The sequence below is a fragment of the Neofelis nebulosa genome, chromosome 1 (genome assembly GCF_028018385.1).
Source record: "Neofelis nebulosa isolate mNeoNeb1 chromosome 1, mNeoNeb1.pri, whole genome shotgun sequence".
NCBI lineage: Eukaryota > Metazoa > Chordata > Mammalia > Carnivora > Felidae > Neofelis > Neofelis nebulosa.
In genome coordinates, this window is record NC_080782.1 from 29,236,987 (window position 1) to 29,309,075 (window position 72,089).

At 37.2% G+C, this 72,089-nt stretch overlaps 2 protein-coding genes across 8 annotated transcripts in view; both read right to left on the minus strand.

Moving 5' to 3' along the window:
• Nucleotides 1-8,853: 8,853 nt before the first annotated feature.
• NADK2 (NAD kinase 2, mitochondrial) lies at nt 8,854-58,112 on the minus strand. 3 transcript variants are annotated; one of them, XM_058717558.1, is made up of 13 exons: nt 57,610-58,112; nt 46,295-46,383; nt 45,334-45,422; nt 44,411-44,492; nt 37,486-37,569; nt 35,965-36,101; nt 29,538-29,616; nt 26,666-26,731; nt 25,233-25,328; nt 16,071-16,126; nt 15,893-15,946; nt 13,222-13,345; nt 8,854-10,916 (listed from the first exon to the last, which is right to left on the minus strand). In XM_058717558.1, the coding sequence occupies exons 1-13, from the start codon at nt 57,907-57,909 to the stop codon at nt 10,781-10,783; spliced, it is 1,392 nt and encodes a 463-aa protein (XP_058573541.1). In that variant the 5' UTR covers nt 57,910-58,112; the 3' UTR covers nt 8,854-10,780. The 3 variants fall into 3 exon arrangements, with proteins under 3 accessions (XP_058573541.1, XP_058573557.1, XP_058573549.1); XM_058717574.1 differs by lacking the exon at nt 57,610-58,112 and adding an exon at nt 48,483-48,501; XM_058717566.1 differs by lacking the exon at nt 26,666-26,731 and having other exon boundaries at nt 57,610-58,100.
• Nucleotides 58,113-65,024: 6,912 nt separating this feature from the next.
• The window catches only part of RANBP3L (RAN binding protein 3 like), a 286,469-nt gene continuing 279,404 nt past the window's right edge, over nt 65,025-72,089 (minus strand). For all 5 annotated transcript variants that reach the window (XM_058717609.1, XM_058717619.1, XM_058717599.1 and 2 more), the window contains 3 exons: nt 71,316-71,458; nt 68,105-68,294; nt 65,025-65,827 (listed from right to left, as the gene is read on the minus strand). In XM_058717609.1, the coding sequence (XP_058573592.1) occupies nt 65,784-65,827; nt 68,105-68,294; nt 71,316-71,458 (377 nt within the window). In that variant the 3' untranslated portion in view covers nt 65,025-65,783. The remainder of the gene's footprint in view (nt 65,828-68,104; nt 68,295-71,315; nt 71,459-72,089) is intronic.

Here is a 72,089-nt window from a genome sequence, read left to right on the forward strand (position 1 = left end):
ATCATCACCTAAGTATTCATGGGGTAGAACATCGTGTACAAACACGTATGGAAGTAGATGCCCTATCCTTACGTAGGCATAAAGTGAGTGATATTTAATGTAAAATTAATGACATGTTATTTTCTTACTGTTTATAACTTTGTTTTCAAAGAATTACAGTATGCCTCTCGTTATTGGAGAAAATGTATCAGCCTATCATCAAGGTAAGTGCTTTCTCAAAAAAAAAAAAAAATGTAACAGTATTTCCAATACTGTATTATGAATATGATGGTAATACTGTATGCTGTAAATATTTTATAGTGATTCATTCATTAGTGTACAGGCTAGGGCACTGTGAAACCATATTATTTACTCTAGGCTACTATAGGGCAATGATATTGCTACTGCTTTGTAATCAATGCATGAATCGTTATACCTGTGAATATGAATTTGTTTTTCACATCTTTTCATTTTTGATGTCTCGGGTTAATATGCATAACATTTACAGGGTTTTGTATTATGTAAGACAGTATTGAGGTTAGTAATGACAAATGATTAATCTTGTAAACAGATGACATAAATTTGAGATATTGATAAATACAGTAAGTACAATACTGTAAGTACATTTTCCTTAGGATTTTCTTAATATTTTATTCTCTGTAGCTTACTTTATTGTAACAATACAATATATAATACATATACCATACAAAGTGTGTGTTAATTGACTGTTTATGTTATCACTAAGGTTTCCAGTCAATAGTAGACTATTAGAGTTAAGTTTGGGGGGGGGGAGTCAAAACTTACATGTGGAATTTTAACTGTGCTGGCTGGGGGGTTCGGTGCCCCTAACCCCCACATTGTTCAAGGGTCAACTATAATTGACCATATAAACATGGGTTTATTTCTGGGCTCTAATCTATTCCATTGATCTATTGGTCTGTATTTGTGCCAGTACCATACTGCTTTCATTACGATAGCTTTGTAGTATGGCTTGAAATCAAGGGATGTGATGCCTCCAGCTTTGTTCGTCTTCCTCTAAGATTGTGTTCAGATCTTTTGTGGTTCCATACAAATTTTAGGAGTATTATTTATTCTAGTTCTGTTTTAAAAAATGCCACTGATTTTTTTTAATGTTTGCTTACTTACTTATTTACTTACTTACTTTGAGAGAGCAAGCAAGCAAGGGAAGGAGCAGAGAGCAAGGAAGAGAGAGAATCCCAAGCAAGTTCCGTTCTCAGTGTGGGGACTGACAGACATGGGGCTTGATCTCACGACCATGAAATCATGACCCGAGCCGAAATCAAGAGTCAGACCTTAACCAACTGAGCCACACAGGTGCCCCGCCACTGGTATTTTGATAAGGGATTGCACTCAATCTGTAGGTTGCTTTGGGAAGTATGTACTTTTTAATGATATTAAGCCTTCTAATCCATGAGCACTGAATATCTTTCAGTGTATTTGTGTCATCTTTCTTTCATCAGTGTCTTATAGTTTTCATATTTTTCTTTCACCTCCTTGGTTAAATTTATTTCCAGGTATTTTATTCTTTTTGACACAGTGATAAGTGGGATTGTTCTCTTAATTTCTCTTTCACGTGGTTTGTTATTAGTATATAGAAGCACAACAGATTTCTGTTTATTCTGCAACTTTTCTGAATTCACTTATTCTAATAGTTATTTGGTGGGTTTTCTATATATAGTATCATATAATCTGCAAATAGTGACTATTTTACTTCTTCTTTGTCAGTATGGATGCTTTTATTTATTTTTTCCCACTTGATCCAATGATTTCCAAACTACATTGAATAAAAGTGGTGAGAGTGGGCATCTTTGCCTTGTTCCTGATCATAAAAGCTTTCAGTTTTTCACTGTTGATTATGATACTAGTTGTGGTTTTGTTATATATGGCCTTTAATATGTTGAGGTTTCTTTCCTCTGCACTCACTTTGTTGAGAGGTTTTATCATAAATGTTGAATTTTTCTAAATGCTTATCTGCATCTATTAAGGTGATCATATGATTTTTATCTTTTGTTAATGTGGTATATATATCATGTTGGCTGATTTGTGGATATTGAACCATCCTTGCATTTCTGGAGTATATCCCACCTGATCATAGCATGTGATCCCTTTAATATATTGTTGAATTCAGTTTGCTAATATTTTGTTGAGGGTTTTTTGCATCTATGTTTTTAGGGATATCAGCCTGTAATTATGTATGTATGTATATATGTATGTATGTATGTATATAGTGTCTTTGTCTGGTTTTGTTATCAGGTTAATGCCAGCCTTGTAGAATAAGTTTGGAAATGTTCCTTCCACTTCAGTTTTTTAGAATAGCTTGAAAAGGATAAGTATTAACTTTAAAAAATTGTTTGCTAAAGGGCACCTTGGTGGCTCAGTCGGTTAAGCTCCCAACTTGGGTTCAGGTCATGATCTCATGGTCTGTGAGTTCAAGCCCCACATCGGGTTCTGTGCTGAGACCTTGGAGCCTGGAGCCTGCTTCAGATTCTGTGTCTCCCTCTCTCTCTGCCCCGCACCTGCTCTCTGTCTCTCAAGAATAAATAAATGTTAGAAAAAAATTTTTTATTTATTTATTTTTTTTTTTTTTTATTTTTTATTTTTTTTGCTAAAATTTACCTGTGAAACCATCTGGTTCTGGACTTTTGTTTGTTGAGAGTTTTTAAATTACTGATTCAATTTCATTACTAGTAGTTCTGTTCAGGTTTTCTTTCTTTCTGATTCAGTCTTGGAAGATTGTATGCTTCTAGGAATTTACCATTTTTTCAAGGCTGCTCAATTTGTTGGTATATAATTGTTCATAGTAGTCTCTTCTAATTTGTGGTGTCAGTTTTAACGTCTCTTTGAATTTAGATTTTATTTACTTGGGCCCTCTCTTTTTCTTGATGAGTCTGGCTAAAGGTTTATCAATTTTGTTTATCGTTTCAAAGAATCCATTCCTTCAGTGATTTTTTTTTCCTATTGTTTTTGTCTTCATTTCTGTTCTGATCCTTATTATTTCCTTCCTTCTGCTAACTTTGGGTTTTGTTTGTTCTTTTTTCTAGTTCATTTAGTTAAAGGGTTAGATTGAGATTTTTCTTATCTCTTGAGGTAGGCCTGTATCACATTACAAACTTTGTTCAGAAGTGCTTTTGCTGCATACCACAGATTTTGGAGTGTTGGGATTCTAATTTCATTTATCTTTAGGTGTTTTTTTATTTCCCCTTTTTAATTTTTTAATAGACTCAGCTGTTGTTTAGCCTCCACATGCTTCTGTTTTTTTCCAGGTTTTTTTTCCTGTAATTTATACCTGTGTCCATACTGTTGTGGTCTGAAAAGAAACAGGCTAGGATTTCAGTATTCTTAAATCTATTGAAACTTGTTTTATAGCTTAACATGTGATCTGTTTTGGAAAATGTTCCATGTGCGCTTGAAAAGAATGTGTATTGTGCTGTTTTGGTATGGAAATGTTCTGTATATATCTCTTGAGTCCTGTCTTGTCTAATGTCACATTTAAAGCTACTGTTTTCTTATTGATTTTCTGTCTGCATGACCTATCCATTGATGTAAGTGCAGTGTTAAAGTCCCCTACTATTATTTCATTACTGTCAATTTCTCCCTTTATGTCTGTTAATATTAGCTTTATGTTTTGATGTATGTAGGAGCTTTATACTCCTAGGTTAGATGCATAGATATTTATAAGTGTAATATCCTCTTGTTAGATTGATCCCTTGGTCATTATGTAAGGCCCTTTGTCTCTTGTTACAGTCTTTGTTTTAAAGTCTGTTTTGTCTGATAGAAGAAGTATTGCCACCCCAGCTGTCTTTTCATTTCCTTTTGCATGGAATATCTTTTTCCATCCCTTCCTTTTCAGTCTGGTATGTCTTTTGGTCTGAACTAAGTCTCTTTTAGGCAACATATATAGCGGTCTTTTCTTTTTTTAGTATCTATTCAGCCACTCTCTTTTAGTTGGTGCATTTAGTCCATTTACATTTAAAGTAATTAGCAATAGGTATGTAATTATTGCCATTTTGATCATTGTTTTCTGGTTGATTTTGTAGTTGTTTCTTCTGTTGCTGTCTTCCCTTGTGGTTTGAGAACTTTTTTTAGTGTTATATTTGGATTATTTTTTCTTTATTTACTTATGGTGTATCTGTTTGAGGTTTTTGGTTTGTGGTTACAATGAGGTTCACGTAAAACAACCTAACCTATGTATATATAGCAGTCTGTCTTAAGTTGATGGTTGCTTACATTCTAAAGCATTCTAAAAACACATTCTTACTCCCCCCCCCCGTTTTGTTTTTGACATCATATTTTACATCTTTTTATTTCACATATCCCTAATTACTGTAGCTGTAGTTTTTACTACTTTTGTCTTTTAACCTTCTTGTTAGCTTTATAATGGTTGATCCACTACCTTTACTATATGTTTGCTTTTACCAGTGAGATTTGTTTTTCTTTCATAATTTTCTTCTAGTTATGGCCTTTTCTCTTCTACTTAAGTAAGGCCCTTTAACATATCTTTTAAGGCTAGCTTAGTGGTGAAGAATCCCTTTGGGGTGCCTGGGTGGCTCAGTCAGTTAAGCATCTGACTCTTGGTTTTGGCTCAGATGATCTCACAGTTCATGATTTCGAGCCTACTTTGGGCTCTGTGCTGACAACACAGAGTCTCCTTAGGATTCTGTCTCTCCCTCTCTCTCTGCCCCTCCTCTGCTTTCCCTATCTCGTTCTCTCTCAAAATAAATAAACATTTGAAAAAAAAAAAAAAAAAGAATTCCTTTAACTGTTGTCTGGAAAACTTTCTGTCTCCAATTCTGAATAATAGTCTGGTCAGGTAGAGTGTTGGTGTTCCTAGGTTTTCTTTTCCCTTTCATCATGTAATATATTGTACCATTCCCTTCTGGCCTGCAAAGTTTCTGCTGAAAAGTCAGCTTAGAATCTTATGGGGGATATAACTAGTTATTTTTCTCTTGCTGTTTTTAAGATTCTCTCTTTTAGTTTTTTTAACATTTTAATTATTGTGTCTTGGTGTAGACCTCTTTGGGTTCATCTTGTTTGGGGCTCTCTGTGCATCCTGGACCTGGATGTGTGTTTCCTTCCCCAGGTTTGGGAAGTTTTTAGTTATCATTGTTTCTTCATATAAATTTTCTGCCCTCCCCTTCCCCCCCCCCCCCCCGCCCCGCTTCTCCTCTGGGACCCCTATGAAATGAGCATTAGTGCACTTGATGTTGCCCAAGAGGTCCCTTAAATTATCTTCATTAAATTTTTTTTTTTTATGTTCAGCTTTGGTAATTTCCACCACCATGTCTTCCAGATGCTGGTAGTACTTCTGCATAATCTAAACTGCTGTTGATTCCCTCTAGTGTAGTTTTTGTTTATTGTATTCTTCGGCTGATTGATTCGTTTTTATTTTTTTAATTTTTATTTTTGAGAGAGTGCAAGTGGGGTAGGGGCATAGAGGGGGACAGAGGATCTGAAGCAGGCTCTGCTCTGACAGCAGTGAGCCCGATGTGGGGCTTGAACTCACAAACCATGAGATCATGACCTGAGCCAAAGTCAGATGCTCAACCAACTGAGCCACCCACGTGCCCCAATTGGTTCTTTTTTTATATTTTCTATATATTTGTTAAAGTTCTCACTGCATTCATCCATTTTTCTCCCAAGTTTGGTAAGTATCTTTATGACCATTACTTTGAACTCTTTATCAGTAGATTCCTTATCTCTGTTTCATTTCTTTTTCTGAGGTTTTGTCTTGCTCTTTCATTTGAAATATATTCCTGTCTCATTTTGACTATGTTTCTTTGTATTAGGTAGATCAGCTAGGTCTCCCAATCTTGAAGGAGCAGGCTTATGTAGAATGTGTCCTGTGGGACTCAGAAGGGCACTCCACCCTTATCACCAGAACTGGGCACTCCAAGGTTATCACATGTGGGGGATATGTGCTGTCCTGTTTTGGCCAGGGCACAATGCTGTGATCGTGCTGCTGGGTAGAGCTGATCCCCCAGCTCAGCTGGCTGCAGCACTTAGCTGCAGTTGCTATAGATGCACTCGTGGGCTAGGCTGCTTCCCAAGGGTAGGAGCTGCTTTGGGGAGGAGCACTGGACCAAGGCCACCCCCGCTGGGTATGGTAGGATGGGAGCTGTTTTGGAGGGGCACCTGCTAGAGTGGGCTATTTGGACGGATCAGGTCTGTAAGGGAGTAGGACAAGGCAAGCAGTGTTAGCTAGGTAGTGGCAGAAATGGTGCCTGCCAGCAGTAGGCCAGCTATGTCCTTTGTGAAAGATTAATTGACCATATAATTGTGAGTTTATTTCTGGGTTTTCTATTCTGTTCCATTGATCTATGTGTCTGTTTTTGTGCCAGTATGATACTGTTTTGATTACTACAGCTTTGTAATATAACTTGAAGTCTGGAATTGTGATGCCTCCAGTTTTCTTTTTTTCAAGACAGCTTTGCTATCTGGGGTCTTTTGTGGTTCCATACAAACTTTAGGACTGTTTATCTAGATTCTGTTCTGTTGGTTTGTTAAGAATGCTGTTGGTATAGGGATTGCATTAAATCTGCAGATTGCTATGGGTCATATAGGCTTTTTTTAAAAAAAGTTTATTTTGACAGTGCAAGTGGGGGAGGGGCAGAGAGAGAATACCAAGCAGGCTCCACACCAGCAGCACGGAGCCCGATGCAGGGCTCAAACTCACAAACCGTGAGATCATGACCTGAGCCAAAACCAAGAGTCGGACGCTTAACCGAGACACCCAAGTGCCCCTGGGTAGTATAGACATGTTAACAGTACAATCAATGAGCACAGAATGTCTTTCCATTTCTTTGTGTCATCTTTCTTTCATTAGTGTTTTATAGTTTTCAGAGTACAGGTCTTTCACCTCCTTGGTTGTTTATTCTTAGGTTTAGTTTTGGTGTAATTACAAATGGAATTGTTTTAATTTCTCTTTCTGCTGCTTCATTATTAGTGTATAGAAATGCAACAGATTTCTGTATATTGACTTTTTATCCTATGACTTTACTGAATTCATTTATCAGTTCTAGTATTTTTTTGGGAGTCTAGGGATTTTTATATATAGTATCGTGTCATCTGCAAATAGTGAAAGTTTTACCTTTTCCTTGCCAAGTTGGATGCCTTTTCTTTTTCTTGCCTGATGGCTGTGGCTAGGACTTCCAGTATTATGTTGAATAAAGGTGGTGAGGGTGGACAGCTTTATCTTTTACTGACCTTAGGAGAAATGCTTTCAGTTTTTTACCATTGAGTATGAGGGTTGCTGTTGTTTTTTCATATATGGCCTTTATTATGTTGAGGTATGTTCCCTTTAAACCTACCTTGAGAGTTTTTATCATGAATGGATGTTGTACTATGTCTAATGCTTTTTCTGCATCTATTGAAATTGTCCTATAGTTTTTATCCTTTCTTATTGACGTGATGCATCATATGTTGATTGTGAATATTGACCCACCCTTGTTACACCCTGGGTATAAATCCTGCTTGATCATGGTGAATGATTTTTTTAAATGCATTGTGTTTGGTTCAGTTTGCTATTATTTTATTGAGGATTTTTGTGTCTATGTTTATCCGAGATACTGGCCTATAGTTCTGTTTTGTGGCTTTATCTAGTTTTGGTATCATAGAATGAATTTAGAAGTTTTTCTTTCTCTTCTGGTTTTGGAATAGTTGGAGGAGAATAGGTATTAACTCTTTAAATGTTTGGTAGAGTTCACCTATGAAGCCATCTGGTCCTGGACTTTGGTTTGTTGCAAGTTTTTTGATTACTGATTCAATTTCATTGGTGGTAATTGGTCTCTTCAAATTTTCTATTCCTGTTTCAGTTTTGGTAGGTTACATGTTTTTAGAGAGGCATCCATTTCTTTCAGGTTGTCCAATTTGTTGGCATCTAACTTTTCATAGTATTCGAATTGTATTTCTATGGTATTGGCTGTTTGGTTTTGTCTTTTTTGAGGAGTTTGGCTAGAAGGTTATCAATTTTGTTTATATTTTCAAAAAACTAGCTCCTGATTTCATTGATCTGTTCTATTGTTTTTTTTAGTTTCTATATCATTTATTTCTGCTCTGATTTTTATATTTCTTTCCTCCTGGTTTTGAGTTTTGTTCTTTTTCTAGCTCCTTAGGTATAAGGTTAGATTGAGATTTTTCTTGCTTCTTGAATAGGCCTATATTGCTATAAACTTCCCTTAGAACCACTTTTTCTGCATCCCAAAGATTTTAGACTGTTGTGTGTTTTCATTTGTCCCCATGTAACTTTATATTTCTTCTTTGATTTCTTGCTTTTAGTAGCATGTTATTTAACCTCCATGTCTTTATGGTCTTGCCAGATTTTTTTCTTGTGGTTGATTTCTAGTTTTATAGCATTGTGATGAAAAGATGCATGACATTACTTAAGTCTTTTTGAATTTGTTAAGACTTGTTTTGTGCCCTAATATGTGATCTGTTCTGGAGAGTGTTCCATGTGCATCAAGTGAATATTTTTTGATAACTTTGTGTTAACTGGTTCTAATGATTTATACATAGTTTATTTTGATATTTAAAAAGTGAAATGAATGGAAATTCTTTATACCTGAAGGCTACTAAACATTCAGTATGATTTGATTTAGTGGGGCCATGAATATAAATACATGTGGAACATCAAAACTAGTGAAAAATATCTGCAGAGTCTATACTTAAAAAGTAAGTACTTTACCCTCTGCTTATATAACAAGTCCTAGTTCTGTGTGCAACATCAGCAGTATCCTGGAAAGCATCTTTTCCAGGTGGAAAAGACCTAAAACTTACCATTTTGGGAGAATCTGATTTTCCATTAATGGTGCTATAAGAGTTAAGCAAGCAAATGTAGTTTAAAAAAAAAAGATAATACCAGTTTAATTACGTTTATTCACATAGTTGCCATTAAAAGGTTAACTCATTCATAAACACGTTTCTTCTATTGCAATATCCTTTGCCTCTTATCTCTTAACAAATAAATCCCCAACACCTAGCAGAAATGTTATACTGCAAATGCAGCACATTAACTATTTTTTAAACCTTTAAAATATGGCTTATGAACAATTTTACAGAGCAGATTGCCTATTACTATGTAACATTAACAGATCTATGGTACCATTTTGGATAGAGTTGGCATTTTTGTCAAGAAGGTATTTTAAACTTCTTAGAGGAATTTTTATGGTGTGGAATTTCACTTCTTCATAAAGTGTTATCTTCAGTACATTTTTAAATCAAGCCAGAAACTAGATCCAGCTCTGGGAAAACACTAATTTTCATTGTACACATCATGTAAACACTGCTTTGAACGTCTATGCAGATACTCTTCGAAAAGAAAAACAGATTCTTGTTCTGGATATACATCAAAACCTAGATTACCTTTGTACAGTAACATTTATTTAAAAATTTGACAAGAATATATTAAATGTTGGCAAAAGTAATAGCACTCAATTCGATTATACATCCTAGCTCTCACAGAATTTGAGCCCACTTGTCTCAAGTTCTATCAGGACAGTCTGTTTCATTGATCAACTGAGATCCAGCATCTGACACAGTACATGGCACAAGGTATGTGTTCAATAAATATTTCAATGTTGAACTTTTTAGCAGCAAGTGAAAAAAAACAGATACAACTTTGAATAAATGGCATCAGATTACCAGTTGTCTCATGACACAGCAATAGGTGCTTTTTGTGAAAATTCTAGGATTACTTGTAAGTAGATCAATAATTAGATAATTTCCTCTCAAACTAAAGGAAATCTCATAGTGGAGGGAGGGCAAGAGAAGCCATAACATTTTATCTCCCAAAGCTAATGTGTAAAAACATGGAATATGAGCTAGTGAAAACTACCATGATATTAAAAGCAAGGCAATTCCAACTAATTGTGTTTTGCATATTTATTAAAGAATCCATTTTCTGACAAACCTCATAATACTGGATGAAAATATTTTTAAAAGGTTTTACCAAACTCCTAATAGAATACGTCTAATCAGTTCATTCTTATAGTCTCTGATTCCATGTTAGAGTTTTAAATATGGAAGGAATCTATTAAGACTCAAAACCACTTAAAAAAAAAAGTCTCTTCCCTCAAATAGCTATTGGATAATTAATACATTTGCAACAGTATCATGATTTTGTCCAGATATATGTATTTCACCCAGAACTGTCAAAATTAACCTGAAAATCAATTAAATGAAAACATCGATAATTTCAAAAATGATTTGAACTTAAATCAATAGAGCCATAACAGTATTGTCCTCTGAAATTAGAAAATTCTAAGCACATATAAAAAACACATTTACCTACTTCAGTTAGGTCAATGTCAGGATTTATCAAAAATTCTCCATCAAAATTTTTTAAAAATCTTGATTTTTAGGTACTATAAAAAATATACCCTAATTAAATGATATATGTTGGTCTGACCAATTCCACAAAGTTAGGAAAGAGAAGGGGAAAAAAAAAATCTTGTACAGTGAAATTTCAAATCTTAAACATTTAATCATTTGAGCTTACCTCTCTAAATTTAAAAATGTATCAGTACTCTTTGATACCAACTATAAGCAATGTAGAAGTATAAATTCTGATCAGTTTAGTCCATCCATTCTCTAACACAGTGAACATCTTTTTTATCCAAATCCAAAAGAAGAATAATGCAAATCTCACTTCCTTGGTCACCTTTGGAGCTCAGGGCCAACCAGTCTCAACAATAACCAAAATATGTAGCTTTATGATTGGTAGTCTGTTTCTGCAGTGAACATATTTTCCCAGTAATCAAAATCTGTCATCTGAGGAAATTTTTCATTACTCTAGAATCACAGTTCGAAGCTCATCTTCTTTATTGATCATCATCGAGGCAATTGCTCCATCATTAAACTCAAAAGAAGTACCTCCATCCACAACCATGCAGGCATCCCAACAACGAGATCGAACACATACCCTAAGCAGAAAAAAAATCTCGTTAATATAAAGTTTTCTTAACTTTAAATTATGATTTCTTTAAAACTTTAAAATTATGATTTCTTTAATTTTCATTGAAACTGGCAGATCATTCAGCCTTGATTTTAAAAATCAAGTTGTTCTTTGGTTTGAGAGAGTAACTGTATGTTATCAAAATCTCAAAATTAAGATATTCAGGATAGCTCCATTCACCCAAACATTTTTCAGAGAACAAGTTCAGACTTGATGGAACTCACAGGCTTTTTTCATATGACAAAATGTTGAGTTATTACTATTTTAAGTACTAATATTGAGAATGTAACTATTTTCATGGATAATTTTGACTTAAGAACAAATGAAGAGGCACAAATGAACAGCTCAGTGAACACACTTGCGCATCCTTCATCACCCAAATGAGGAATCAAATGTTCCCCAGCTCCCCAGAAGCTCCCTCACTGCTCTCCTCCAGTCTCTACCTTTGGGCCATCCTTCCCACGCATGCCCACTACCCTAATTTCAGCCACCATAGTGGTAATAGCTCTTAAACTTTATATAAATGGAAGAACACATAGGTTTGCTTTGTGTCTAGCTTCTTTTGCTTGACAGTTTGCTTGTGGGGGCACCCAGGTGGCTCAGTCAGTTAAGGGCCAGCTTTGGCTCAGATCATGATCTCATGGTTCATGAGTTCGAGCCCCATGTGGGGCTCTGGGCTGACAGCTCAGAACCTGTTTCAGATTCTGTGTCTCTCTCTCTCTCTTTCTGCCCTTCCCCTGCTCATACTCTCTCTCAAAAATAAACAAAAAAGTATGCTTGTGAAATTCATCCATGGTTATTACATATAGTAGTATTGTGTTGTGTTCATTTTCATTGCTATATGAAAACATTTCCGTTGTGTGAAAATACCAAAATTTACATACCTCCTCTATTCATAGACATCTGGGTTTTTACTACTGGAAGTAGTGCTACTACAAATATTCTTAAGCATGTCTTTTGTTGCAGACGTTTGTGTGTATACATTTCTGTTGGATATATACCTAAGAGCGAATTTGCTGGGTCACTGTGTGTGCTTTATTCAGCTTTGGTAGGTAACTGGCAAACAATATGCCAAACTAGTCCTAAAAATACTGCATGTAAGTTGCAGTTACTCCCACCTTACCAACAACTAGCACCTTAGCTATTCTGGTGGGTGTGTATGGTATCATATTATATAGTTTCAATTTGCATTCCCCACATGAATAATAAGGTCAAGGATGTTTTTCATACACTTAGCCATTTGGATACCCTCTTCTGTGAAAGGCCTGTCCAGGACTTTGGCAATTTTTCTACTGAGTTGCCTTTTTCTTAATAGAGTTGTAGGAATCTTTACAATATTCTGGATAGAAGTCCATTGTTGCATATCTATCACTCTGTGGCTTGCCTTTTTTTTTTTTTTTTTCCCTTAATGGTGTCTCCATTAAGAAAAGTACTTAATTCTGAATAGTTCAATTTCTCCATCTTTTGTTAATATTGTCCAACTGCCAAAGTCATGAAGCTTATTCTGTTTATATGAGCAAAATTTAAATGTCTTTGTAATTTAACCTAAATTGAGTACATAGATTTGTTGATTAATCAAAATTAACTTTCAAATGAGTGAAAGGAATTTGTTTTTCCTAGAAAAAATAACCATATTTCAAAAAAGAAAATATGCACACTATATAAGTAGCAATTCATAATTAAACTGTTCTTTGCTTGCCATGAGACAAATGACATTTTTTCATAGTTTTGTTTAGAAAATTGGGCAACCTTTATAAAATAAATTATAAGGTTTTTTGATATCTTCCCTTCAAACAAAAATTCAGTAAATGCGAGGAAGGGGGAGGTCACTTTTAGAAAAAGCTGAAAGAAATGAGTCCTACTCTAAAAGTTTATGGCTTTACAAGTTAGGTTTTATATGAATATTTGTCCTGCTTTTTTTTTTTTATCCAATAGCATATAAAAAAAAAAGTTGCTTTCCAGTTTCTTTTAAAGTGATAATTTGATCTTATTCTGTCTTAATATACGAAAACAACAAATCCATATCACCCAGTTAGATAATTATGCCCCTTCTATTTACTTATAGTTTCTCTAAAATGGCACAAGTTGGGAAAGGAAATATTTCCTCCAGGGTATATATAGCATGATGCCTCACTAGTTCCAAAATACCTACTTTTCCTACTAGATTAAGTGTGAATGAGTGAATTTCATCATACTGAATACTTTAAAACCAAAACCCGTTTATAATTACAAGAGATGGAAGCATAGTCACAGGCTGGCCTTTGGAAGCTTACTTTGACGTGAAGCAGCGCTGACGACTGCTGGAGAAAACTCTGTTTGCTATTGGTTCTCGAATACTGAAAAGTATTTTTGGTTCTTCTGGACTATAGAGCAGCGATTCGTTATATTCATTTGTTACTATAAAGGAAAAAAAAGTATTAGCACATTCAAAGAAAGACAGTCACTTCTGAGAAGTGCAAAATGAAAAATGGATGCTATGCTGTCCCCAATTTAAATGCAACTATGTTTCAAAGGTCTGTTTGGCAGAAACTTTCTTGGAACTCACAACACATTCCATTAAAAGAACAAAAAACTTTATAAAATGAAGATTAGGTTTCAAGATAAGGCCACCAAAGCCCCTGACTCATCAGCTGGAGACATACTGGGGAGTGGGCTGCAAAACCAGTAATTAAACAAAAGTAGAGGAACTAACTTGGGGCATTCAAAAACAGAACCTGAGTTGCCATAGTCCCTTGCCAAGTTCCCTTCCAAAACACCATGTCAAAGTGTCCATAAATATTAAGTTAATTCTCTTGATTAAAAATGCAGTCTCAAAAAATTACAGGTAATACGCTTTCTCTAATGAAACTCTCATTACACAAGACATTTTTAGAAATCTTTGGGACCTGCTTTCTAACCAAGAAGCACATGACAGTTGGTAGGCAAAACATAAATTGGTCAAAAACAATTAATTATACAAGGAAATCAGGCTTGAAAGAATGTATAGTTGAACACCACATTAAAACATTATAAGACTGTCAGACAATCCACCTGATTTACCAAAATTTTGTTTAAATTATTTGGCTCCTTGAAAAAAATCTAATTTACTCTCAAAAATTTGCTCCTCTGGGAACACACACACTCAAAATGTGCTAGCTACAGGGCTGTCTGGCTGGGTCCAGTGGGTGGAGTATGTAACTCTTGATTTCAGGATCGTGAGTTGGAGCCCCACTTTGGGCATAGAGATCACTTAAAAAAAAAAAAAAAGTGCTAGCTCTGAAGGTAGTTCCAGAAATGTAACAGTGACTGCACTTCTGGCATTCACCATTGTTTCTGAGGACAGTCAAATCTTCAAAGGAATAACATTCATTCAGTAAAGTGGAAAAATCACTGTATTTTATGTATACCCTTAAATTAATTTACATACCCGATATAAATTTCAGTTGTTTTATATACGTTTTAAGTTAAATTATTTTTTGAAGTTTTTTATTTTGAGAGACAGTGAGCGAGCATGAGCAGGGGAGGGGCAGAGACAAAATCCCAAGCAGGCTCTGCATTCTCAGCACAAGCCCAATGCAAGGCTTGAACTCATAAACTATGAGATAATGACCTGAGCTGAAATCAAGAGTCGGATGTTTAACCCACTGAGCCACCCAGGCACCCCTTTAAGTTAAATTATATAATGAATCAACTACTGTAAATGCCTAATTTAACTCTAACACAGATTTAAAGCTAATGCTAGCTCATAAGCTGTGATCAAAATAATCGTTTTGGTCTCAAATTGAGAGAGGGAGAAAGTCCGTTTTAGACAGTTGAAAGGGACTTCAGAGATTTAGTCCTGTTTTCAAACTATTAAAGGCCAACCATGTCCCCCAGTAAAGTAAGTCTTATGTGGAAATCTAAAATAGACACATAAATGAACTGGCACTATTCAAATACTTTATTGTGTATTGCTAAATTATTTAAAAGGCAACCAAAAAGAGTGAGACTATTTTGATAACTCTTAAATTCAAGTGTCTGTGTTTATGGATGCCAGCTGCAGTCTTACATTTGCCAATATCCACTTTGTGTATTTGGTTTTGGTTGTATATGTTGAACACCCTTACATAGATAAGGAGATGCACTATGAACAAGTTTGGATTTTTTAATAATCTTGAAAACTTAGGATACTCTTCAATTAAACAGAGACAACAAGAGAATCTTTAGTTTGAGGTCTGTACAAAAATGATTCTGGTACAGGAGAGGGGATTTTAGTGAGTTAATTTCATAAGCAAATCAAAGGAATGTGTTTTTCCAATTTAAGAATTTAAATATTTAGAACAGAAAAACTTGAAGAATAAATTTGAAGAACCCCCTTAGGTATTACCAATCTATCTCTACTTCATCCTTTTATAGTTCAAGAAGTAGAAGAATGGAACCACAGTCTTGCTCATATTTCCAGTGAGTGACTGGTTGGTCTGGGATTAGAGCCCAGGCCTTCAAGTTCCCTGATCAGTAGTAGTCTTTCCCAACAGTGCTGGTTCTCTCAAAGGAACCCTGAAGTAACCGGGCAGGAATAGAAAGGAGAAAATTAAAGAGAAGATTTTAGTGAATGTGAAGATAAGCATTCACAGCTCAGTGAACTCCTTTTCATTCAGAGGATATTAATGGCACACGGAGTTTAGGTAAACATTTCCCATTTGCCAGATCTGTATTTTTCTATATTTTCCTATCCCCCAGAATATGTATGTAGTTAAGAGTTTTGGCACAGAGGTTATATTTCATAGTTCACAGAAATCTAATATAAAGTCCAGCTCTAAGCATTTTATTGTTTAAATATACGTAAAGGTATTATATCAAGGGCCCGTTTGAGTCAAAAAAGTACAATGCTTTGCTAATTAGACAAGTATACTTCATAATAACATCCTAAAGACTGATACAGAACTTGAATGAAATTGTTAGTAATTATGATCATTAGTCACTGACCTTTCTCTACCAATTCTCTGTTCAATGGAAGACATAAATTTCCTTGTCGTTTTGCTATTGAAAAAGGAAAGGGTGGAATATCTTGATTAAATAATGTCATAATAGCTAACATACAATAAAATATATACATTATATAGTACATTATAATTGTAACATAAATAGCTATTCTGGTACTCACCAATATTTAAAACATCTTCCACAGCCTGGGTCGCAACCCTGTTAATATTGAATGACCTAGAAAGAAACACCATGTAAGTTTTTTGTTCTCATTCTAAAAACACACTTTAAATTAAAAAGGAATTATCTACTTAATATACAGAGAACTCTTAGAAATTATCAAGAAGAAGCAACCAAAATATGATAGCTACTTCACCCACTTTTAAAAAGTGGGCAAAGTAAACGGTTTATAGGCTTATATGAAAAAGTGTTCAATCTTACTCCTACTTAAGGACACATAAATTAAAAACTGATAATGTATGAAAGGTATATGAAAGACATTCTCATTCATACATGATGGCATTATGGAAGTTGCAGTTGGAAGGCAATTCTTCACTATTAAAATTTTAAATGAACATATTACTCATCCTAATTTATCCTAAAAGATACTTCTATCTATAGTACACAAAAGACATGTACAAGGATATTTACTGAAGCATTGTTTATAATAGCAAAACAACTCATATCTGTAGGAAGCTGGTTAAATATGTTACTATGTAGAGATTAAAAAGCATAAAATAGAACTGTATGTGCTGATAGAAACAAGTTTACAAAAAAACAACAGGCATTATGTAGAATATGTGTTTTATATATATATATAGGTTGTGCCTGGAGATTAGTACTAGATATATGAAATGAAAGACTAGCTTTTCATTTTAAACCCTTTTGTACTATAACATTCTTTCATGTTTATTTATTTATTTTGAGAGAGAAAGAGCATGAGCAGGAGAGGGGCAGACAGAGAAGGAGAGGGAGAATCCCAAGCAGAGTCCAATGTGGGACTTGAACCCACAAACTGCAAGATCATAACCTGAGCAGAAATCAGACACACTTAACCTACCGAGCCACCCAGGTGTCCCTGTACTATAACCTATTTTTAACTTGTAAATATTTCTTTAAATTATAAAATAGAAAAGATGGGAAATCCTTTACCAGTGTGATGCTTTGCTTAAACACTTAAGAACAAATGTTAACACAAACACGAATCACCTAAAAGTAGCTCTGCCCTTGGGTCTACAAAGAAGGTTAAGGAAAGGTTTTTGGGTTTTGGGTTTTTGGGTTTGAGAATTGCTACAGAATTCTCACATGGCCTCAGTAGATAATCTCAATGAACAGCAGCATAATGACCCAAACAACTCTATAAACATAATTCAGTGGCTCTTAACCTTTCTGAGGAGGGGAAGTAATAGATAACTCTTGCATACACTTCCAACCCTATGCCCTTCACGTTTTGAGAAATGTGATAACATTTAGGGCATTCTCTTAAAAATGCAGGTGACAAGTTTTATATTAAAAATTTGGGGTCATTCACACACCAAATCCCTATGCTAAAAAAATCCCAAATCTGGCCCTTGCCTATTCTATTTTTCACCATATTCTATTTTTCACCAGTAAGTGTCCTGACTTTTTTACTGTTCAGCGTGAAGTTCGCAATACATATCTCATCATAATTAGTGTCTGCATAATTACATACACACTGCAAGGCATTTGCGGCACTACCTGGCTCATGGCAAGAACTCAACACCGAATGAAAGTATCAAATGAAAGACATATGCGTGAATTATATTCTAATTGACATTATTAGAAGATATGTTTCAGAATTTTATTTTAAATTAAAAGTCACATACAATGAGCCATATTTATTAGGGTTCCACTGAATTAAAATACTGAAGATTTAATTTTTCTTTTAAGTTTTTTTTTATTTTGAGAGTGAGCACATGAGCCCGCGAGGAGCAGAGAGGTAGAGAGCAAATCCTAAGCAGGCACCGTGAGGCTTGAAACCACAAACCGTGAGATCATGACTTGAGCCGAATTCGATAGTCAGACACTCAACCAACTGGGCCACCCAGGTGACCCTTGAAGACTTAATTTAAGAGAACAAAAGTCTTCTATGATTTGATCAAATATTCCTAGAATTATGATTTATTAGGGATATCATAAGCCAACCCAAACTAAGTCCTCTGAATTGGGGTTAAGACGAATTTCCTATGGTTGTAACCTAGATCTCAGCCAATTCACTCTCCCTTTAGGAGTGGTTTATATTCTACATCAAAGACAAACTGTATGCTTAAACAGGTATTAGCTAACACATGATGCCTTTATTCTTAGGTCTACAACCTTTACCATTCTAAGAGTTTCCATTTGAAATCAGATAAAACTTCCACTAAAGACAATCAAATTGAAGACAAATTGAATCTCGTCTCTTCTTTAGCTAGTAAAGCTTTCTCTCTTCACTTAAGAACACTTACCCTTAATTAAGTCAGCTAAAACAGAATGTATAAAGGAAGGGAACTGGGAAAAGTCTTTGAAAAAAACACACAGAAATATATGTGATTGCACTCAGTAGTACTTCTCCCAGTGAATGTAGCAAATCGTGTTCCATGCTGGGAAGAGGACTGAGATGACAATGGGACAAATCAGAGACAACCTGCTATGCAACATAACCCCTACATCCTATGTCCTGTGGAGGAATTTTGGGAAGTGCAAAATGGGAGAGCTAATCCCCAAACCCTTCGTGTGTGTGTGTGTGTGTGTGTGTGTGTGTGTGTACTTACATGCATACATGCATAGTTAGACTATCTTTTCCATCCTTTCTTGCCATAAATCCATGTGACTGAGTTCTAGCTACAGGAATGAGAGTAGATGTCATAGACAACATATCTAAGACTGTCTCATAAGCCTGCCACAGGTGACCCTCCATGCTTTTCTTCCTTCTGTGGCTTCATTTAAATGAGTAGAGTGACTTCAAGAGCTATGTTTAGAAGATGGTTGAGGCACATGATGCAAAGAGCCTGGATACCTGGAGTCACCACTTTGAGACCCACCTCCCAATTGGGAACACCCACTTGGACTTTATAAGAACAAGAAATAAACTTCTATTGTGTTAAGTCACTGAGTGGGTGTTTATCAGTTATAACAACTATCTTATCCAAAGTCATACATTTCCATATTTTATAGTCAAAGCAAGGAGAGGGTCACATAGGAAAACTTTTATCTCCTAGTATCAAGAATTAAAAGAAGAGTAAAAGTTGGCACAGGAACAGACACTCAGATCAATGGAACATAACAGAATCCAGAAATGGACCCACAAACGTATGGCCAACTCATCTTTGACAAAGCAGGAAAGAATATCCAATGGAATAAAGACAGTCTCTTCAGCAAGTGGTGCTGGGAAAACTGGACAGCGACATGCAGAAGAATGAACCTGGACCACTTTCTTACACCATACACAAAAATAAAATGGATGAAAGACCTCAGTGTAAGACAGGAAGCCATCAAAATCCTCGAGGAGAAAGCAGGCAAAAACCTCTTTGATCTTGCCCACAGCAACTTCTTACTCAACACATCTCCAGAGGCAAGGGAAACAAAGACAAAAATGAACTATCGGGACCTCATCAAAATAAAAAGCTTCTGCACAGTGAAGGAAACAATCAGCAAAACTAAAAGGCAACCGACAGAATGGGAGAAGACATTTGCAAATGACGACCAGATAAAGGGTTAGTATCCAAAATCTATAAAGAACTTATCAAACTCAACACCCAAAAAACACATAATCCAGCGAAGAAACAGGCAAAAGACATGAATAGACACTTCTCCAAGGAAGACATCCAGATGGCCAACCGACAAGTGAAAAAATGCGCAACATCACTCATCATCAGGGAAATACAAATCAAAACCACAATGAGATACCACCTTACACCTGTCAGATGGCTAACATTAACAACTCAGGCAACAACAGATGTTGGTGAGGATGCAGAGAAAGAGCATCTCTTTTGCATTGTTGGTGGCAATGCAAGCTGGTGTAGCCACTCTGGAAAACAGTATGGAGGTTCCTCAAAAAACTAAAAATAGAACTACCCTATGACCCAGCAATTGCACTACTAGGCATTTATCCATGGGACACAGGTATGCTGTTTCGAAGGGACACATGCACCCCCATGTTTATAGCAGCACTATCTACAATAGCCAAGGTATAGAAAGAGCCCAAATGTCCATCGATGGATGAATGGATAAAGAAGATGTGGTATATATATACAACAGAGTATTACTCGGCAATCAAAAGGAATGAAATCTTGCCATTTGCAACTACGTGGATGGAACTGGAGGGTATTATGCTAAGTGAAATTAGAGAAGGACAAAAATCATATGACTCCACTCATATGAGGACTTTAAGAGACAAAACAGATGAACATAAGGGAAGGGAAATAAAAAGAATATAAAAACAGGGAGGGGGACAAGACAGAAGAGACTCATAAATATGGAGAACAAACAGGGTTGCTGGAGGGGTTGTGGGAGGGGGAATGGGCTAAATGGGTATGGGGCATTAAGGAATCTACTCCTGAAATCATTGTTTCACTATATGCTAATTTGGATTTAAATTTTAAAAAATAAAAAATAAATTAAAAAAAAAAAGAAGAGTAAAAGAAATAAGCTATTCTATTCCTTTCTTTCCAGTGATTCCTAAGGTCTACAGAATTTAAAGTCTGTCTCCACCATTTATTAGCCATATGGCTTTGGGAAACTTCTGAGACTTTACTACTCTATTAACAAAAATAAAATCACGTATTTCCAGGGGCACCTGGGTGGCTCAGTCAGTTAAACGTCATGATCTCATGGTTCATGAGTTTGAGCCCCACATCAGTGCAGAGCCTTCCTGGAACTCCCTCTCTTCCTCTCTCTCTGCCCCTTCCCCTAATCGCACACATGCTCTCTCTCAAAATAAATTAATAAACTTTAAAAAATAATCACCTACTTCCAGAGTATTTTTGAAAATTTAACATATTTAGCTCAAAGAAAGTGCTTAGAAATGGTAGTTCAAGGGGCATCTGGATGGTTCAGTCAGTTAAGCATCTGACTTGGTTTAGGTTCAGGTCATGATCTCATGGTTTTGTGGATTTAAGCCCCGCATCGGGCTCTGCAGTGACAGCATGAAGTCTGCTTGGGATTCTCTGTCTCCCTGTCTCTCTGCCCCTCCCGCACTTGTGCTGTCTCAGTGTCTCTCAAAATAAATAAACTTTAAAAAGGGGGTGGGCACCAGGGTGGCTCAGTTGGTTAAGCATCTGACTTCAGCTCAGGTCATGATTTCATGGTTCGTTGGTTGGAGCCCCACATCAGGCTCTGTATTCTGTGTCTCCCTCTCTCTCTCTGCCCCTCCCCTGCTCGCACTCTCTCAAAAATAAATAAACGTTAAAAAAATTTTTTTAATGGTAGTTTGATACAAGTTATTAATGTATGGAAATGTATAGCTTTCCTCAGTCCTTCTGGCCCCTAGGCTTCTCTTCTCTCCCTCCATTTTCTGAAGAGAAAAAGGACAGAAAATGAATGGGAAAACGCAATCACAGGCAAAGAACAATCAGCAATGGGAGGGAGTAAGGTAGAACATTAGAAGCAAGCAAGCTACATAGGCTGAAGAGAGAAGAGGCTGAGTAATCAAGGTGGCAGGGATAGGATATAGTTAGTGACAGAGTTCTAGACATCAGACTTTATTAAGCAACACAGAAATGAATGAAATTCTAATCTAAGCCACATTTACTCACATCCAATGGGAACACAGGACTCAACTATAAGGTGTGTGGCAATGGAGGGCAGGACTGCTTTACAAGCAAGCCTCATGGCTCTTATCCTTTATGCTCTTCTTACTACTGAAAGATTGAAAACAAACTCAAAATCAGGGGCACCTGGGTGGCTAGTCGGTTAAGCATCTGACTTCAGCTCAGGTCATGATCTTGTGGTTTGTGAGTTCGAGCCCCATACTGGGCTCTGCGCTGACAGCTCAGAGCCTGGAACCTGCTTCAGATTCTGTGTGTCTCTCTCTCTCTGCTCTTCCCCGGCTCATGCTCTGTCTCTCTCTCAAAAATCAATTAACATTAAAAAAATTTTTCTAATAAAAAAAATAAAATCACACACACGCCAGTTGAAAAGTCAAAAGCCTATTCACTGCCTTTAGCATAACCACGGTTTCACTAAGATTAGCAAGTTTACCTTAATAATTTTTCGATACAACCTAGTGCCACATCTTTGAACCAGCAGCTTCTACAGACAGCTCCCCCTCTGCATTTAAAAGCTGGCAGTCAGGGGCGCCTGGGTGGCTCCATCAGTTAAGCACCCGACTTTGGCTCAGGTCATGATTTCGCGGTTTGTGAGTTGGAGCCCCGCGTTGGACTCTGTGCTGACAGCTCAGAGCCTGGAGCCTGCTTCGGATTCTGTCTCCCCCTCTCTCTCTCTCTGCCCCTAACCCACTCACATTCTGTCTCTGTCTCTCTCAAAAATAAATAAACATTAAAAAGCTGGCAGTCAAAAAAGCACTGGCTTTTTAGTCAAGCACACCTGAGCTTTTTTTTATCCAGGTTCTGACATTAGTTCTGACCTCACCCTAAATTGTTTATCCTTGTGAAGCCTCAATTTCTACTTTATAAAACAGGGATACTACCACTTTCTTGCAGGATTTCTGTAAGAATTATAGTCAATGTATAAAAAGTACCTACCACAGTATATTCAAAGTAACAGGGGCTAAATAACTGATAGCTAGTATTTACTGCATACAACAGAACCTACAGAATCACAGTCCAGAAGATAATCTTATTTTATCTGTTCCATTTCCCCTCATTTTTCAGAAAAGGAAACTTGTACAAGATCACAAAGCTAGTTGGTGATTTTGCCAGGTCTCTCTAACTTCCAGGCCAGTACTCTTTTCAATTATACCACTTTGCCCACGATGGGGGCGCGGGGGGGGGGGGGGGGGGGGGGGGGAGGGGCGGTGAGAATCCTAGGAGAAGAGGAGCAGGATCTGGGAAACGATTTCTGATTTTCAATCCAGTTTTCACCAAGTAACATATCATATTGAGCAGAAAAGATGTTATGATAAATTAAAGCAATTAACTAATGTTTTCATTTTATGAGGGCTACAAAATAATTTTATAGCATCTTAGATTATTAAATTATTTTTGCAAACTATTGTTAAAGTCATTTTAGACATGTAGTTCTCACTGGCCCCCCTCAGAAAAATGAAAAATTAACCAATATTTTAAAATGATACTTCTCATTTTTCTCCAAAGGTTTATTTGGCTAAGACTAGGATATTTTTAAAAGATGTGAAGTTACTAAGTACTTATGAATGAACTGTGATGTCTGAAAATTACTTCAAAGTATTATGAGACAAAAGAAGACAAAAGGGAAACAAGATTGGGCATGTGTTGACAATTATTGAAACTGATTAATGGGTACACAGATATTGATTATACTATTTTGCCTACTCTTACAGATATTTAAGTTTTTCCACAATAAAAAGTATTAAAAACACCGAAAAAATGGGAAGTAAAATTCCATTTTAAACCATCCAAACTTAAAATCACAGATTAATACTGTGTTTGTTAGCTGTATTTGTAAGCATGTAGTCATTTATTTGGAAAAAAAAAAAAATGAGAGAATATGTATTAGGTACTGTGCTATACATGCAAAAATTAAACAAACAAACAAACAAAAAAACCACTAGTCACCATGCCAAATACTTCAAGTTGCTCAAACCAGCTGGGTATTAGGTAATTAGAGAACTAATAATGTGGTAAGTGCTGTCAAAGTGCTATTACAAAAAAGTGCTTGGGATGCACCAAAAGGGGATTCATTATGCTGATGAGAAGAACTAGGTCCTAGTAAAGATTTCCTACAGAGAATGACATTTGAAGACTGGATTTTTCAGCCAGGGTAAGGAAAGTGGAAAATGTTCAGGCATTCAATGCAGGAAGAAGTTGCACTGAGCAAAAACAAAAAGCCCAGAGACAATGTGGCTTGTGCTGAGAATTGCAAGTAGCCTGCAGTGTCCCCGTTGTGCCAATGGGTTAGAGTAAGGCAACAATAGGCTGGTGAAGTTTCTTAGATCATATTTAAAGCGTCTTACATGCAGACTAATCTGAACACAGTCAGAAGTCAATGAAGCTTTTACAGCACAGAAAGGAATAGTCAAATTTATCTACATTTTAGAAATATTACTCTGTTGGCAGTATGGACGACGGCCTGAAGAATAAAGGGTGAGGCACAAAGATTATTCACTAAAAAGATGGGCCTGGACCAAACAGCAGTAGAAACTGCAGAAACAGAAGTGTGGCATAGAGCAGTAGACCACACTGCGGTAGAAACTGAAAAAGAGGGGCAAGGACTTCAGAAGCGTGACTGGCAGGATTCAGAGACCAGTACATGTAAAGAGGAGAACAGGGAGACTCAAAAGTAAGAGCCAGGTTTTAAGGAGTACTGTTTTTTCTCTAGAGCATGAACTCATGGTAACAGTGATATTATTAAGCAATACAGGGATCACAGCAAGAAAAACTAAAGATGGGGGCTCCTGGGTGGCTCACTTAGTTAAGTGTCCGATTCTTGATTTTGGCTCAGGTCATGATCTCACAGTTCCTGAGTTCAAGCCCCACATGGGCTCTGTGCTGACAGTGTGGAGCCTGCTTGGGATTCTCTCTCTCCCTCTCTCTCTCCCCTCCACTTGCTCTCTCTCTCTCAAAATAAATAAATAAAACCTTTAAAAAAACCTGAAGATAATAAATTTGGTTTTGAATGTGTTGATTTGAAGGTCTATTAACATTCTATTTAGTAGGTAATTCTAGAACAGAAGTTTGGGCTCAGGAAACAAGATAGCTACAGATAAAAGTCTGGGAGGCATCCGTGTCTGTGTACCAAGAAGCGAAGCCATTACCCAGAGAGAGGTTATAGGGTAAACAAGATACAGGAGCCCAAGTTATCTCTAGTTAAGCCTTTGACGCACAAACCTCCAGGACATTTGTTGTTGTTACTGTAGTTGTTTTCATTTCTTTACTATTATTTAAAATATTTTTCATTTAAAAACAATACAGTCCCCCAAAACATTTTCTTTTTTCTCTTTACAAACCTAGGGCAACAGGCTAAAGAATGACCAAATCCAGGCTATAGCTCTAATCTAAGAAGTCCAGGCAGGACTTCTAGAGCCAACTGATGAGTAAAGCAGAAACTGGGCCAACCAACATAACAACACCAGGCTACCTCTTGCGTTTCAGAGGCCTTAGATACACCGATATGCAGCATCGAGTAAATTACATTACTTAAAATATTTCACAAAAGTCAATAAGTAACATCCCAAGGTACTCACCAGGCCTTTGATCCTGTTCCAGTACACAAATTGAGCCCTGAACTCTTCTGTTTTTCCCATGGACCATCATCAACTGAAATCTCATAGTAGGAAGCCCTAAGAATTGAGAATATAAAACTGGATTTGCTGAATTTATGGCTCACGGTAAATAAGACAAACACCGTTTCTTCAGAACTAATGAACTCTAAGTGGGCCAGCTTGACTCAGACATACCTGACTTAGGCACGCACACCATGATGCTAATACCAATAATGATTAAGTGAAAAAGTAAAAAAAAAAAAAAAAAAAAAATCTGTAAAACTGCATCCCTCTCCTATCCATATGTTCCTTTGTATCAGTATTTTAACATTTCAAACAAGGGCTCCTTATAAATTTTTACCTATGATTGCTTCTACTGTTTTTATGGACTCTAGCACATACAGATCCTTATTTCAGAATTCAAAAAGAAAATACCATTCTTAAGTGAGTTTCTTTCTTGGTAGATAGTTCTTGATATATCCCAATCTGTATCTAATCCTTCAAGTTACCAACAGTTCCTGGTCAACTCGTGTTTTTTAAGTTACATGTTAATGTGCCTTTTGAATGGATAGTAAGCTAAGAGAGATAAAGTTCTAAAGAAAATTCTCAGTGCTGCATCAGTGGGCAAAACTAGGAATAAAACTAAAACTATAATTTCTTTAGAGATTTCTATTTCTTACAGTATTTCATAAGTATTAAATCAAATGGGTTTTCTGACACCAGAAAAAATGGCACTATTCCTTAACTGTATGAACATACAAATTTACAATTATTCAAAAAAACTTTTGAAACATGTAAAAGCTTATTTTGTAAACTGTATCTTAAAATAATGGTGTCATTGATCAACACTGGGTTATTTTTGTCCAGCAGATAAAAAAGTTAAACTCTTAATATAGATTTTCCAATAATGACAATTATTAGGCTTGCAAACACTAACATTCAATGGATAATATTATCTCTTATTTTAACCCTTTCAATTTCTCCTGCCAAATTCAATCTTTAAAGGTTTTACATGGCACAACTCCTTTTCATTTTTTCTCTGAAGTCACCATTCTTCATAAAAGATAGGCTTAATATTCACATTTAATCTATTTCATAGCTTTGTTATGTTTTCCTAGAATGTTGGGAATTTTAGACATATTAGGAGCCTATTACATTCAGACAAGCCAGTCAACTCTACAGGAATGGCTGCTATTATGCCAGAATCACACTGAAACAAAAGATTGATTAGAGTTAAGTGGGGACAGGAGAGAAGCAGAGCTGGAGAGGAAGAAAAGTATAGTCAGGTAAGAGGTGTTGAGTCCAAAACAATGAGCAAATTTAGTGTCATTCTCACATGCAGGTTTATCAAGATTAGTCAACTCAGAAATTTTTTTTCAGGGAAATTATTTTTTTAAGGCAGCAATAAAACTCACAGTCCCTTTAGAGTGGGGATACTTCTTCTTAAATTCTCCACTGCTACAGCCCAAGAATAAGACATTCTAGGTTAGAACAAATAGGAGAAAAGAAAAAAAAAAAAATTGGGCTTTTAAAATGTTCTTAAATGTAAGAACATTATAAATGAGGCAGGAATAATATTGCTGCACTTCATATTTTCCAAGCAAAGCACTTAAGTTTTCAGGGCATAGTGAAGCCTCAGTACAGGACCTGGAATCAGAAATACTGGGTTTTATATGACAGTTATAATGCTAACTAATTAATTATATGACCATGGACAAGTCATTTGAACGCTTCAAATCTCAGTTTTTTCACTGATAATTACAACTACCCTTTCTCACAGGGTTGCTATGAGAGTTTAATGCGGTAATACACACAGTGCCTGACACACAGCAGGCATCCAGTAAGTGTTCATTTCCTTTCCAGCTAAGGGTCTATGTCATAGATACCTCCAATAGTGAGAACTTTTTCAATAGCATCAGAAGCGAACCCACTGCTCTCCTTATCTTAGTAAGGATATAAGGTGAGGCTCAAAGAACACAAAAAGAAGCAGCATCAGACATTATTTAGGAGATAAACCAACCAAATCACTGCTGCCACAGAAAACAACATTCAATCTAAAATCTAATGGGACTTCACTGAATTCCCAAAAGTCTGTCAACTGATCCCAGTTTTCCTCCTTTTATAAGTTATTTAATTTTTAGTAAGTACAAATTATAAAGCAACACTAGTAGAAGCTCTCAGAAGTTACAACTTTTAAAATATACAAACCGAATAACATAAGCCATTAAATGGCTTCTCTAGGATAAACATAAACTTACAAAACATTTTTACCTTTGTCATCTATTATTTTGTTATTCAAGTATAATTAACAGTGTTCTATTAGTTTCAGATGTACAGTATGATTCAACAATTGTGTACATCTCTCAGAGCTCATCAAGACCAGTGCTCTCTTAGGCCCCTCTATCTCTTTCACCCACCACCCCTCCCCTCTGGCAACCACCAGTTTGTTCTCTGCATTTAAGAGTCTGTTTCTTTTTTTTCTGTTTGTTCATTTGTTTTGTTTCTTAAAATCCACATTATGAGTGAAATCACACGGTAATTGCCTTTCTCTAGCTGACTTATTTCACTTAGCATAAAACCCTCTAGGTCCATCCGTGCTGTCACAAATGGCAAGGTTTCATTTGTCATCTATTTAATGTAGAAATTTCTTCAATTTCATTTAAAGTTGTTGCTTTCTGCCTTCTGTTTTTAGTAATCATGACTAAATTATATCACTAATCAGAGATACATTTTCTGCCTTCTTTATCACATAAAAGTATCCATTATTCATTTCCATATTGCTTCAAACTTGGTATATAGCAAAAGAAAAAATCTTATGTATAGTGTAAGTCTCATTACTATGTTAAAATAAATATATTTATACTTTACGTTCTGTAAAGAATGTATGTTTAGGATTCCTTTGAAGAATAACTTTTACTTTTAATACTTTAAAAAATTATACATTTTACTACACTCCAAAAAAAATAAGATCCCTAGTGACTCGCATGTCACACATAGCAGGTACACAATATATTTTTACTGAATAAACTTAAAATTACATTAATCAAAATAATTATAACTGAAAAAGATTGGCCAAAGCATGCTGCTGAATCAGGCTTTGTTCTTTTCAGTACTACCTGAGTTAATGATTGGCTAAAACAGAGGTATCTTCTTTAATTAAGACAAACATTTCTCATCATAATTAAACTTCTTATGAAAAGACAGGACAACGAACAGAATTCCAGAATACATGGAACTCTCAGTAAGCTAGGGAATCAACTACATGATCTTCAAAGGGTCACATGGTTCTGGTAGCAGCAAAGTGGGACAGATTCATCTCTAATTTTCCACTCCTAATTCATTTACATCTAGAAAAATGCAAAGGCAAGTTCTAAATGACAATGAAGAATTAAATTAACATTACGTTATGGCAGTCATTTTACAACTGGTAACTAATGTCACACAAAAAGTTTTGAAACAAAATTCTGACAATTTAAGCCTAAATTATACTCAACACCCACAAAACAGATTTCATCAGTAATAAAATACTATTTTTTTATACTAATGAGGAACTTTATTAACCTTAATATTTGCTAATAATGGTTACAAATCATAAACTGTCAATATACTTGACATACGATGTTGCATAAGGGATACAATTAGCACCAAGTAGTATTCCTGCCCAACATGTTTAGCATGAATCTCATCATGCATAGGAAAAAAATCATACAAATCTAAAACAAGGGATATTCTACAAACCAGCTGGGTTAGACTATTCCAAAATATTAATATCATGAATGAAAAAACAGTGGTGGGACTGAGGAACTGTTCTTAATTCTAAAGGGCCATGATGGCCAATGCAATGCATAATCCTTAACTAGATCCTGGATAAAAATAAGCAAACAAATCTACCTTAAGGGACACTATTAAGATAATTAGTAGGGAAGTTGTGATATGGACTGTCTATAAAAGTTTGTAACAACTGCAAATGTATGCCTAGTATATCATTCTCTTAAACATTTATAAAGCCACCTATATGATAGATTAAAGGCCCTGCAGTAACAGGACCCAAATAACTTTTTGTTTAATCTAGGGTTTCACAAACTTTTTTGGTCATAGAACCTTCTTTCCCCTTAACACGTATTATAAATGTGTGAGAGGGTTTGGGAAATATTTCATTTAATAATTCACTTCTATTACTTCTACCACCTTAATTATTCATAATTCTTAAGTTATAGAAATTGAATAAATATCTAAAAATTACTAAAACATTAAATTCCAAACTCAAGATCACAGGTTTAAAAGTACCTGGATGATAGACTCTCCCCAATGAAGACTTCATTTAGTGCCCTCACTGGCAAAAGCTGGGGTCCTGAAGCCTCAGGTCCTGAAGGTGATGAAAAAAATTTTTTCAAGACAACTTGTTTAAATCTTAGAAACGTTAGGATTTCAATTTTATGAGACATTACAATATTCACACTTTTCGCTATAATCCATACTTTAACATTATTAACATATAAATAAAATATCTTATTTAAAGTGTTCATAATAGGGGCGCCTGGATGGCTCAGTCAGTTCAGCATCCAGCTTCAGCTCAGGTCATGATCTCACCACTCGTGGGTTTAAGCCCCGTGTCAGCTCTGTGTTGACAGTGTGGCGTCTGCTTCAGATTCTGTCTCTCTCTGCCCCTCCCCCGCTTACTCATGCTCATTTGACTCTCTCATGCTCACTCGCTCGCTCTCTCAAAAATAAATAAAACATGAAAAAACTAGGGCGCCTGGGTGGCTCAGTCGGTTAAGCATCTGACTTCAGCTCAGGTCATGATCACAGGGTCCGTGGATTTGAGCCCCGCATCAGGCTCTGTGCTGACAGCCTGGGGCCTGCTTCAGATTCTGTGTCCCCCTCCCCTCTCGGCCCCTCCCCCACTCACGCTCTGTCTTGTTCTGTCTCTCAAAAATAAATAAATGCGAAAAAAATTATAAAAAAATAAAAAACAAAAATATTAAAAAATAAATAAAATGTTCATAATATGAACCTCAAAGTCACCTAACATTGCTGCAATGAAGCCTCTAGCTCTCCAAAATAAGCCTTAATTCTTCTTGAAACAATTTTTCAAGACCGAGAAAATAAATATTTATTCTTCTCATAAGATTTTTGTTGTCACATTTAATTTCTCTCTAAAAGCTTCAGAGGTAGCAATGATCAAGTACTTCCAGAGAAGAGCCACTTTGAAGTTAAGTGGCAAATTATACCCATGGCTCATACTGGAAACCAAATCAGTTATTATTAGAGATCAGATTTCTTTTTTTTAAATAGAAAACTTCAAGAGTGTTTCTACCAATAGTAGTCCCAAAGGAACACTGCCACATCTCCTTTCATGACTTCTGAAAAATGTCATCTTTTTTTTCTTTTTTATTCTATAAGGCTATATGCACAGTTTATGTAATCTGCCTTGATATTTAAACCTCACTTCATCACAAAATCCTCCAAAGGATTCCCACTGCTTTCTCCATTAAAATTGCAACTGTCACCTTCAAACGGTTTCTTTTACTTATCTTTTATCAGTCTCCCAACTGGAAATGCCAACCTCATCTTCTCAATGTCACCGAAAGCGGATTCGTTGCACCCAACTCTCGCTGGGCGAGCACTGTGGAACAAGTTCCCTTCTCTGTCTCCTCCATGCTTTCTCCTAAGTCAAAGCTTGAAAGTCTACCTGGACTGTGGTAACTAGCCTCTAACAGGGTCCCCAGTGATTCCTGCCTGCGGGTATTCACATTCTTGTGTAACTCTCTGATAGAGTATTAGGTTTGGTCTATGTGACCAAAGAGGGTACGATACAAGCGATGGTACGACACTTCCAAGATTTGGTTTAAAAAGCCACCCTGGCTTCCTTCCACCTCAGCCTCTTTTCTCAGATCACTTGGCTTCTGGGGGGTTGGGGGGATGGGGAGAGACTTCATGAGCAGTCAAATAAAGAGGCCTACATAGTGAGGAACTAAAGCCTCCTGCTAAGAGTTATGTGAGGAGCTGAGAAGCACATCTTGCAGTCCCAGATGTCTTCAAATACTGCTGTCCTGGCTGACAGCTTGATCCTCCTCCCAAAAAGACTCTAAACCAGAACTAACAAGCTAACCTGTTCCTGGAGTCTTGACCTTCACAATCTCTGAAATCATAAATATTTGTGTTTTAAGATGCTTAATTTGGGGGTGATTTGTTATGCAGTAATAAATATCTAATACACACTAAACACCTCATATACTAATAAAATCTCTACCACTGTCACCAACACAACCACTGATCTAATATTCTCCTGACTTGCTACCCTATTATATTCCTGTTTATGTTTATTAGACACTAATTACACGCATCTCATTTCTTTTGGATTTAACAGTCTATGGGGGACCCAACGATGCTTTTGAATATAACAAGTTGTCATACAATGCCAAAGACCATAAGAAAACTTATCTGATTAAATTGTACGATGGGCTAATGTGATCAGCTCAATCTCATAATATAGCTGAAAAAACTTGACACAAAAAGGTATATCAAAAAATTTGATATGTTTAATCAAATTCACATTAAAGATTATAAAACCTAACTTTTGAAATTGTCTTAATTTGGTACTAGATCTATCATTCTCACACATGTCAAAATTTAACAGTTTTACAAATGTAAAAAACTAAATTTTATTCTTTAAATTATTTTTCTTTACATAAGGTAATTCCTTTTTCTTTTTAGTGTTTATTTTTGAGGGAGGGAGGGAAGGAGGGTAGGAGGGAGGGAGGGAGGGAGAGAGAGAGAGAGAGACGGAGAGAGAGAGAGAGAGAGAGAGAGAGAGAGACGGAGAGAGAGAGAGACAGAGAGACAGAGAGAGAGAGAGAATGGGACAAAGTACAAGTGGGGGAGGGGCAGAGAGAGAGGGAGACACAGAATCCTAGGCAGGCTCCAGGCTCTGAGCTGTCAGCACAGAGCTCGAGTGGGGCTCGAACTCACAAACTGTGAGATCATGACCTGAGCCCAAGTCAGAGGCTTAACTGACTGAGCCACCCAGGCACCCCTACGTAAGGTAATTCCTAATGGAATTTGTTTTACATCTCCCCACAGATTTTCTGCAAATGCCAAACTAACAGTAGGTACTCACTAAATATTACTAATAAATCTGATTTCTCACCAAACTGTAACCATGTATTTTATATAGTATTGACTTTCTGCCTCTATTCCCATTTCTCCCTATCCAAATTTTCCTTTCCATTTTGCACTTTTATTGTGTGTACTTGCTGAATTTCACCTAGAACCCTTTGTCAAACAAGAAAATTAAGATTGCTTCAGGTCTCATCAATCATCTTAATTCTGCCTATATTTTCTTTCATGCTAATTGACTACTACCAAACATTACCTAACCGATGAAACTGTACATTTATAACTTAATTCAATAGGACATGTAAAGGACAATTAACAATTTTCTATCCAAAACAATGGATTACAAAATTAATTATAATTTGTATTTTTAAATATAGAATTGTTATACTAGTAACAGGGACCACTACATGTACAATTCTCTTTCACATGCTGCTACACTATGTTTCCAGGTTTACTTGCAGTGGGTACACCCATGAGACTAGTAATGGCCAATGAAATATGAGGAAAAGTAGTGATAAAGCCTGGCTCCTAAAACCTGCCTTAAGATACTCTATGCTCTTTCTTCTTTCCACAAGCTACAGAGGATCCAATAGAAAACTCAGTGGCCTTAGAAGATGGTAGGAGGCACTGTTTGGAAGTTCTTCAACCCCCTGTTGACAGTGACATGAAATAGAAATAAACTTTCAATATGTTAAGCCACTGAGAATCTGGGATTATCTATCAAATCAATTCACTTATCCAAATTAATACAACTAGACTTGCAAATAAAGCTACTAATTTATGTGATGAAAATTTTTAAAAATAATAATATACCAACCCTACCTTCCCTTGAACATATCCTTTAACAACTTGTACATAAATACAATCCAATAAAGGATAGATTTTTCTTAAGCTGAAAAGTTAAACAAACACACACAACACTAGAATTTTTTTTTTCTCTGTAATCTTTGGTTCTAAATTAGAAAGCTAGGGGAGCCTGGGTGGCTCAGTCAGTTGAGCATCTGACTCTTGATTTTGGTTCAGGTCATGAACCCAGGGTCATGAAATCAAGCCTGGCATAGAGCTCTGTGCTGAATGTGGAGCTTGCTTAGGATTCTGTCTCTCTCTCTCTTTCTCTCTCTCGCTCTCACTCTCTCTCTTGCTCTCCCTCTCTCTCTTGCTCTCCCTCTGCCCTTCTCCTCCACTCATGCTCTCTCTAAAAAAATTTTTTTTTAATTTACAACAGACAACATGGATGGAACTAGAGAGTATTATGCTAAGCGAAATAAGTCAGTGAAAGAAAGACAGGTATATGATTTCACTCATGTGGCATTTGAGAAACTCGACAGATGAACATATGGGATGGGAAGGAAAAATAAGATATAAACAGAGAGGGAGGCAAACCATAAGAGACTCTAAAATACACAGAACAAACTGAGGGTTGCTGGAGGGGAGGTGGGTAGGGGGACGGGTTAAATGGGTGATTGGCATTAAAGAGGGCACTTTTTGGCATGAGCACTGGGTATCCTATGTAAGAGATGAATCACTGAGTTCTACTCCTGAAGCCAAGACTATACTGATGTTAACTAATTTGAATTTAAATTAAAAATTAAAACACATAAATATAAATATATTATTAGAAAGCTAAATCCAGGATAAAACATGGTAGCATATTTATACTCCCAAATCTACTCCAATATTTCAAAATTCCTAATGGCAGCCTCCTAAGAAATGTTCCCTACCAACTTGCTAAGAATTTAAATAGAAAAAAATGAGATACAATTTGAAATCTTCCTAAATTTTTTCTCATAAAGCTATAAAAATAACAAAACTCACAAAAAAGCCCTCTAAAATAGTGCCTAGACACAGTTAAATATCATATAATTGCTTCTAACAAAAATAATTATTATAATAAGCATAGTAATTTCCAGTGTTGCTATTGAGAATTCTGAAACTATTCTGATTCCAGATTCTTTATATATAAAATAACCTACTTCAGCCACAATCACCACCACCACTTCCTCTCTGGAAGCTTTCAGGAGCTTTGTTTCATCCCTAATATTCTGACATACCTTGGTTTGAAATCTGTTACCATTACTTGTGAGTCCTTTCAATTCAAAGAATGGTGCCTACATTTTGAGAAATTCTGTTGTGTTTTTTTTTATTTTGAACATTTTCTCTTCTTTTTCTAGAAAAACATTAATCAGATGTGAACATCCTGGATGTTACTTAGTTAATAACTATGTGATTTTGTTTCTATATATATTTAGTTTTACAAACTAAACGGTAAATCTGAGACAGGAATCTGAGCAATGAATCTCTGAATATCAATCTATAGCTTTCCTATAATGTAGTTGGTGAATTTCAGAGCCAAATCTTAAACATCTCTGGTGGTAGCAATAACTTCTTTTGGTGAGGGATAAAGTAAAACTTTTAGTTAAAAATTTAAATCTTACTGCAGTCTTTGAAAAACAGTAATAGGAATCCATATGCATATGATTGGGTGGGGAGAGCATCTTTAAAACATGACATGAACACATAGTTTAAGAATATCCTAACCTATATAAACCTATAAATCACCATGGGGGTGCCTTGGGGGCTCAATTGGTTACACATCCCACTCTTGATTTTGGCTCATGTCACAATCTCATGGTTTTGTGAGTTCAAGCCCTGTGCTGGGCTCTGTGTGCTGATGCTGGAGGCCTGCTTGGGAGTCTCCCTCTCTTTGCCCCTCTCCTGCTCGCACTCTGTCTCCCTCTCTCAAAATAAATAAATAAACTGAAAAATAAAAAGCTTTAAATCACCATGAAAAACTCTGAGAACAATGACCATAAATAAACATCAGGTACCACGACAAGACAGAGACAAAACAGATATTTAAAGGTAGCTTTTCCTGGTAAGTTTAGCCAAGAAATGAAACACAGGACAAAAAAATATCTTTTCCTGGAGTCCGTAGATATCTAGTATATCTCTTGGGATCTTCTTGTATCATAAAAATCTTATAGTTACTGGAAAAAGTGGGAAAATATGGTTAAATTATAACCCACAAATTAACTCACAACTGAGAATTCACCTGAACACTCATAACAAAAAACTGCATATCACCTTATGCTAATATTCTCTTAGCAGTTTACAGAGATTGAAACACAAATCTTAAGGCTAAGATGCAAAATTTCTCAACAAAAAGGTTTTAAATCAATGAGCATAACTGTGGTGAATACATTTAAATACAACTATACAAGTGTATAATTATGATGAAATCTACATACTAGCTCGTTTTATTTCTACTGCTTTCTTTTTCCTTTTTGACATTTCAAAGATTAAGGCCAAGAATCTGTCCTTAAATATCAACTATTCTCTTAGACATTTATAATCCTTCCATAATCAACAAGTTTTCAATCCTAGATAACATTTCTTCTGGAAATATGCTTACTTCTTATTTCAGTATCTAGTCATTAAATTTTACACCTGAAGTAGTTCACTGTTATTTTCTTAAGTATGGTCAGTGGCACTAAAATCCTCAAATAATTATAGATTATTACTTCTAGAAATTAGAAATCAAAGGAACTCTAAGTTAAATATTGCTCCAAACACATCTAATTCCCAATCCACCTACTTTCATCATGAACTCTTTCAATGTTGAAGGCTCTGCTATGTTGATTCAAACTCAGCTGCTCTTCGTGAAGGTCCACGGGAACAGGGTTTATGCCAGTCCCTTCAAGGTACAATCTGATTCGTTGCCTCCATAACCACCTTAGAAGAGTGAAGGAAAATCGAATTAATTTAAGATAGAATAAAGTAATTTTAGAATTAGATATAATTTCACCAAATTAAAAAAATAAAAATATTAAAAAACTAGTTATCCCATGAACAAATTATACCAGAAACATCCAAAACCCACAGGTTCCTACTCAAAGACAAATTTAGAGATTAGGTCTCTCAATTATAACAGAAATATCTAATGTATTTATATAGAATCTCACACATAACTGAATTAAAGCCAAATTCTTTATCATATATCCATTAAATCTAAGATACTGAGTTAGATATAGTTGCATTTTGCTCATACAAAAACATAACATGAAGAAAAGAAAGCACTCTGAAATTAAAATAATACTGTGTTCTGGTGGTCAGATTAGACAAAATTCCCTCCCCTAAAATTCTGTAATGATGATTTTTTTTAATAATAAAAAAGAAATCAATGACAAATATTATAACATTTAAGATTATACCTAAAACTTAAACATTTTTGATAAAAGGAAAAAAAATCAGGTAAAATTAATTTCAAAACCAAAAACTGATGTGTCAAAAAGTTAGTGGGACAGATTCTGCTAGATTAGCATATAAAAATATACTACCATTTGGTAGCTATAAACTGGTCATCTGTAGAGGTGCCAAACTTCTGAAATCAATAGAAACTGGAATCATTATTAATGATTCCACAAGTCAAGAAGACTTAATACAATTTCACAAAAACCAGAGAAAAAGCTTTCTCCAACAATAAAAATCTAGTCTAAATCAGGAAATAAAAAAGTAGTCCAACTTGGCTCACTCTACTATCATCACCAACCCCATCTCAGCTCCTCCCCCCATCCTTCTTTTTTCAGGACAGCCTGGCCTCCGAACACAGTAAGTGAAAAAAAATATGAATAAACATCCCCCTGCTTAAGATACACTTAATATGTAAAATAAAGACATCAGGAACCTTCAGCATAGTGGAGTAAATCCAACCCTCAGCCATTCCGGATAGGAGATGAGGATAAAAAATATAAAATCTCAGAATTTGAACACTTAATTTTAGCCAACAGTTTTAACTATCTTTCTACCAAACTGCTAAGAACACAGAACCAGGTTTAAAAAGTAGAAATGTGGCCTCTATCTCACTGATGGAGAAAACCCCTCCACGTGCAATTATGTTACAGGCCAAGGGCACTTGTCAGGGTTTCTGGACAGTTCCACCTGGACTAGAAGAAAGTAAGGTAGAGATGTTTGTGACTCAGCTAGTTTATTACTTTTTATGGCTACTGTTGTAACTATGGACTAAGCCAAATATTATCTAACTTGTACTGTTCAATAGCATTTTTAATAGCACATATTTATTAAGATTATTTGTAAAACAACTGTAAGAAATTCCTACCTGAACTCACCACGATAGAACTTCTGTAAGGCTTCTGGAAAGGAATGTGTATATCGAACAGGAAGACATAAATGACCCTCAGACCTTTATTTTAAGAGATTTGGAGTGGTGTAAAGGGAAGAAAGAGGAAAAAAAAATTTCATTCAAAAGGTATCATAAGCTATAAAAATCAGACATAAAATTTTGTAAATTTTTATTCTATACTTCATTTTTTTGCTACAAAGTTTTCTGTATTTTCAATAAGACAGAAAGACCAAACAGAAAGACCAAAGTGATTTTACATACAGCTTTAATGCCATGATACACAAAACTACTTAAGTTTCCACATTACAGTGAAACTAAAAAAAAAACAGCAAATGTGCCACTGATTGATTTCCCTATAAAATTATCTGATGGTATAGTGACATTTGCATCCTACTTTTATAATATTTATCTATTAACTTTAGGCAAGTCATTTTAGCATCAGCTTCCTCATCTCTAAAAGGGTGATAGAACCACCAATCTCAAAAGGTTATTCTGAGGAATCAAACTATGGTTCAAAAGTGAACCATAAATCTTTTAAATGTCATTTAAGATATTCCAAGTCATAAAGAGAAATCATAAAGCTTAATCCAATGCAATCCTTCATTTATTAAAAAAATATAGAAGAATTAACTCCTTTTCAAGGAGTTAAAAGCTTGATGTATGGGGCACCTGGGTGGCTCAGTTGGTTGAGTGTCTGACTTTGGCTCAGGTCATGATCTTGTGGTTCATGAGTTCGAGTCCTATGTCAGACTCTGTGCTGACAGCTCGGAGCCTAGAGACTACTTTAGATTCTATGTCTCCCTCTCTCTTTGTCCCTCTCCCACTCTCACTCTTTCTCTCAAAAATAAACATTAAAAAAAAAAAGAGCTTGATGCAGAAGACAATTTTTTTTAAAAAAAATTGCAAATTACAAAGTGTTAAGATTGCCTATAGTTGCTATAGAAAGATGAGATAATATGGCACCTAACATGAGAAAAGGTGTCCAGAAAGCTCAATCATCATTACATGATGCATTGATCTTGAAGGAAATATTGAGAGTAGGCTTTGCAAAACAAACTCTTCATAATAACTACATTAAGTGTGAAGAGCAGAGAAAAACCTTTTTACAAAGTCGTGACTAGTCAATTTCTTTATCTGAGTGGATCAACACTGAAATTAAGACGCTTAGGCAAGGCCTAAGTGTTTTAATTTCTATACTCCCTGCAACACTTTACATAGTGCTAAGTATATAAAAGGTATCAACAGTCATTTGATAGAACAATACCAGCTAGGGTCAACTGGAGGTCTAAAACATCCTAGAGAGAACAATCTCTCATGAGGTTATAGTCAGATATCAGCTAGGGCTGTGAGCATCTGAAGGCCTGACTTGGCCTGAACAATTCATTTTCAGTGTGGCTCACTCACAGGGCTGGCAAATTGTGTGAGCTATTGGCAAGACACCTCAATTCTTCTGCACATGAGCCTCTCCATAGGGCTGCTTGACTATCTTCACATCATGCTGGCTGACTTACCCCAGAATGTACAATCCAAAAGACCAAAACAGAAGCTGGAATACCATTTATGACCTGGCCTTGGAATCTACACACTGTCATACCATATTCCATAGGCCAGTCCTGATTGAATACAGAAGGGGAGAGGTAACCACATAAAGGTGTAAATGCTAGGCAGCTATCTTGTAGGCTAGCTACTACATGTCGTATACCCTATTTTAATTATTAAGCATTCAAATGTCATTATTATTTAAAAGTTCAGTAGACAATTGCAGAATACAAACAAGACAAACCGGTTATATATTTAATTTACATGTGAGTGACCATGTGAGTGAACCATCTTAGAAGGGTATCTCCGAGCCCAAGTCAAGCCTCCCAAGTGCCTGCAGCCCCACCTGACATGTAACTATAACCTTATGAGGAGAGATCTCAAGCCAAACCACCCATCCAAGCCACTCCTGAATTCCAGATACACAGAAACCAGGAGAGATAATAAATGATTTTTACTACTTAAGCCTTTAAGTTCTGGTTTGATTTGTTATGCAGCATTTGATAACTAATAGAGGAAAGGAAATTTAAGTTGAATATTAACTTCTAGGATTAAGGCTTGTGAGTCACCACAGTGCTTAAGAAAAAGAAGTCAGGCAACCTGAATTACCGAACAAGCTAGGAGGCTTAATACATTTCTGGCCTGTAGACAAGAAGAGAAACCAAAGGACTTCTAAAGCCTATTATTCTAGGTAGAAATTAGAGAAGCAGTAGTGTCTGTTTACCAGTTTCAAAATCTCCACAAGCTTATGACTATTAAGCCAGGTTTTTAAAGGAAAATATGTCTCAACAAACTGTATGAAATGTGACCACTAAAGAATCTCTTAAAGATATAAAAATATGCCATAAGAGGGGCGCCTGGGTGGCGCAGTCGGTTAAGCGTCCGACTTCAGCCAGGTCACGATCTCGCGGTCCGTGAGTTCGAGCCCCGCGTCAGGCTCTGGGCTGATGGCTCGGAGCCTGGAGCCTGTTTCCGATTCTGTGTCTCCCTCTCTCTCTGCCCCTGCCCCGTTCATGCTTTGTCTCTCTCTGTCCCAAAAATAAATAAATAAATTAAAAAAAAAAAATATGCCATAAGAATTTCTAAAATATACATGCATCAACACTGAAAGCAGTCAAAAAAATATTTACTGAACCAATGATCTCAATAACTTATGCTCAAGAAATTTTTACTCAGGTTGGGGTCCTAGCCCTATTCCCTAAAAGCATTTAATTAATCATTCAGTTCAAAGGTTTACTGTCTATGGACTACGTATAATACTATAAAAGCAATAGAAAAATTAAAATACAAAGTCCTATGCTCAAGAAATGTATAGTCTAATGGAGGAGACAAACAACCAAGCAGAAAACGATATGAAAGGATAAGCAATCTCTAGAGGGAATTATAGTCAGAGCCCACAAGATGCACCAGAGTCATGAATGAACAATTATACAACTACACACCTCAGTATGTGGTATAAGGGCATTCTGGACAAAAGCGCATATATAGACATGAAAAGAATATGGGCCTTTTGGAGAACTCTTTCACTTATTCTTTCAAATCCTACTGTCTTAAATATCAACAAAGCTCCTCATCAGAGGAAAAGCCTCCACCCATGGTGTCAGCAGACGCTCAGATCGAACATTTGCACTTAAGAACAGCCGTCAGAGTGGGCAGTAGAGGAACTGGTGAGGATGGTCAAAGGTACAAACTTCCACTTATAAGACTGTAAATACTGGGGATGTAATGGACAACAGGATGACTATAGTTAACACTGCTGTATAGTATATCTGAAAGTTATTAAAAGAGTAGATCCTAAGAGTTCTCATCACCAAAAAAAGCCCTTTTTTTCATGTCTATATGAGATAAGTAAATTTACTGTAGCAATCATTTCACATTATGTATAAGTCATTATGCGTTACACCTTAAATTTATGCAGTCTGCATGTCAATTATATCTCAACAAAACTGGGAGAAAAGATGCGATTCAAAAAAAAAGAAACAGCCTTAGGAAGAATCCTAGGCTGTTCCTAGAGGTGTTGTTTTTGTTGTTGTTTTGTTTTTTACTGAAGAGCATACAGTAAATGAGGATAGATTAAACTAAAAAGCAAACAGGCAACAGATGGTGAAAGATCATACTATTATACTAAGGAATTTGCAATGTATCCTAAAAGTCATGGGAAAGCCTAAAAGATTCTAATTTAGGAGTGGATACACTATTTGTACTTTGGAGTAACATGAAGACAAAGTGTAATGGATGGGTTGGAAAGAGCAAGACTGGGAGCTACTGTGGTAATTTAAACAACAAACTATAAACGCCTACACGGTGTTCATTACCAGTGACGATGGCAAGAGATGGACTCAAAGGTAAGATCCCAAGAACTCAGAATTAGATCCACAGACCAGTGTGGTAAGGTGGGGATGGGGTGGGGGTGGGGGTAGGGGGGTGGATGAGGGACAGGTGGTCACAGCTTTAGCACAGGTTATGACTCCATTCATCAAGTATGGTAGGGGAGGGCAAAGGAGATAGGTTCATTTGCAGGCATGTTACTTTTTTTTTTTTTTTTTTTTTTCAAATAGGCTCCATGCCCAATGTGAGGCTTAAACTCACGACTCTGAGATTAAGACTCACATGGGGCACCTGGGTGGGTCAGTTGGTTAAGTACCCGACTCTTGATTTCAGCTCAGGTCATGATCACACCGTTCATGAGTTCGAGCCCCATGTCAGACTCCACACTGATGGTGCGGAGCCTGCTCAGGATTCTCTGTCTCCCTCTCTTTCCCTTCCTCCTTCCCTCTCTTTCTTTCTGTCTCTCTCTCTCTCTCTCAAAGATAAACATTAAAAAAAAAAAAAAAAAGCCACATGCTCTACGGACTGAGCCAGCCAGGCGCTCAGACATGTTACATTTTTAATGCCAATGGATACATTCAAGTAGAGGCTAGAATGGCTCAAATAAGAGAAAAATAACAGGAGAAAAGGACAAAGAATAATCAGGAACCAGAAAACGTACAGTCTTACATATCACAGCGAAGGAGACCAACTGTTCCAGTTTGCCTGGGACTGACAATTTTCCCAGGACATAGAACTTTTGGTGCTAAAACTAGAAAAGTCCTTGGCAAACCAGGATGAGTTGGTCACCCTAGCCAGAATAAAGAATTAGATTGTACTCTGAGTTAGATAAGGGAGCCACCGTAAGATTTGGAGCAGAGAAGTCACTCTGGCTGCAGTGGGAAGAGAATATAAATACGGGTAAGAGTGGAAACAAGATCAATGTTAGATATAAATATTTTGGAGTCCACGATCTAAGTTCAACCAGAGATATTAATCAGCTATTCTGGAGACATTATAAAGAGTGAAAGAGAGGGGCGTCTGGGTGGCTCAGTCGGTTGAGTGTCCAAATTCAGTTCATGGTCTCACAGTGAGTTTGAGCCCCAGGTCGGGCTCTGTGATGACAGCTCAGAGCCTGGAGCCTGCTTCGGATTCTGTGTCTCCTTCTCTCTCTGCCCCTCCCCCACTTGTACTCTGTCTCTATCAAAAATTAAAAAAAAAAAAAAAAAAAAAGGAGTGAGAGAAAGATGGCCCAGAGGGTAATATATAAAAACACCACTATTTAAGCAGTGACTAAAATATAACATCCTTCAAAAGACACAAAGTAGTAGCCATCAGGATAGGAAGAAGGGGCAGGGGGGGAATGGCGGTCATAAATGCCAAAGAAGTACAGATGCATTAAAGGAGAAGTCAGGACCAAAAATTTCCCAGAAATCAAGTTAGACAAGGACTAAAATGTCCAGTAAGTTCAATAACCAGGACATCACTAGTAAGACAAAAAGAATGTCAATGAACTGGTGGGAGCAAATCCAGAAAAGCTAGCAAAGGTTTAAAAACAACTGAAGTAAGTAAGTGGAGATACCAAGCTTGGGGGTAAAGAGGAAGAAAAAGAATAATAATCAAGAGAAAGGCACAGGGTAAAGAATTTATTAAATTTTCTTAAAAGATGACAGTCTTGAGCAAGGTTTTAGCCTAAGAGGAACCATGTGCAAAGGGAGAAAAGGAAAGAAAGGGAACAGAACAAGGTTTTTATTTTAAGCCAGGGAAAAGGTAAAGAAGTTCTTATCCAATGACTTCCATTTCCTCTATCAGGTAAAGGAGAAGGCTAATGCTGAAGGAGGAAGGGTAGGGAAAGCAGGGAATATATACAAGTTAAATAGCCTTGAAGAAGCTACCACACAGAATGGGGAAGAGAGAGGACCTGAGCCACACAGAAAATTTTGGGTCCAGTTCTAAGTGCTAGAAACTACAAATTGGAAGTAAGCTGGGGTGCAAACTAGGCCACGAAGCTTAAGTTTCTATTTTTTTACCCAGATGGCCTCAGCAGTGCTGATAGAGGAATAAAAAGGATGATCGACAGAGGTAGGATTGAGCAGAAAGACAATGGTACAAAATGTCTACGAAATTTGTCAAGCAAGTGAATGAAGTGAGGGAAAATTAACTGAAGAAAATAGAGGGGTTCAATGCACTGAAAACCAAAGGGCAGACTTAGCAGAATTGAGGGAATAAGACTGCTATTAAAGATAGGAGACTGTGGTCAGAGTGGAATTAAGATTTGCGAGATGGGGCAATTCTAGATGATCATCAAGTCCAGGTATGGTCATGCTGTGGGTGGCTGGAATAGAACGATGCTAAATGTCAGTGAAGCTGAGGAAAGAAAAAAAGAAGTGATGACAGGGTTTGGTCTCTTCATTAAATTGATGAAGTCACCCAGAAAATCAGTGGAGATATAACCAGGAATGGAGATGAGAGACATAAGAAAGGTAGAAGATGGGACATTAACTCATCCCTCTTCAGCAATACTGAAGGACACCAATACTCACCTAGGTCAAGGGCTCAGGTCTATCCTGCCACAGATCCTACTCCCAGACTACCTGGGAAGTCAAATGTGAGGACCTGTCCATCCCATATCATAAATTTTCTACCACCAATGGCAGCTAAATGCATATATATTTCTCATGCCTGAGCTATAAGCAAGAGCTAGATCCTTGGAAACAACTTGTACTAAAGAATAAAAATTGCACTAAAAGTAGAAATGAATTCTACGTGCCTGAATTTCATCTCTAAAATGTTTTTGGAACATGGTTCTAATATTCATGATAACCAGGAACAATGATGCTTTCACTTAAACATGCACCACAGTAAACTCTCTGCAGCAACAGAGCACAGCAATGTGACTACGGTAGAGGAAATAAAGACCTTCCAAAATTTAAGATTTATCAGAAATAGATACTAAGCAGAGCAAAGTATGACTGTATGTACAACACACACACACACACACACACACACACACACACACACAGAGAGCAAATAAAGAGAATGTGTTTTTCCTTACCGTTCTGGATCAGTGTTTACTCCAATAACTGGTTTAAGTCTGTCCAAGACTTTACTTGCCGCCAGAAGCATCGTGCCATCACCTACATAACCAGATTTGTTACAAAACTAGTTTTTAACATCATTCTGAACACAAGTACTTTTATTTTAACAATCTCACTCCCACCCCATCCTGTTGACCACCAGAGGCCTCTCCACTGCCTTTCTACCCACCAGCCCTAACCCAGGATTTCTCAACAGTGGCAAGACTGACATTTTAGGCCAGATAATTCTTTGTTGTGGGGGGCTGTCCTGTGCATAACAGGATGTTCAGCAGTATCCATGGCCTCTACATGCTAGATGCCCAGTAGTAGCCTCCAGTTGGGAACTACTGCTCTAATCCTATCACTTCTATTAGCCAATTCTTTTTCTTTCTGTCATAACATCAATCCAAACTCATAATATATTTTAATGAGAATATATCTAACAAAGTGTCCGGTGTAGATTTTTCTAACAAATGCTATCAATTTAAAGCTTTAGAAAGAATGTTCACTAACTTAATAATAAAGCTCAGGAAAAAATAGGTATAAGTATATGAGAGTCAGAGTGGGATGAAATTTAATCCTGTTAAACTCTTAAATAATTTCAACTTTTTTTTAAGACTAGTATAACTAAACCAAAATACAGTTACAACTCATTCTTTGAATCATATTTGAAGTTAAATATACCTTTAATATACATGGAACCTCACAATAACATCATTCATTCACTAAAAAAGCAAAATGTTACATATAGCAGATCTTTTTAAATCTTATCCTAAAAATCTAAAAATGCATCTTGTGGTAGGATTCTGAAGCCTTCAATACAGCTAGACTACAGGGTATCTGGAAATGTATATTAAAGAGCATTTCTGTATTCCAATCTTTCCCTCTGTAAAACTATTACCTCCTGCAGCTATGACAGCATCTGCCCATCGAACAATTTCTTCATCATATTCTCTCCTCTTTACTAGGCGAACCTCAATTCCCTCATTCCTAAGATAAGAAAGTAAACGTTACATAAAATTTCCACTAATAATTTAAAGGATGTTTTCTGAGAGGCAAATTATTACAATGATGTAAAATAAACTTGTTTTATAAACAAATTTATGTTTAGCTTTGCAAGCTTAGCTTCATTTTAATTACAACAGCCAATTAACTATGGTAAGTCAAGATGCACAAGAGTAAACTGAAAGTTAACAACGATCCCAAATCTTTACATGCTTTAAAAACATGTTGTTACAGTCCCTGACAAATAGCAATATTGATAAATGAGAATTTCAATTCATTTTCTCTATTCCTGATGCTAAAATTCATTAATACAAAAATGTCCTAGAAGAGTCACATCTTGAGAGACTTTTAATTATAAAACAAAATAGTCATTACTTTAAATCCAAAATATTCATTCAGTTGTCAGACGCTGAAACCGTAACTAAAATACTTTCTACTTTGCATGTTCTCACACTGATTCTCTTATATAAACTTATTCACTGACTGCATTAATTGAATTAACTGAAGTTTCTATGATATTCAGACATTCAAATAATATTTTAATGAACACCCATATAATCTAGTATTGTTTAAAAAAACATTACATATACAGTTCAAGCATAATGTATACAGAATTGTCTCTGTGGAAAAGGCACTTCTCAGACCAAATATTAACTGAAAATCTGTGAAATTTTCAGAGTACAAAAATTTCCTTAGAAACACTACAATGTCAACTCCATTAACCACGATATAATTTTCTGAAAATTATTTTATAACGGAAATCTTTACTAAAAATCGCAGGATCATCTTCTAGTAAAAATAAAAATTAAAAGTCCTGAATACAAAAGCCCATCCAAGATCCAATCCCAATGACTCACCGTAAACTATCTAGAATATGCTCTACATTTTTGGTGTGAATATGATGCCGTTCAAGCAGTCCACTGTAGCTAGAGCCTTTCAATGCAAGCTATATCAAAATAAAACAAATTCTGTCTTATTACATGTCATATAGTACACAGTAGAACATCTCTCTTTAAAAAACCCTATGTAAAAACAGATTTTTTTTTTAAAGGTATATTTGTAGGACTACAAGTTTAAACTGAACTAGAAAGCCTGGCTTCAGAAAATTATAATTTGGTTTCAATACCAAATACAGCCTTAAGTTTCCTGAATCACGTAGTTAACAAGATCTAAAAATTTGCCTATTTGGGGCACCTGAGTGGTTCAGTCGGTTGAGCGTCCGACTTCAACACAGGTCACGATCTCACAGTTTGTGAGTTCAAGCCCCGTACTGGGCTCTGTGTTGACAGCTCGGAGCCTGGAGCCTGCTTAGGATTCTGTGTCTCCCTCTCTCTCTGTCTCAAAAATAAATAAGCATTAAAAAAATTTTTTTTGCTTACTTTACAACTAATTTTTTAAATGGATTTTTAACACATTGCATACGGCTACTCGAAGACCAAAGATAAACTAATCTTCTAATATTTTAGAAGGCAGTTAGATGACCTTTACTCCACTTGGATTTGCAGCTCTCTTCTGTTCAGATTTATGAACTCTATTTGGAATTTCCCCCACACAATCCAAACAAAGGACTGGTTAGCTCACTGAAATTGGATAACATTTAGATATAAAGACATATATCAGTCAAGAATTATCTTTCCTAGTCCATTGGAGTGACATTTTATAATGTTACTACCGTACCATTAATATTCTCCTTTTAAAGTATATGTCTTCTAAATAAAATAAAAGTAAATAAAATGTTGAGAGAGAAGTTTAGAAATATCTTCAATGAACATCCATTTAATCAAGTAGGAAATTTGTCCAGTAGAGTGAATGCCAGAATTAAAAAGCATATTGTGGGGCATCTGAGTGTCTCAGTCAGTTAAGCATCCGATGTCAGCTCAGGTCATGATCTCGTGGTTAGTGGGTTCAAGTCCCACGTCAGGGTCTGTGCCAACAGCTCGCGGCCTGGAGCCTGCTTCAGATTCTGTGTCTCCCCCTATCTCTGCCCCTGTCCCACTCATACTCTCTCTCAAAAATAAACATTAAATAATAAGCATTAAAAAAATAATAAACAAGCAAAAAGAGTTTCTCCTACAAAATTTCCAAAAGCGAACATCACTTCTGCCCAAGTAGCCTGAAAGTTAAAATACAACAAAGCATGAAAGGAAAAATGGATTCTAAACCAACAAAAATTTGTCCACATTAAAGTTAGATGTGATAGGTCATTTCCTAAATGATCCAACTGCTTTTATTAAAGTATCATAGATATTTTTACTTGACCTAAACTGAGTTTATTACAAAACAAATTTTTAACTTATTTTACAGTCAGCTGAATGTTACTACTTTGTACTCTCTGTGATAAGTCACAGGAAAGCTCAGTAAGGGAAGGAAATAGTCTTCAAATTTAACGCATAAGAAATACACAAGCTTTTTGAGACAATGACCTGTTTGTTTGGTATGTAAACTCACTAGGCAGAATTGAAGCACTCTTAAAAAGAGTACCCACTTAACTAAATGGTACACTGTTAACTCAAAACTGCCTTACACTGATGAGAAACACCTAGTCAACAGCTAGAAAGTAAACTATTCCACTTAGCATGATCAGGCCTGGTACAATGAACCCTAAATATTTCTCCAGCTATATTTGGCATTTATCTTAGATCATTTCAGTTTCACTTAGCCTTTCTCCCAGGCACTCACCTTTACTTTCCCCATAATTCTCTTCCTACTTCTGCCTTCCTCTTTTTATCCTGTTTACCCATTCCCTCATACGTTGGGATTGCTCAAGGTTCCATCCCTGACTTTCTTACCTGCTCCCACTTCGTGTTCTTGGAGTTACCTCCCTGCTGCAGGACTTGATGGCCCAAGTATACACTGGCAACTATGAAATATACACTGTTAGCTCACATCTTTCCTTTAAGCTTTCGGCTCAAATTTTCAACGTGAGCATTTATACTCCCCCATTGGTAGATCAGGTACCTTTCCCCACAACCATCTAAATCTGATTACATATTCCTCCTTCAAATTTGCTCTTCTCAGTCCCGTATACCAGTTAATAATACTTACATTTATATAAGCAACAGAATAAACGCAGGCGTCACCTTTAATTCTTCCCTCACACTCAATCTCCACAGTCAGTCAGTGGTGAAGAACAACAATCGTACCTATAAACTGTCTGTCCAATCTGTCCACAGTCATGCTGCCACTGCTTGAGTTCTGGGCAACATCAGCTCTTATCTGGTGTCACGCAATAGCCTGCCTCCAGAATTTCTAACTGCTTCCTTTAAAAGTCTTTATTTCCCAGTCCTCCAACCTAACCACCACTACCAGAAGCCTGCTTTCATACTAGGCCCAGAATGCTAACGTCTCAGAAAAACTGACCCTCCACTCCTCTTGTGGGGAAAGAGAACAGGACAGTTGTATTCTATTGCTAAAAAACACTGAAAATGACTAGGACATAAAGCAAACTCCTGCCCATGACATTTAATACCCTGGTAAGGTCCAGCCTACCTGTTCCCCTTCTATATACTTACCCTTGAACAATGATTTTCAAACTGCCCTAAAAATGGCTGTCACATCAATTTATTGATCACAAGCAGCACTGGTATTAAGAATAAACTCTACTACATGCAACTGCTCAGTTGTTTCACATTACCTTTTATTTCAAATACGAGTATATGTACTTAGTGAGTCATATGTAAAATTTTTCCAACTGTAGATTACAGTCAGAAATATCTCAGTTCTTTTGGCTGGCAAAGATTAGCTTCTCCACTGTCTCATTAGTACTGTTCTCTACCCTTGACATATAAATTCTTCCTTATTCTTTAATATTTAATTAAAATACCCTAAACTTAAAGGATCTCATTTCACTCTCATCATATTGGCAAAAATGATAAAGTCCACCAAGTGCTAATGAGAACATGGGGTATCAGGGAGATGTTCAGTGCTTATGGAAATATTATTTGTACTTCTAATTGCATTTTTTAATAGAAAAAACTAGAAACAACCTCATTATCCAAACAATGTAATACTTGACAGCACTTAAAATGAATTAACATATATCAAAATAGAGAAGTTTCAAAACCAATAGTGAATAAGAAAAGCAAATTTCTAAAGAACAGGTATACAATTTAAAGAATAGATTATTGATGTAACTTTAAGACACACAATACACTTTTTATGGGCATGGTCACATTAATAAATGTATAACATACGCATGAAAAAGATATATATGTGTGTGTGTATATATATATATATTTAACAACTTCAGGCTAGTGGTTACCTCTAGGGACACAGGGAGGGAAAAAGTTGGAATAAGGCTTTAGTTATAAGTTATAACATTCCCTTTAAAAATATCTCTGGCATTGGGGCACCTGGGTGGCTCAGTTGGTTAAAGGTCCGACTTCGGCTCAGGTCATATTCTCATGGCTTGTGGGTTCGAGCCCTGTGTCGGGCTCTTTGCTGACAGCTCGAGCCTGGAGCCTGCTCTGGATTCTGTGTCTCCCCTTCTCTCTGCCCCTCGCCTGCTCACACTCTGTTTCTCTCTCTCAAAAATAAATATTTTAAAAAAATTTTTTTTGTAAGTATCTCAAGCAAATGTGGCAAAATATTAGTATCTGTTAAGTCTCAGTAGCTGGATATACAGGGGTCTATTTTGAAAGTTTTCTATGTGGTAAAAACATTTCATAACTGAAAGTCTAAACTTTAAAAAGATCACTAGCAAGTCTACTTAAAAGTTGAAAAAAATGCAAAGGTCATCTTTTTCTCTTTCATTCTTACCCTTCCCAAATTACTCCCTCCCTTCTCTGTATTCCCATGGACCACTTACAGTTATAACACAATTTAAAATATTTTTTCCATACATTTGGGAACCCTTTTATTCACCTGTGGTTCCCCAGAACCTAGCAAGTGCTCAATGAACGGGTGACACTTTAAACAAATTAACCAACAAACTTCATGAATGTTGGCAATAGTGACACTGTAAGCAAGTTTTATTTTTAAACATATTTTTAGATCTTATTTTTAAAGACCATAATTTTTATAATTATTTTCTCCACTACAAAAATACTTTTTTTGAGAGAGAGAGACAGAGTACAACAGGGGACAGGGGCAGAGGTAGAGAGCGAGAATCTTAAGCAAGTTCCACACTCAGCACAGAACCCAACCCGGGACTCGATCCCACAACCCTGGAATCATGACCTGAGCCAAAATAAAGAGTTGGACACTCAACCAACTGAGTCATCCAGGCGCCCCACAAAAATACTTCTTAGAAGTAAACAATTCAAAAGTACCACTTCCTCCGAGAAATGGGCTTAAAAAAAAAACATGAGCAAAAGTTAAATTCAATAAGTCTTCAGTTACTTTAGCTGTCTGTTTTATAAAGGAACCTATTTTGAAGTGACCAAATCAGTACCATTTTAAGTACAAAATTTAATAAGTAATGGTGACATTTACATAATGATCATTATTGTGGCTAAAAATCCTAATTATGCTGCTTTAAATTATGTAAATTTTCAATCACTTTGCTCTTCCTAAAAATTATGTAAACAAGGAAAAACAGACACTATACCTATTTCAAAGTCAAAGAGGCAGATAAATAGAAAGAGGTTAGGTTACTTGATCCAGTTTACAAAGCTAATAGATTGGCGCCAGTATCCAAACTCAGATCTCCTGCTTTTTTTTTTTTTTTAGTTTTTTTTAATGTTTATTTTTGAGAGGCAGAGAAAGAGAGAGAGCACAAGCAAGGGAGGTGCAGAGAGAGAGGGAGACACAGAATCCGAAACAGGCTGCAGGCTCCAAGCTGTCAGCCCGGAGCCCGATGTGGGGCTCGAACTCACAGACTGTGAGATCACGACCTGAACTGAAGTCGGACGCCTAACCAACTGAGCCACCCAGACGCCTCTTCAGATCCAAGACTGAGCCACCCAAGGCGTCCCTGCTCTTAATCCAAGACTTGTCCACTAGAGAGTCCTAACAACCCTACGTTAGCTATAGATTTCACTCCTCCTTGGGAACTGTAAATGCTCATTAGGGCACTAAGCCTCATTTTATGATTAAGTTACACAGGCCAAGAACTATTCTGTTCCTATGTCCTAATTCTACCAACTTGCAGTTAGGAAGAAGAAATCCAATTGACTAACCTCTCCTTGAATGCAAATGTCTTATGGAGGTTGGTCTAATCTCCTGCACAATCCACATCATATATAATGAACTTTCCTAAGGCATGAAATAACAGGCACATTTGGTGATATTTTGAAATACACCTATTACGTATTACAAAGATCAGTGATAGCGAAAAATAAAGTTAACTTACACCTTACTAGCTAAGAAGATACTAATGTGCATTGATAAACACTTTTTTACTCAAAACTTAATTCATATAATTAAAAACACAGGAAAAGGGATCACAGTAAGAAATTATGTTGTTTACAGTCTCATGGCTGGCCACATATTTGTAGTTTTGAAAACCTCCCCTAAGTAATCCTGATAAGAAAAGCCTGAAAATCAGGGCTCTAAAGCACACTGGTCAATGATTACATTAGTGGTGGAATTTCAGCTACTGTAATATTCAACCCTTTTACATCTTTCTGGGTCTCCCATTTAACGACAAATATTTACGGGAAGGAGTGTACTGTAAGTCTCTATTTTCCAAGTTGTATCACACAAAATTTGACACATTTTTCTGTCCCCCTTCCAAAATCCCATGGTCAAATAAAAATCCTGTTTTGTTTAGGCTCATGTTTCTTTAACACATGAAGCCTCTTCCAGGAAACTCATGTTGGTAACCTCTATCTTAAGATTTCAGCAGCTAACGTCTTTCAGAAGAATGATAGCTGGAAATACGGCTCTGGACTGGAAGCCTCCAAAAGAAAAGAACTAAAAATAACTTTTAGAAAGACAAACGTTTTACTACCTTTTTTGGTGGGGATGGGAAGGTGGAGAGGATGATGAATAAGATGCAGTCTTTGCCCTGAAGTCTAGAGAAGAAAATAATCAGATCATACTCAGAGGTGGAAAGCTCAAATGTGTAAGTATTGGGAAGATACAGTGAAGAGTACCTAACACAACTTTGGGGCCCAAGAGGGGCACAGCAAGGTTACAAAGGAAGGCTTCCTATGACAGTAACATCTGGAGCTTGACCTCAAAGGAACTTGGTTAGAGGAAAGAGAAATATTCGCACTAAAATAGGCTGCAGAGGAAAAGACACTAACAGATACAAATCAAACCACGCTGAAATACCATTTTTCACCTCCCAGCTTGGTAAAACTCCAAAATGTGATAAACCTCTTGTGGAGTAACAGCAACTTTCATCCATTGCTGGGGAAGGTATACATTGGTACAGCCTTGAAGGGAAGAAATTTAGCAATACCCATTAAAATTTCAAACGTACATGCCTTTTGACTCAGCAATTCCACTTTTAGGTATTTATCTTAGAGCCTGGTTCACACATACATAAATTAACACACACATTATTCACTATAGAATGTATTTTAATGTTTATTTTTTGGGGGGTAGGGAGAGAGAGTGTGCATGCATGCAAGCGGGGGAGGGGTAGAGACGGGGGGGGGGGGGGGGGGGAGGGGACAGGTGGACAGAAGATCCAAAGTGGGCTCTGCACTGACAGCAGCGAGACCAATGTGGGGCTCAAACTCACAAATCTGAGATCATGACCTGAGCCAAAATCAGAAGCCTAACAGAATGAGCCCCCCAGGCACCCCCATTACAGAATGTATTTTAATAAATTAAGACATGCACACAATGGACTCCCACACATACTATTTTAAAGAAAGAACAAGGTGCAGAATAGCTTAAATAGTATGTTATCACTAAGTAAAAAGGGGTGGGACAAAGAAAAATAATATTTCATTGTGTTGATTTGTATGTATGGATTATTTCTGGAAGGAAACACAAGGAACTGATAACACTGGCTACTTCCAGGGACAAAAACACAGTGCCCAGTAACAAGAATAAGAGACTTTTCATTGTATAGCCTTCTGTATCTTTTACATTTTGAACATTTTATTTTATTTTTTTTTAATGTTTTTATTTATTTTTGAGACAGAGAGAGACAGAGCATGAACGGGGGAGGGGCAGAGAGAGAGGGAGACACAGAATCTGAAACAGGCTCCAGGCTCTGAGCCATCAGCCCAGAGCCTGACGCGGGGCTCGAACTCACGGACTGCGAGATCGTGACCTGAGCCGAAGTCGGACGCCCAACCGGCTGAGCCACCCAGGCGCCCCGACATTTTGAACATTTTAATGCACTAATCCATAAATACATAAAATTAAATCAGCACAGCACCTAGTGAAAATTAAAACAGTTTGAAATTAGTGGAAAATGAAGTTCGAGACAAAAACTGATTAGAAATAAAGCTCAACAGACATACAGGAGCCAGTTCATGAAGGGCCTTGTTTGGCATACTAAGTAAGGATCATGAAGCTTCCCATAGAGCAGTGTTTCTCAAAGTGTGATCTGGGGACCACCCGCAAACCTGGAGAGCTTATTAAAAATGAAGTCCCCTGGACAGAGCCATCAACCTTAAGGTTGTGTGGTTGATAAAGGCAGAGTCTTGAGTCTCCACAAACTGAATCAGAATCTTGGGGTGCAAAGGTTCAGGCATCTGCATTTTAACAAACTTCCTAGGTGACTCTACCGGTTATGGGGAGCTTTTGAGTAGTTCTAAGCAGAGGAGTAAACTGGCCAGATGTTCACTTTAGATAGACCACTCTGGTGCCTGTATCTGAAAGATTTGAGAGGAGTGAGACTCTGTTAGAAAGCCCTGGAGGTACTCCAGATCATGTTCTTTAATTTGATAAATATTCATATACACTACATTCATTGCACACCATGTGGCAAAAGTATTACCTGCCCAAGAACCACAACCTAAGCTACACCATCACTGCAGGAAACACTGTTAAGGGAAACAAAATCCAAGGTGCTAGGATCTCCCAAATATGTTAGGAAGGTAATAACTATGAATAATTCAATCCAGTAATAAAGGGACTGCTAAATGAAATTATTCCATCCCATTATAAAGATTAAAAAACAACAACTAGGAGTGCCTGCAGGGGTGGCTAGGTTGGTTTAGTGACTCTTGGTTCCAGCTCAAGTCATGATCTCACAATTCCTGGAGAGCAGAGCCTGCTTGAGATGCTCTCTTTGCTTCTCTCTCTGCCCCTCCTCTGCTTATGCATGCACACACACGCACCCATACATGCACCCAAACTTTAAATAAATAAATAAATACATAAATAAGGCAACCATTAAAAGGAGTTGCGGTGGAGGGAGAGAAGGGTGGAAATTGTTCATGTCTCATTTAGTATATATTAAAATAGTTTTCAATAAAACCTTCTCTTTGGCCAATAAGGCATGATAACAATGTCAAAACCCTTTCCAATCATCTTTGATTCATCTAAAGATCTAATTTGTTGAGTGTCACAGACCCTATAAATAAAAGTTCCACATCTGCCAACAGCTACATCTCTTATGATGTAAGTAAATTGGAATAATAGTTTAATTATCCCTTGCAAGGTAATGAGCCAGCAGAGGTAAAATCCTACACCAGAAATTCACAGGAAACATCACTGCACGAATTAAAAATAAAGCAATGCCACCAATAAGAGTAAGTGAAAGACCAAGCTTCAAAGATTTAACCCTATTTTATACATGCTTTATCAACTAAGATGTATTTCCTCTACTTAAGTAACCCATGAGGCTTTGGGGTATAAGATTATACTGGCACTCCATCCTTCATCTTCTATTTGCATTTTAACAACCTAACAGAGACCTATTCTGCAACAAAACCACCACCTCCGCAACAAAAGAGAACCCTCTGGTATAAAACTTCAGGTTACCATGACACTATAGACACCAGAGGTAAGGTGCCAGAGACTAAAGTAAGCACATGGCCACTTTCTTTTGTACTCAATTCACATTATTCATATATCTTAGTATCTTTTACCCCAGCAAAACAGCAAACAATATTAGCCAGCTTATCAGTCCTACTACAGAGTCCCATTTTAGAAAAACTTTACACAGCCCATATTCTTTGGCCTCAACTCCATCTACTGCTACTCCATTCTGAATACTGGCTTTAATGTAAACGGTAAACTCAAATCAGTAAGGAACTAATCCAATATAATGTAACTGAAATGACAACAACGACTATTTCACTGCCTTGAGATTACAAAACCATGTGTTCTATAGTACAGAAGTTTTAACGCAAGTTTTCTTCTCCCAAACAGCATTACCTAGCAATAGACAAATATTTACCTATTGGAGATTTCTCTTTAGATACCCATAGTGGGTACATTATGTAGTTCAATTTCTAAAGACTTATTGATCTGCCTACATTTAAAATGTTTTGATTAGTGGCAATCTAATTCAGAGGTCCCAGAATTAATCTAACTTAGAGGACACTCATCTTCTTGAGGCCTTGAAAAATCATCCAGAGTTTCAAAATGCCAGCACGAAAAAGAGCCTGTAGAGGCTATCTAGTCCAGCCTACTGTTTCATATACTGAACTAGGTGAAAGCACTTTTAAAACCTGACAGTACTACAAAAAGGTATCATTTTCATGCATGAGGCCCAGAGAAGTTAAAAAGACTGATAGGAAGTTAACCACACAAACTGGGCCTAGAACCCCAAGCTCCTAAATCCCAGTCCCACACTCCAAACATGCCAGTGGAGTGTACTACTTTAAACTGCTGCAAGGGGCTTTGATAAAATTGTATAGAAAACATTTTTATACATATGTTTGACAATTTCTAAAAAGCAGATCTTGCAAAACTGGGAGTACAATCCAAAGGACGCACCTCTTTCCCAGAACAGAAACAATGTGCTTGCCTCTGACATTATTCCCTGCCTCATCCCCAATTTCACTCCCTGACAAAACATAACTACTCCAACTTCCTACTCAAATTAACTGATTTACTTTTTAAAATGATACAATTGTCTTCTATAAATCGCTACATCTTCAAACACTAAATGAGAGGAAACACACCTGCACCTAGCACCTCCATTGAAGGAAAATAGGGACCCTGCTCAATTAACTCATTGAAGAATCAAGAAGTTTAATGCTGAAAACAGACTCCATATTTAAGCAGTGAGGATTTACAATTTCATTTTGATACCTCTGCAAAATATTACGAAAAAATCTGAAGATTACAAACCATACCAGAAGTTTAAAACAAGCTGTCCACTCTTACACAGAATTCTACAAGATTATGGTTATAAGCATGTATAACTCCAGAGCCTTTGGGGCCACAGTATCAACAATTAGAGATTTCCATATTGTTCATGGTAGCATCTTCACTCCCCTTTTCCTAGAGTTGGTGGATAGGGAGCATGGGTTCAGAAGTTTCAAAAGGAGAGGGAAGAGAGAAGATATTCAGGGCTTTTTCTTGGATGGATTTATATACTTCTGCAAACATGTTACTATCTGTACCAAATACAGTCTCTTGTGGCGATACTATGTTATAGACATAGGCTCTTTATTTCATAATTGCCAGGTTCACCTGCCTTCTGTCCTGCCCTTTCTACTTAATAACACAAAGTCAAATTTTCTCCCCTGCTAACCTCTGAACTCAAAACACGTGTGCTTTTAAAACAAGCTGCTAGAACCTTGTCTGACGACCACGTTCCATCACGGAAAAGGCTCGCCCAGACCGGCTTTCTGGAGTATCCCAGGCCTAGCAGTCCTGCAGAGTAAAAGGGGGTGTGTCCGCGGTACCTTCGTCCTCTTTCCCACTTCCCGCAGCGGCGCCCGGGGGGGGGGCCTATTTCTCGGGGAGGCTTGGAGAGCGGTTTCCAGGGCGTCCAGACCTCAGCCACTGGCCCACCTTTCTCGGGGCTGTTGTTGCTAATCCCCAAAGGGAGAATAGGGAGTGGGGCTAGTGAGGGCGCAAATGAATCCCCAAACCCTTCCCACTGGGAGCCCCTGCCCCCCCCCCAAGTTTTCGTCCCCGTCTTGGGGGGGGGGGGTCTCTGCAGTTTCAATGACCCCCCCTCCCCCCTTCTCAGCATACACAGAGGGCGGGGGTCTACGAGCGAAGCCAGAAGGATGGAGGGCAGCGAGCGGGGAAGGCTGGGCATTTAGGGCGCCGGGGTAGAAGGGTCATCCCGAGAGGTCTCCGCCACACCACAAAGCCGGGGTCGAGCACACACACAACCGCGGGGGCCGCAGGGACCCACCAGCTGCTTCAGATCCTCCTCCGAAAGCTCCGCGTAACGGTACCGCTGCTGCTCGAACTCATACCGGGTGGTTTTCGCCACCACCACCACCCGCGAGGGGCGGAAGCCGCCTTCGGGGCGGCTGCCACAGCCCGCCAGCTCGCGCAGCTGCCCCTGCCCCAGGTGTCGCCGGCCGCCGCCGTCACCGCAGAGACGCGGCCGCGCGGCGGGGCCTCCCGCGCCCGGCCCCCTCAGCACCGCCGCCCGGCCGCCTGCCACACGCCGACAGCTGCCCAGCAGGAAGCCTCGGTAGCAAGTCATCCTCTGCCCGGCGGGGCTGCAGGCCCGGGCTCCCGCCACCAACAGTGCGCGCGGCCCGCGCAGACCCGGCCTCTAACTCCGCGCCGGGCGGGCAGAGGTTAAGAGCACTACAGTGCGTGGCCCGCGCCGCGAGGGGGACGTGCCCAGACGTTGACGGGGGCGGGGAAAACCCGGCGACTGGGAGGAGGGAGAGCCCGAGCCAGGGAAAGGTGGGCGGGGAAGAGCTAGAGGCCTCAGGGTGGTGGGTTTTGTTTGTTTGTGTATCCGTTTCCATCCACGCCTGCGCAGTGGCCGCTTCGACACCCGGGGGCCGACCTCCAGCTCCACCCCCTTCCCTGGGTGGGCACCAAACCCACACGCCCGCCCCCAACTCTGTGAACCAATCAGAGCCCGCTGCGGTTTCGGAGCCTGAGGAGCTGCGGGGGTTGGCTGTGGCCAGAAGAAGGGCTGGGATTCTATTTGGCGATAGAGCTGCCTTAGGAATCCAGCTGGAACCGGTCTGAAGCGGCGCGGGGGACTGCGGGTGGGGTTTCGAGCGCCTGGCGGGAGAGCAGGTGCCTGTAAGCACCTCCTTGCCTGGGCTTCTTTATTGCTCTTGAACAGACCACATAAAACCACTCTTTAATCATGGCACATAAGACTGCATTCTTTATTCCTTCGTTCAACTAAGTCTAGGCAGATGGCCAATATGACCAACACTGGGCTGGGGGGGGTGGGGGGAGGGGGAGGGGCAAGGAAACTGACCAAAGACCATGTGCATAATTTGTGGGGCCTAGTGCTAAATGAAGATGCGAGCTTCTTGTTCAGAAATTATCAAGAATTTCAAGACCGAGCGCGGTAAGCCGGGTGCCCGGCCCATCTAAGCATGGCGCCCGTGGGACTGCACAAGTTACAGCCTCTGCTGACAACCAAAAAACTATCAGTCCGGAGGGAGACCGGTAGCCATTGAGGAAATGAGAGGATAGCGGGTAGAGGAATCTGGCCAAGTGAAGCATTTCTGGATGGGGAGAGAACGTTGAAAAGGTAGCTAGGACAAGAGAGAAAGCTTAAGAATGTTAGTAATTTGGACTTTATTCTATAGGCAGTCGTGGCCTTTTGAAAGCTTTTAACTGGAAAGATGCGAGTCCTGAAAACAATGTTTGAGGACTGTTGATCTGGCTTGGGACTATTGAGTGGATTGGGAGGCAGGGGTAGGAAGGAGACTTGGCACTGTTGGAATAGTTAGACGTGGCCCTAGGTTGAGTTGGTGGTAATGGACGTGCAAGAAAATGCTCGCATGATAAGGGAGAGTCAAATGGCAGTCCACATCCTACTGTTACCCTAATGCTCCTCACATGCACCTGCTTTGGCTCCCTCTTTGCTTCTTTAGAGTCCTAGCACTATCAATAACTAGTCTGTGGACTTTGGGAAGGTTGCTAACTCTTTCTGGGCCTCGGATTCCACATCGGTAAAATGAAGATACTGAACTAGAGTGGCACCAAGGCTCTATCAAGCCCAAATTGATTCTGAATCTGGGCTCTTCCTTTTCAGCTAGCCACCACCACCACCATTTATTCATGGGTTCACTGAATATTTATGGAATTCCTAATGTGTGCCGGATACTATATTATTAGGAAATATACAATTGAGTCTGATAGATGTCTACTTTTAAAGTATTTTTTAAATGTTTATTTTTGAGAGACAGAAGGAGACAGAGCATGAGTGGGGGGAAGGGAGGGGCAGAGAGAGAGGGAGACACAGAATCTGAAGCAGGCTCCAGGCTCTGAGCTGTCAGCACAGAGCCTGACGTGGGGCTGGAATGCACAAACCGTGAGGTCATGACCTGAGCTGAAGTCGGACATTTAACTGACTGAACCACCCAGCCACCACACAGTATTTTTTAATGTTATTTTTTTGAGAGAGAAAGCATATGGAAGGGCAGAGGGAGAGTGAGAGTCTCAAGCAGGCTTCACGCTGTCAGTGCAGAACCCAACATGGGCTCAAACTACAAACCGTGAAATCATGACCTGAGCCAAAATCCAGAGCCAGACACTTAGTCAACTGAGCCATCCAGGCGCCCCAGATGTCTTTTAGTAGGTCACTGGCCAGGAACGTTGCCTCACAGCAGGTGCTAATAGTGACTTGTAGTGGAAATTTAAGCACATCTCTTAATTTCTATGGGATGTGAGTTACTCATTTTTTTATTTTTCTTTTTTTTAATTTTTTATGTTTATTTTTGAGAGAGACAGAGTGTGAGTCAGGGGAGGATCAGAGAGAGAGGGAGACACAGAATCTGAAGCAGGCTCCAGGCTCTGAGCTGTCAGCACAGAGCCTGACGTGGGGCTGGAATGCACAAACCGTGAGATCATGACCTGAGCCGAAGTCAGACGCTCAACTGACTGAGCCACCCAGGCACTCCTGTGAGTTACTCATTTATAACTTGAACATCCTCAAGGTCCTTTCTCTTCTCACTATTCCAACACTGTTATAGTAAGGATTTCTAGAGAGGAAACAGCATGAGCAAAAGTATGGAGAATGAAATAGCAGTTCTGAATTCCTAAAGAATTTAGAGGGAGGCAAGCAACAATGAAAGGTGAGGCTAGAGAGGCAGATTACTATAAAAGGTGGATGAGTGTGTTGATAGCAGCACTATCAACAATAGCCAAAGTATGGAAAGAGCCCAAATGTCCATCGATGAATGAATGGATAAAGAAGATGTGGTATATATACACAACAGAGTATTACTTGGCAATCAAAAAGAATGAAATCTTGCCATTTGCAACTACGTGGATGGAACTGGAGGGTATTATGCTAAGTGAAATTAGTCAGAGAAAGACAAAAATCATATGACTTCACTCATATGAGGACTTTAAGAGACAAAACAGATGAACATAAGGGAAAGGGAAAAAATAATAAAAACAGGGAGGTGGACAAAACCTCATAATGAGGTGGACAAAACCTCATTATGAGAAAAGACTCATAAATATGGAGAACAGAGGGTTACTGGAGGGGTTGTGGGAGGGGGGATGGGCTAAATGGGTAAGGGGCATTAAGGAATCTACTCCTGAAATCATTGTTGCACTATATGCTAACTAATTTGGATGTAAATTTAAAAAAATAAAAAATAAAACAAGTTAAAAAAAAAAGGCAGATGGGGGAAAGACATGGAAGGTGTTATATCAATGCTTAGGAACTTGGCTTTTATGCTGTATATGCTAAGAAGCCACTAAAAGGGGAAAATGACATGCTTAGCTTTGCAAATATTATTTATGAACAGGAATTTCTTAGAAGAAACAAGCAGAGAATAAATATCTGAAATATACTCAACCTTATTAGAAATTAGAAAAATACGGGGCGCCTGGGTGGCGCAGTCGGTTAAGCGTCCGACTTCAGCCAGGTCACGATCTCGCGGTCCGTGAGTTCGAGCCCCGTGTCAGGCTCTGGGCTGATGGCTCGGAGCCTGGAGCCTGTTTCTGATTCTGTGTCTCCCTCTCTCTCTGCCCCTCCCCCGTTCATGCTCTGTCTCTCTCTGTCCCAAAAAAAATAAATAAAAAACGTTGAAAAAAAAATTAAAAAAAAAAAAAAAAAGAAATTAGAAAAATACAAATTAAGGTAATTTCACTGAAATAGTCTTTCATATCCACTAGATTGGCAGAGATTAAGAAGTTTTGCCAATCTTCTAAATTATTTGAAAGCTATTACATCAAGGCTTTATTAGGCTAAACATTCCCAGTTATTTCAATAACTTCTCCAATGCCACAGTTTCTAAATATCATCTTAGAAACTTTAAATGTGTTCATGTATTCCAGTTTGTCCACTCCAAGTCTGATGTCAAAAATCATGCAGTACTGTGGGTATGATGTATTCATTGCAAAACAAACAAAAGTGCTTGCATTCATGAATTTAATATGAGTTTCAGTACCCTCAAACTACTAAAATAATCTGTAATGTTACTGAGTTTCAAACTCAAACCCCAGGTCTGGCAGTCCCGGTGTACTTTTCTAGAGTAAGCTTACCCAACCACCTGGTAAACACATCTCAAGAAGTTTACTTGTTTTCAACATTTTATGGGAAAAGTTCTATATCATTGTGATATTCACAATTTGAGGATTTACAAAGCTTAAGATGCATCCTTCCCAATCCCTAGATCCCCCTCTAACTCACTTCATGTACATTCTGACTCCATGAAAGATATACACCCCCGCCCCTTTTCTTTAATGGCATCCACATACTCTAAGACTTGCATAGGTTATTAGTCTCTGGGGTCAAAGGGTTCCTGGCTTTGGCAGTAATGGATGTAAAATAATAGTTTAAAGAGAGAACATTTTGACGGGCCATAAATTAAGCTGAATAACTTGGTAAAGTCTAAAGTCCTGTTGAAAGAGAAGACTGTTAAGTTTATTTTATATATATATATATATATATATGATATATAATTAAATATAATGTTAAATATATATCTGATATATTTGGGAAATATTTAATAAAATTTTAATAAAAGCAGCTTCTATTAAAATCTAAGAAGATGTGTGCTTTGAGATCACCTAATAACTTATGAAAATGATTATCATTGTATGATGATCTCTTCATGTTAAAGAGAGGTCAAAGTATGTAGAAAAGCCAAAAAAGGAGGTTAGATGAAGAAATAGGACAAACAGAAACTATAAGATGTTTCTACTATTATCCAAAATATTACTAAATATTTTCATAAAGATTGTAAGAAGGAATAGTACAGTGGACAGAAAATGATTTGAAAGTCACAAGCTAAATACCATGTTTCTGCTGTGAGTAACCATGTCGTAATCCAGAAATTTTCACTCTTTCTCTGCCTTCCTGATATTCTAATACTATTTTTGATTCTGTTGCACTGGCATTAATGTATAGACAAGTAATTGAAGTAATCTAATTTTTTTTTGCTTGGTATTTGCAGAGAAGTTCAAGGAAAATCACAGAAGGAAAGAATGAATTCAAATTATATTAAAATGTTTGAGGCATTGAGAAAACATTGCTCTATCTCCACCTTAAAGTGAGGGCAAGAATGAACATGTTAGGAGGATAAAGATCTCTGTTCCCTGCTTCACTTTAACAATTTAGTGCAATCACAATGTTCCCCTATTGGCTAAGATCTTATAGGAAAAGAGAACCAGTTCTTCAATTTCTTCTCCAAATGTCTTCCTGTTTATGTTAGCTTCTAAAGAAAATTTTCACTATGTTCTGCATCAGGGGCACTTTTTGGGATTGAAAAAAACGCAACCAACTTTAAAATTTGTTTTTCCTTTCTTTTTATTCTTTCATGCTAGAGCTATTCTTTTATTTTTTTAACCTTCTCTCTACCTTTCCTCTATCATTCTCTCACATTAACTTTTTCTTTTCCATTTCCTGAATCATTGCTTAATTTAGAAGTAAAGGATGGGGGCGCCTGGGTGGCTCAGTCGGTTAAGCATCGGACTTCAGCTCAGGTCATGATCTCGCGATCTGTGTGTTCGAGCCCCACGTCGGGCTCTGTGCTGACAGCTCAGAGCCTGTAGCCTGTTTCAGATTCTATGTCTCCCTCTTCCTCTGACCCTCCCCTGTTCATGCTCTCTCTCTGTCTCAAAAATAAATAAATGTTAAAAAAAAATTAAAAAAAAAAAGAAGTAAAGGATGCTGTATTTCTTCCTCAGTCACTAGAAAAATGAATTGGCTTCTCTTAGTAGCTCACTTTTTCACTAAGTTATACTCAGTTATAGGGAAGGAACAAAACTCTGAACAATTTATATTCTAACCAAATTATGGTTGAAAGAGTTAACTCAACTTTCACATGCCAAACTAAAATTTTCAGGCATTAGTTCAGGTTTTAGTGTATCTATATGTATCTATATATAATTGCTTTTATTACTGTAAAAGGTATTGTAACAAAATAACGTAACTTTGAAAAATTGTGTATTCACATGTCTACATCCAAATGAATATTGTTCTTCAAAGTAGCGTTTAGTGAAGTTAGACCCATTATTCCAGATAGATGTCGTCATTGTTCAAAAACTTTTCAGAAATCATTTTGAAACTGTAAATCTTATTCCCTAGTTATGGACTGAATGTTTATGTTCTCCCCCTAAATGTCTATGTTGAAGCCCTAACACCCAATGTGATGGAATTTGGAGATGGGGCCTTGGGGGATAATTACAGTTAGACAAATTTATGAGGGAAGGGCCCTGGTGTAATGGTATTGGTGTATAGGAAGAGACCCTAGAGAGCTTACTGTCTTTCTGCCTGTGTCCCACAAAGAGATCCTGTGAGTAGCCTACAACCAAGAGCAGAGGCCTCAGAATGAAACCTATTTTCTTGGCCCTTTGATCTTCGACTTCTCAGACTCTAGAACTATGAGAAAGAAATGTCTGTTGTTTAAGCTGCACAGTCTGCGGTATTTTGTTATGGCAGACCGAGAAGAGTAAGATGCCTCTAACAAGGGACTATTTAAGAGTGATGATCAAAAGTCATTTTGAAGTCATGGGGTGATCAAACTTGATTAAAAAGTGAAGTATGGCTACAAGCACTGAGACTACTTTTTTGTGTGTAACTCATGAAGTATCTCTGAGACAAATCTCAAAAGAGGAGCATCAAAATTCTGTTGCACGATTGTTAAAATTATTACAGTCTACCATTATTATGGTACAATTTGGGGGCGCCTGGGTGGCTCAGTCAGTTGAGCATCAGACTCTTGATTTTGGCTCAGGTCAGGAGCTCCCAGTTCATGAGTTTGAGCCCTGCGTCGGGCTCTGTGCTGAGAGTGCAGAGCCTGCTTGGGATTCTCTCTTTCCCTCTCTGTGCCCCTTCTCCATTCATGCACTCTCTCTCTCTCAATTAATTAATTAAAACAAATTTTATTATTAGATAAACACTTGTTTATTTGTTTTTGAGGGGGGAGGGGAGTGAGAGAGGGGGGCAAAGATTCTGAAGTAGGCTCTGCACTGACAGCAGAGAGGTTGACGTGGAACTTGAACTCATAAACTATGAGATCACGAGCCAGGATCAAGAGTCAGATGTTTAACCCACTGAGCCACTGAGGTGCCCCAATAAATAAACATTTTTTTAAAAAGAAAAGATTTATTTGGCTATATGTATGTATAAAAAAAACAGGCTCTATACAGCTACACCCATAAAATATTAATGACAATTTAATTACATAAAGCAAAGAACGAGTTAACATATTTTACTTTTGTATACTTACTGTTTTGTTACATAGGTAATGTATTTTGTTCATCCCTTCAACAACTATTGGATGCTGACCTGGAATCAACCATATACAAGGTACAATGGATACAGGTCCAAGAACAATACTAAATTTAAAGAAATTCATACCATGAATATATAATCTTATAGTATTAGTAAATCCAAAGGTTAAATGAAAATACTCATTTCCCAGAAAATAAACACGACTTAATCAAATGTTAGCATGCAGTTACAGTGTTTTTTGAAGAAATGACTGGAAATCTTTAAAATGTTTGTTTTATGACCAGACAGTGTATGACTGAAAAAATAAATATCTTAGTTAGATATTTATCAAATCCAGAAATTTATTTTAACTATGATATCCACCAATGTGATGAATAGTCCAAATTAGTTATCAAACCCTATTCTAAATTACCTCTTCAAAAATGATAAATTTTGAACTTCCTAAGTCCATGCATGTCTTAAATTCTTTCATTTTCTCCACAATAATCAAAATGTAAAACCTTACAATTATTTGACTACATAAGAGAAAAATTTTAATTGCAACAAATTATGTTTTATGAACTTTGCTATAAAAACTCTTCAAGGGATGAATAGGATCTTCTCATTTACTTAAGATGATTTAGGATTTTCAGTAAGGTGATCAATCTTCTTGTAGATATTGTCACATTTATAGTAGATAGTGCTCATGAACAGGCAACCGACTGTCTGTGGGTCCACCTCGAAGGATCTGTGATATAAATTTAAAATGTTAGAAAATGTTACATTCAGATTAGATTTAATATTGAACACAACTGAACATGAATATGCATGAATTTGCTTACAGGTGATGAAATGCAAAATGTAGAATTTACATTTTATATGTAACATTTGGAAATTTGCTAATTTTAAATTTTAATTTTTTTTTAACGTTTATTTTTGAGACAGAGAGAGACAGAGCATGAACAGGGGAGGGTCAGAGAGAGAGGGAGACACAGAATCTGAAACAGGCTCCAGGCTCTGAGCCGTCAGCACAGAGCCTGATCCGGGGCTCGAACTCACAAGCCATGAGATCACGACCTGAGCCAAAGTCAGACACTTAACTGGCTGAGCCACCCAGGCGCCCTGAAATTTGCTAATTTTAAACATGATATTTCAGATAACTAAACCCTTCCTTAATTCATGGGAAACAAAGTTTAAAAAATTGGACTTTTTATTGCTTTCATAACAGTTCAGCATTTGTATGCATCGCCTCCTGGAGAAAGTACTAAGTGAAAAGGGAAAAATGGCGAGGAAGAGGGGTTCATATGGTTGACATTTATTTTCCATTATTTCCATTGTTTCTCATTTTGTATGAAGGTAGTTGTATATTACTCTTTCCTAAAATGGAATATAATAAAATATAGACTTCATAAATGTGACTTTTATTGATGAGAGAATTTTGCCATTTAATCCTTATTTCATGTTAACATTTCTAATAGATACCAATTCATTTTCCAATAGACCCTATTTTATTATTGACAATACAAACGTTATAAAAGATGATTTTATTTATACATTTCACACATTTTGAAGAATAAGAAACTATTTATTTAATAGTGACAAGAAAAATCATATTCATTTAGTTCTTTGGCTCACTGAGTCAAGCAATCTATAATCCTGATCTGCATATATTTAAAAAAAATTTTAATGTTTCTTATTGAGAGAGACAGAGCATGAGTAGGGGAGGGGCAGAGAGAGAGGGAGACAGATTCCGAAGCAGGCTTCAGGTTCTGAGCTGGCAGCACAGAGTCCAACGCAGGACCTGAACTCACAAACCTTGAGATCATGACCTGAGCCAAAGTTGCATGCTTAACCAACTGAGCCACCCAGGTGCCCCCTGGTCTGCATATTTTGTACATTTTGATTACATTTTTTAGTATTAGGCAAAGGAAGATATTTCCTCAAGTTTTACACATGTGCTTTGATAGATTCTTAAATTATGTGTGATTAAGTTACCTTTAAGATTTAAAATAAATAAAAGTTGGAAAAATGCTTGCTAACACACTATCTTTGTAGGTATGTCGCTCAGTTCTCTGTAGAACAGAATTCAGGCCTAAATGAAACTATTACTGAAAATACTTGGCTCCATTTATATAACAAAGCAGGACTTATTATTTCCTAGACAATCTTTTTCTCCAAAAATAATCATAAGTTTTTGTTTTAAATCTACTCACCAGGGCAAGCACTGAAACCTAAAAATCTGATAACTACTGGTTCTATTTTAACCTTGCTCAATTCATGAATCCCGACAAAAAAATAGTACTTTTTGGCCTATGCAAAAAAGGTCCTTGAGAATAAAGCAAATTCCAAAAAAAGGAGATAAATAGGAGTTTCAGTGTTTCAAGCCAGCTTTGCCTGGTGGATCCATTGTAATATGTTTATTACATTTAGGATGTATTTATAAAGTTCTTCTACTATAGCCAATAATAGGAAAATGAGAACAGGTGAAGAGAAATATGAATAAATAGGTAGTTTCAGTGTATGAATGTAATACTTTGTGGTATTTTTATTAAATTTATGCACAAGTGACACACAGGCATCAAAATGAGGATGACTTTTGGTAAAATCCTAATGGAGGCCACACATAGAAGGCAGTCACTTTCAAATCCACTCCTCTGATCCAAAGAGCTAGGACTCTAATTCCCATCCGCTTTATTTTTTTTTATAAAAAATTTTTATTAATTTTATTATTTTACAGAGAGAGCGGGGGGAGAGGGAGAGAGAGAGGGAGAATCCCAAGCAAGCTCCACGCTCAGTGCAGAACCCGACACGGGGCTCCATCCCATGACCCTGGGATCATGACCTGAGACAAAATTGAGAGCCAGATGCCCAATTGACTGAGCCACCCAGACGCCCCCTCATCCACTTTAAACATACCAGTTCCATTAAAAACAACAACAACAACAACAAAACAATTTCATATATTAGGATTGTGTAGAAGATTTCTTTCTTATACCTCCGACCTAACAAAACAAAAATTATTTACCTGATCTATTCTTAGTTGCTTTGATGAAATCATCCTCATCCTCATCACAGCTTTCACAGTTTAATTGTTGGAGGATTGTATCTGACTGGCTTTCCGCTTGGTTTACATCTTCCTGTTTACCAAAGCTTCGAAGTGCAACGAGCCGATGATGTATTGCCGCATACAGATACCCTGTATCTTTGGCACTGGCCTGCATGAGGAAAATTAAGTTGTTAAGAATATAAATAACTGAATAATAGCCACGTTTTAGAGATTTTTAATCTTTCACTCTTAGTAAGGAAGGAATTATATGGCAGAAATCTAGGATATAAATAACCCTAAAAGTTAAAGGGTAAAAAGCCATACATCCTGAACCAAACAAATTAAATCCAAAAGTGAATAATTTTATAACAGGTCCCTATTTGTGCGTTTTAAACTGAGAAATGAATTTTTTTGATGTAAAATTTCTACTTGAATTCAAGACTATCCCTCCTCCGCTATTTTACACCATAGAAAATTATAGGGTTCGGTGAATAACAGACCTCCGCTTCCTTTACATCACTTTATTTAGACATCCCAACAAGCCTCACAGCTCTGTGGAAAAGCAGAGCTCATTAAAGCAGTCTAATATTGCATCATAGAAGTCAATGCGCTGTCCATTGTGCCACAGAGCCGTCCTTATGATATTGTATCATTAACACGTCATAAGTCTTTGCTTTCAGTACTTTTCTATGCTATTTTTAATAGTTGCTGTTAATATAAAAAATGGTGGTAACAATCACATTTGTATAACATTTACGGTTACTACGTTCTTTTTTTATTCAACACTTACAACAAAACTATGAGTTAGTCATTTATTCCATTTATATTAGCAAAAGCATTTAGCACAAGTATTCAATTTATACTTACTTCCCACGTCCCTTTACAGATGAGGAGATATGGCTCAGAAAGGTACAATGATTTGCCTGCATTTACATAGCTAGTCAGCAAATCTGCTGGGCTCGAATCCCAGACCTTTGTCATCAGAGTCAGTGCTCTTTTAAGGTAACATAGCAGTGGTTTACATTTTTGTATCTTTTCACAATATCAAAGAGAAGGTGGGTAAATTATTCTCTTTGCTAACCCTCCAGAAAGCTATCAAACTTTTCAAAGCAAGAACAAACTACATGCCAACTGTTTGGGAGAAGGGTCTTCAATTATATTTTTTTCATTTGCACGTTCTTAAGTTCCCTTAATTACTTTGGGGCAAAAAATAACTATAAATTAAATAAAGTATTTTTGTTTCTCATATTGTGCTAAATAATCTATAGAGGTGTTGAGTAAATAAATGTTGACTCTTGACTGATTTAATTTTTTACGTTATGTGCAAAAATGTCATTTTTCTTTAGTACGTTAATAAATATTGAAAGTATTTAAAATATAAATGCTACTCTGCCACCTTCACTTTCTAATATTAAAATTTAAATATGCCTTTCATTAGTCAATATATTGCCTTTGGCTAAATTCATTTACATATATTCACTCAAGAAATTCAGAACAAGAAGTTAAAAATAAAATCACAATGACATATTTTTCGGATAACAAATTCTCAATGCTTAAAAAAAGTATAATTCCCAGGAAGTACCATAAGAAAATGCTGGCGAGAATGAAAACTGGTTCAGTCTATCTGAAGAGAAATTTGTCAAGACAAGTCAAGCCTTTTCCCAAGAAAATTAACACGTGTACAAAGAGAATTCCTCACATCTTTCTTGTAGAATTTATAATAGTGAAAGACAGCAAATTACATAAGTATTTAACAAAGCAAGATTAATGGAATAAATTATGGTGCAGAATAGAATTCTTTTCACCTTTAATGACTATTTAATGACATGAAAACACTCATCTTCATTGATGAGTGAAAAGGTTACGCATGTGTACTTCATAGTCAAGTATTAGCTATCGAATCTACCCAACCATTTTATAAAGTGTATCATTATAATCTTTATTGGGCAGATGAGTAAAATCAAGTTAAGGAATCTATATAACCTGCCTGAAGATCATACAGTTGGCACATTATATACATATGTACACACACACGTATGCTGAAATGACAAAAATGTTAATAGTGACCATCTCTGGGAATGGAATTTGGGGTGATTTTTATTTGCATTTAGCAAACTAAATTTGGTTTATTCAGCAAATATCCTACAATTTACAGGGTCAGTGTGGGTCAGACATTGAGCAGCAGAATCTCATCATAACTAATAGTCTCAATCTCAGTGACAGTGGCAGCAGGCTGCTTTACTCACTGAAAACCAGGAGATCCAGCCTGGCAGGATATCAGGTATTGTCTGTCTCCCTAAATGGTAAACAGGTTTTGGGCATTATCTTACTCTAACATCTTAATACTCAGTATCACTTATACCTAACAGTGCACTTATTGGTAGTTAATAAAACTTTTGGTTTTTCATCACTGGGCACTTGCCAGCTTTTTTTCCATTACTGTATGGAAGTTCATTTACTTGCATTGTTACTTTCCGCCTGAGTCACGTAAGTACCCAGTCTTCTCCAGTCTTCTGGGTCTCAGCTCATGTGGGAAACCTAGCCTTTTTTTCTAGCCTGATCCCTGCCAGCTCTCTCTCTCTTGTGCCTGGATTTTGTATTTGAGGTCAAGCATTCCTGCTGCCAGGAAGAGCTAAAGCTGTGCTCCCATCCTGTTACCTTGGCGACTGACACATGTCCAGAATTGGAATTTGCTGTTGGACTGGTTGTTTTAACTTACTAGCCCTGTGTTTTTCCATTTCTCAGGGGGTCCTTTCCAGTGATCTCAAAGCCTTCTCAGTTTCAGCATTCAGTGTAAGCACTGGGCTATGTATTCCACTGGACTCCTAGGAGCCAATCTTGACAACGGTCCCTTTGGTAACTTTGTAAGATTGTTGACATAATTTCAATGGAAAAAAAAAATGTGAAGGTTTGAAGCATATATCAATACAAATGTCTTGGGACACATGCCAATTGGTTACTACAGATTTTGGTGTTAATCTGTAAATTTCATTTAAAATTTAGGTCTCATGTTAAACTGTAAACAACCAAAATAAATGGCTGGTTGTTGTTGGTTTTTTTTTTTTGTTTTTTTTTTTTTTTTTTTGGCCAATGGTGCAAGTTATTACAATACAGTGAAAAAAAAATTAGCAATTGCAGAGATCTATAAATATAGTAGGATAATCCTCTATCACTGAAATTTGTTACTTACCTGAATTAAAAACACTTTGATGTTATAGTCTTCTAAATCAGTAGCTGTTATTCGTAAATTTTTGTGGTTCGCTCTTTGAATCTCCATTTGAGCCCAGAGTTTGCTATTGAGAATCAGCCTCAGGCTGCCTTGATTGCGCATAACTAAAATAGGAAGGTGAATATATAAGACTACAGAATAGTTGATTCCTTAACCTTCCCCAGGGAACTTGCCATTTTTGAAAGTAAAGTAAATCCTCTAGTTGTTTTTCAGACTGTATTTTCACTATTAAATTGTAATTTGGCTTGATTATAAGTTGGTTTTCAAATTGGCTTTACTAGGTTGGAAGACCATTTTTAGCTTAAAAGCTGGAATTATTTTTTTACTATAATAAACAATGATTACAATTTTAGAATTCTTTTGAGGACTTAGTGGTCTGAAGAATATTTATCCAAAATGGAGAAAACAGAAGCAAAACCTTAAGCATTCAAAAAATGGAATTAGCTAAATAAATGATGACATGGCTATTCAAGATAATATTACAAACCCATTAAGAATATTAAAGAAAGATCATTACTGATGTAGAAAGGTGGTCATGGTATATACTATGTAAAAAGTAAAATCAGGTTACACAACATTGTAAATACCATGCATTGTAAATTTTGGCAGGCAGTGGCCAGAGTGGCATTGAACAAGAGTAGAAAATAACTAGCACCTGCCTTGGGAATAATACTTCGTTGGGTTATTTAGAAACCTGTTTGCCAGTTATAGAACTGAAAACACGGTTCCTATTCT

What these genes read in the sequence shown, in the direction of transcription:
- NADK2 (XM_058717558.1), bottom strand. Translation starts at nt 57,909, where the DNA reads ATGACTTGCTACCGAGGCTTCCTGCTGGGCAGCTGTCGGCGTGTGGCA. An exon ending in GTAAACACTGATCCAGAACG is followed by an intron (nt 37,570 to 44,410) that starts GTAAGGAAAAAC and finishes CTTAAAATAAAG; the next exon opens with GTCTGAGGGTCATTTATGTC. An exon ending in CAGCGCTGCTTCACGTCAAA is followed by an intron (nt 10,917 to 13,221) that starts GTAAGCTTCCAA and finishes TTTTCTGCTTAG; the next exon opens with GGTATGTGTTCGATCTCGTT.